Source organism: Stegostoma tigrinum, chromosome 21, assembly GCF_030684315.1.
Source record: "Stegostoma tigrinum isolate sSteTig4 chromosome 21, sSteTig4.hap1, whole genome shotgun sequence".
NCBI lineage: Eukaryota > Metazoa > Chordata > Chondrichthyes > Orectolobiformes > Stegostomatidae > Stegostoma > Stegostoma tigrinum.
Window position 1 is genome coordinate 47,578,194 of NC_081374.1, and position 72,089 is coordinate 47,650,282.

Sequence of the window (72,089 nt, forward strand, 5' to 3'; positions counted from 1 at the left end):
GTTTCCTCCGGGTGCTCCGGTTTCCTCCCACAGTCCAAAGATGTGCAGGCCAGGTGGATCGGCCATGTTAAATTGCCCATAGTGTTCAGGGGTGTGTGGGTTATAGGGGGATGGGTCTGGGTGGGATGCTCCAAGGGGCGGTGTGACCTGTTGGGCTGAAGGGCCTGTTTCCACACTGTAGGGAATCTAATCTTGTAACGTCACTCCTTGGCCTCTGTTATTCCAGGGGGAAAAGTCCCAGCCTCCCCCTATATCAAACCCTACAGTCTCAGTAACATTTGTAAATTTTTTTGCACTCTTTACAGTTCAGTAACTACATCAATGTCAGACCTCTTGCATAGAAATGAATGCAGTTTAATTCCTCAGTCTTCCCTTGTTCTCTGCCATATTCTTGCTCGCCTTACATCTGATAGGTCATGAATGGTGCCAAACATTGTGCAATCATCAGCAAACATTCCCAATTTTAACCTTAGATGGAGGGAAGGATATTGGTGAAGCACCTTAAGATGCTTAGGCACTGAGGAACTCCTGCAGAGATGTCCTGGAGCTGAAATGACTGACCTCCAATGACCACGACCAGCTTCCTGTGTGCCAGGTTTGACTCCAAACAGTGGAGGGCTTTCACCCGACCCCTCCAATTCCAGTTTTTCTAGAGCTCCTTGATGCCACACTTAGCCATAGAACATAGAAAAGTACAGCACAGTACAGGCCCTTCGGCCCACGATGTTTTGCCGTGGAATAATCCTAATCCAAAAATAAAATAACCTAACCTACATTCCCCTCAATTCACTGCTGTCCATGTGCATGTCCAGCAGTCGCTTAAATGTCACTAATGACTCCCCTCCATGACTACCACTGGTAAACTATTCCATGCGCTCACAACTCTGGGTGAAGAACCTCCCTCAGACATCTCTATACCTTCCTCCTAACGCCTTAAAACTATGACCCCTCGTTGCAGTCAATCCTGCCCTGGGGAAAAGTCTCTGGCTATCGACTCTATCCATGCCTCTCATTACCTTGTAGACCTCGATCATGTCACCTTTCTTCCTCCTTCTCTCCAGAGAGAAAAGTCTGAGCTCAGTCAACCTCTCCTCGTAAGACAAGCCCTCCAGTCCAGGCAGCATCCTGGTAAACCTCCTTTGCACCCTCTCCAAAGCGTCCACATTTTTCCTATAATAGGGCGACCGGAACTGGATACAATATTCCAAGTGTGGTCTCACCAGGGTTTTGTAGAGCTGCAGCATAACCTCACGGCTCTTAAACTCGATCCCCCTGTTAATGAAAGCCAAAACACCATATGCTTTCTTAACAACCTTATCCACCTGGGTGGCAACTTTGAGGGAGCTATGCACTTGAACGCCAAGATCCCGCTGTTCCTCCACACTGCCGAGAATCCTGCCTTTAATCCTATATTCAGCATTTAAGTTCGACCTTCCAAAATGCATCACTTTGCATTTATCCAGGTTGAACTCCATCTGCCATTTCTCAGCCCAGCTCTGCATTCTGTCAATGTCTCGCTGAAGCCTGCAATAGCCCTCGATACTATCAACGGCACCTCCAACCTTTGTGTCATCAGCAAACATACTAACCCACCCCTCAACCTCCTCATCCAAGTCATTTATAAAATCTACAAAGAGCAGAGGCCCAAGAACAGAGCCCTGCGGGACACCACTCAGCACTGACCTCCAGGCAGAATACTTACCATCTACAACCACTCTCTGCCTCCTGTCAGCCAACCAATTCTGAATCCAGACAGCCAAGTCACCCTGTATCCCATACCTCCTGACTTTATGAACAAGCCTGCCGTAGGGAACCTTATCAAATGCCTTGCTGACGTCCATGTACACCACATCCACTGCTCGACCCTCATCAACCTGTCTCATAACTTCCGCAAAGAACTCAATAAGATTTGTAAGGCATGACCTGCCCCTCTCAAAGCCATGCTGCCTCCCTTTAATCACGCTATGCTTTTCCAAATAGTCATAAATCCTATCCCTCAGAATTCTTTCCAAAACCTTGCTGACCACAGACGTAAGACTGACTGGTCTGTAATTTCCAGGGATTTCCCTATTCCCTTTCTTGAAAAGAGGAACAACATTTGCCTCCCTCCAGTCTTCCAGTACAACTCCCGTGGAGAGTGAGGAAGCAAAGATCTTCGCCAGCGGCTTAGCAACCTCCTTTCTCGCTTCCTGGAGCAACCTAGGATAAATCTGGTCTGGCCCTGGGAACTTATCAATCTTAATGTTTGCCAAAATTTCCAGCACATCAACTTCCTCAATCTTGATCTGTTTAAACCTGTTTTCCTGATCCTCAAAGTTCTTGTTCACAACAAGGTCCCTTTCCTTAGTGAAAACCGAAGCAAAAAACTCATTTAGGGCTTCCCCTATCTACTCAGACTCCACGCACAAGTTCCCTACGCTATCCCTGATCGGCCCTACCTTCTCCCTGATCATTCTATTATTCCTCACGTGTGAGTAAAATGCCTTCGGGTTCTCCCGAATCCTTCCTGCCAAACCTTCTTCGTGCCCCCTCCTGGCCCTCCTCAGTCCACTTTTGAGCTCCTTCCAAGTAAGCCTGTAATCCTCATATATGACCTTGATGTCACTCTCACCTCACCACTGGAATTCAGCTCTTGAACCAAGTCTGTAATGAGATCAGGAGCTGAGTGGTCCTGGCGGAACCCAAACTGGGTGTCACTGAGCAGGTTATTGCTGAGCAGGTGCTGCTTGATATCGCTGTTACTGACACCTTCCATCACTTTACTGATGGTCGAGAGGGGACTGATGGGGCGGTAACTGACCGGGTTGGATTTGGCCTGCTTCTTACGTACAGGACACACCTGGGTGATATTCCACTTTGTCATGCACTGACACCGGTGTTGTAGCTGCACTGACACCGGTGTTGAGGCTGCACTGACACCGGTGTTGAGGCTGCACTGACAGACACCAGTGTTGTAGCTGCACTGACACAGCTTGGCTAGGGACATGGCAAGTGTTACAGCACAGATCTTCAGTAGTATTGCAGGAGTGTTGTCATAGCCCATTGCCTTTGCAGTATCCAGTCCCTCTGACTGTTCCTTGACATCTTGAGGAATGAATTGAACTGACTAAAGTCTGGTTTCTGTGATGCTGGAGAGAGTCAAAGGAGGCAGCGTCATACAGCACACAGACACACCTTTCGATCCAACTATCCACACCGACCGTGTACCCAAACTGAACTAGTCCCGCCTGGCTGTGTTAGCCCGTATTCCTTCAAACCTTTCCCATTTGTGTAACTATCCACATGTCTTTTACATGTTGTAACTGTACCTGTACCCATCTCTGCTGGCAGTTCATCCACACATTAACCATTCTTTGTGTAAAAAACATTTCCCCTCGTCCTTTCTAAATCTTTCTTCTCCCACCTCAAAAATATCCTCCCTAGTTTTGAACTCCCCGACCTTAGGGAAAAGATGTTTGCTGTTCATACCCCTTATGATTTTATAAATCTCACAAACTTCCTACACTGCAGTGAAAAAGTACCAGCCTATTTTTATAATTCAAACCCTCCATTCCTGTCAACGTCCTGGTAAATCTTCCATGAACTCTTTCCAGTTTAATAATGTCCTTCCTATAATAGGGCGACCGGAACTGCGCACAATATTCCAGGAGAGGCCTCATCGATATCCTGTACAACCTCAACATGACGTCCCAACTCCTATAAATACTCAAAAGGTCTGAGCAATGTAGGCAAGCGTGCTAAACGCCTTCTTAACCACCCTGTCTACTTGTGACAAATTTCAAAGAATTATGTACCTGAACCTCTGCAGGGGTTCCACAACGCTTCCCAAGGCCCTACCATTAACTGAAGCGTGTCCAGCGGAGATTCACACGGATGATCCCTGGAATGGTAAGCCTAACATACGATGAACGGCTGAGGATCCTGGGATTGTATTCATTAGAGTTTAAAAGGTTGAGGGGAGGTTTAATAGAAACTTACAAGATAATGTATGGCTTAGAAAGGGTGGACGCTGGAAAGTTGTTTTCGTTAGGCGGGGAGACCAGGACCCGTGGGCACAGCCTTAGCATTAATGGGGGTCAATTTAGAATGGAAATGAGACATTTCTTCAGTCAGAGAGTGGTGGGCTTGTGGAATTCATTGCCACGGAGTGCAGTGGAAGCTGGGGCAGTAAATGTCTTCAAGGCAGAGATCGATAAATTCTTGATCTCACAAGGAATTAAGGGCAATGGGGAGAGTGCAGGGAAGTGGTGTTGAAATGTCCATCAGCCATGATTAAATGGCGGAGTGGACTCAGTGGGCCGAATGGCCTTACCTCCACTCCTATGTCTTATGGTCTTAATTGTATTAGTCCCGCTTTTGTTGATTATTGCAAAAGTGTACTCTGATGTGCTGAGCTCTTCTGTCATTGAGGATGGGGATATTTGTGAAGCTCCCTCTTCCACTGAGTTGTCAAATTATCCACATCCACTCCTGACTGGCTGTGGCAGGGCTGTCGAGCACTAGTTGTGGGACTGCTTAGCTCTGTCTGTCACTTGCTGCAAGTATTTAAAGAATTTACTGCATGGTTTACAATAGACATTTTGTAAAGGAACAAAAGCTGAAAAATAAAAGCCAGTCAACAGCAACTAATAAAGGAAATTGAAGGAAAGTAAAAAAAAAAGTGTATGCTGAAGATCTGAAACAAAGACAGAAATTGCTCGAGAAACTCATCAGGTCTGGCAGCATCTGTGCAGAGAAAGCAGAATTAACATTTAAAATCATGTGACGCTTTCTTCAGAACTGATAATCACTAGTAAAGGTGATATATATGCTGAAAGAGGGGGAACTACTGTCCCTTGTCATTCAACCATCACTGCCTCACTATCGCTATCCTGGGCTCTGCCATTGACCAGAAACTCAATTGGATTCACCATATAAACGTAATAGCTACAAAAGCAGGTCAGGGACTAGGTCGTGGTCTGGAAAGGAGTAGGCTGATAGGTGGAAACAGAGCCAAGAGAGAGAAAGAGAAAGACAGTTGGACAGACAAAGGGATAACTGTAAACCGGGGAAGGAGGAAGGCTGATAATAGAGATCACACATAGGTGAAAATTGAACCCAGGTCCCTGGCACTGTGAGATAACAGTACTAACCCATAGTTCAGTGGTTAGCACTGTTATCTCACAGCACCTGGGCCCCAGGTTCAATTCCACCCTCAGGTGGTGACTGTGTGGAGTTTGCACATTCTCCGTGGGATTCCTCTGTTTTCCTCCCACAATCCAGAGATGTACAGGCTAGGTGGACTGGTCATGCTAAATTACCCACAGTGTTCAGGGATGTGTAGGTTAGGTACATTAGCCATGGGAAATGCAGCATTGCAGTGATGGGTCTGGGTGGGATGCTCTTCAGAGGGTTGGAGTGGACTCAGGCCAAATGGTTTGTTTCCACACTGTAGGGATTCCTTGAAAAATGATTTAATGGCTGTGCTGAGAAAATGTAATGACAGTGTGCGCAGGTAAATTAAGAACATGGAATGAGTTGCTCAGGTGTGAAAATTACTGAGATCCGAAGACTGCAGAATCCCAAGCAGAAAATGCCCTTCTTCTAGCTTACTTTGAGCTTCACTGTGGCAACCGGAAGCTCAGAGTCATTTTTGTTCTGCCCATGTACCTTGGCCAACTTTTTGAGGATGTTGCAGTGCTCCTGTGAAGCTCAGCATAAGCTGGCAGGACAGCATCATATTTTCTGCATGGGAACCCTGCAACCTTCAGGATTTAATTTCTAATTCACTAATTTTGGAATCTGAACCCCACATTCCATGTCCTTGACACACCCCCACACCCCAGGCCTGTCATCACACAAGCTGCTTTCAACACAGCCAATCCATTTTCAGCAACTTATGGTCTCCACTGTCAGCTATCCTTCTGACCATTTGATTTACTGTTATTCATCCCTTTGTCAAACTGTCCTCTTCTCTTTCTGGGCTCAATCTACACCTAGCCGCCTTCTACCCACACCCTTCAGCATATACATCTTTTCGTAGCTATTATAAGTTCTGAAGAAGGGTCAGTGGGCTCAAAATGTTAACTCCGCAAAGGAAATGAAAGATTACATCAGTAGATCAAAGGAGGCACATAAAGTTGCCAAAAGAACAGTAAGTGTAATGATTGGTAACATTTTATAATTCAGCGAAGGAGGACCAAGAACCTGATGAAGAAATGAGAATACAACAAACATTAGAGCTTCTGTAGTTAAGTAAAGGGGAAACATTAGCAAAGACAACTATGGGGTAATTACAGATAGAGACAGGAGAATTTATGATGGGAAAACTGTAGAGAATTGAGAAACTGCTTTGTGTCTGTCTTCAAGGAGGAAGGTGTAAGAAATACCCTAGAAATTATCAATCAAAGGAACTAGTGGGAATGAGGAACTGAAATAACTCAGTGTTAATAAACATGTAGCATGGAAGAAATTTAAGAGGCTAAAAGTTGAGAACTTCCAAGGACCCCTCTGCATCCAGATGTTAAAAGAGGTGGTGGCAGAGATAATTGATGCATTGGTGTTATCTTATAGAAACCATGGTTTTGAAATAGTACCTGCAGTTTAAGAACATGCAAAATGACCCTCTTATTTAAGAAAAGGAGGAGGATGCCAGTGGGGAACTACAGATTTCTATTTACCCTATCCATGCTCCTCATGATTTTATAAACCTCTATAAAGTCATCCCTCAGGCTCTGACACTCCAGGGAAAAATAGCTTCAGCCTATTCAGCCTCTCCCTATAGATCAAGCCCTCCAACCCTGGCAACATCCTTTTAAATCTTTTCTGAACCCTTTCAAGTTTCACAACATCTTTCCCATGGCACGGAGACCAGAATTGCACACAGCATTCCAGAAGTGACCTAATCAATGTCCCGTATAGCTGCAACATGACCTCCCAACTCCTATACCTATGCACTGACTGAAAAAGGCAAGCATACCAAATTGCTTCTTCACTATCTTGTCTACCTGTGACTCCACTTTCGAGGAACTATGAACCTGCATTCCAAGGTGTCTTTGCTCAGTAATGCTCCCCAGGACCTTACCGTTAAGTGCCCTGATTTAACTTGCCAAAATACAGCACCTCACATTTATCTAAATTAAACTCTATCTGCCACCCCTCGGCCCATTGGCTCATCTGATCAAGATCCTGTTGTACTCTGAGTTAATGTCAAAATTGATTTATGAAAGGGGGGTCAATTAGGTTTAGAGTGTTTTGAGCAAGTTACTGGAAGAGTAGATCCCTTCCAACTCTATTTTGATTTAGCCCCTCCCCATAGCTTTGATAATTTGCATTAGCCCGAGATGGCTTTGCATGGAAGTTGGAAACATTGGCTGATTTGCTGCTGGTGCTTTAAAAATGATTTTTTAAAATCTACAGATGATTTGATGATGAGGGGCAAAAAAAATTTCAGTTGTCCACAAGATTACTTCTGGAAGTATTAAAAAAAACCAGCAGAGCAGAGGTTCAGGGAGGTCCAGGCAACTCGTTCTCCAGTACATTGATGACATCATTTGGTGTTGCTTCCCTCTCTTCGGAATTGGAAGTTTTTTTTATCAATTTCACTTCCAATTTCCACCATGCTGTCCACTTCACCTGGTCCATTTGTGACTGTTCCCTTTCCTTTCTTGACATCTGCTTCCAACTCTGGGGATAGACTGGCCACCAATATCCACTACAAACCTATCAGCCCCCACTGTTACATTGACTGTACGTCCTTAAACCCTGCATCTCATAAAGACTGTATTCCATTCTCCCAGTTATTCTGTTGCAATGACACCACCTTCTGCAGGGGAGCCTCAGAAATATCCACCTTTTTGCTCAACCGAGGATCCCTTGCCACCATGGTTGACAACTGTGCCCAAACCAATTTCCACACTTCTTCCTTTACCACTTTTTCCTCACTTGTACATCAATGATGGGAATCCCCCCTCATCCTCACTTACCATGCTGCTAGCATCCACGTCCAAAACATCTTAACAGCCTCTATTTCCAACACCTCCAGTGGAATGCCACCACTGGACACACATTATTGTCCACTGCTCTATCATTCCACAACGATTGTTCCCTCTGGGAGACCGTAGTTAACTCCTCCTCCATTCCCAGTGCTCTCACAATATCTTCCCATGCATTCACAGAACGTGCAATATTTGTCTGTTCACTGATCTTCACTATCCAAGGCCCCAGACAGACCTTCCAGGTGAAGCAGCAATTCACCTGCACATCGCTCAATCTAGTGAACTGTATTCACTGCTCACAACACGGTCTCTACTTTGGGGAGATGAAACGGACTGGGTGGCTACTTTGAGGAACACTTATGCTCTGTGCATAAAAATGACCCTGACCTTCCATTTGCCTGCCACTTTAACACATTACCATGTTCCCCAGCAAACTTTCAACAGCAAATGGGTGAATGACAAAAATTGTTTGTTTCTGTCTGGCACAAGAATTCAGAGAGAACAGTGGCAAACCATGGCTTACCAGGGAACTTAGAGACAACATTAGCTGCTAAAAAGAGAGGCACCTGCATTAACAAGAAGAAATAGACTTGAGGTTTGAGAACAGTTTAGAGGTCAAGGGAAGACCAAAGGGTTGATTAAGAATGGGAAAAGAGAATGATAAAGCTTGCAGGGAAAAGAAAAACTGAGTAAAAGTTTCAATAGCTTTGCAGAGGAAAAGATTGGCAGAAACTAATGTAGGTCCCTTATAATCAAAAACAGGGTAATTTATGATAGGAAACAAAAAAAATGGCTGACTAAATTCATAGACCCTTCAGTCTCGGCCTGAAACATCAGCCTTCCTGCTCCTCTGATGCTGCTTGGCCTGCTGTGTTCATCCAGCTCTACACCTTGTTATCTCAGATTCTCCAGCATCTGCAGTTCCTACTATCTCTGACTAAATTCATACTTTGCTTCTGTCTTCACAAAGGAGAACATGAATAATGTACCAGAAGTGATGGGGAAGCATTTGCTGAGCAGGAGGAACTGAAGTAAATCTATTTTAGTAGATAAATGATACTGGAGAAATGAATGCGATGGAATGCTGATAAATCCCGAGGGCCTGAAAATCTACAAACCAGTGCTCTTAAGGAAATACCCCTCAAAATAGGGAATGCGTTGAGTGGTTATTTTAAAGATGCTTTAGACTCTGGAGCAGTTGCTACAGACCAGAGAGGGGTTAATAGAACCCCATTATTTAGAAAGGGTGGTAGAGAATACAGGAAAATTTAGAACAGCAGGTCTGATGTCAATAGTGGGCAAGATGTTAGAGTCCATTATCAACAACTTTATAACAGAGCACTTGGAAAACAGTGGTCCAATTAGTCACAGCATGGATTCACAAAAGGGAAATCAGGCTTGACAAATCTACTGGAATTCTTTGAGGATGCAAGTTGGAGAGATTAGATTCCCAACAGTGTGGAAACAGGCCCTTTGGCCCAACAAGTCCACACTGCCTCTTGGAGCATCCCACCTAAACCCCACACACCCCTGAACACTATGGGCAATTTAGCATGACCAATCCACCAAGCCTGCACATCTTTGACTTTCAGAAAGCTTTCACCACAGTCCCACTTAAAGGATGTTGTATTGAGATGGAAAGAGAACAGGTTGGCTGCCAGTAAACAAGAGTAGGAATAAATGGGTCCTTTTCTGAATGGTAGGCAGCGACTAGTGTGCACTATAGGGATCGGTACTAGGATCCCAGTTATTCACAATATACATTCATGATTTCGATGAGAGGCAATTAAATGTAAGGTTTCAAAGTTTGCAGATGACACAAAGCTGGTGCAAGAGGAACTGCAAGGAAGATGCAGGAATGTTGCTGTGTGATTTGGCCTGGCTGAATGAATGGGGAAATGCAGTATAATGTGAGGTGTATACACTTTGGAAGGCAAATTATTATTTAAATGTCTCAAAATTTGAGCAAGGTGAATGTTTAATGACCCAGGTGACCTCATATGTCAGTTGTTGCAAATAAACTTGCAAATCTAGCAGAGGGCAAACAGTACGTTGCCCTTCATAGCGAGAGAATTCAATTCCAGCAATAAGGATGTCTTACTGCAATTATACAGGACATCGATGAGGCCACACCTGGTACACTGTGTGCAGTTTCGGTCTCCTTATGTGAGGATGGATTCCATTGCTGTTGAGGGAACATAGTAAAGTTCACAACATTGATTCCTAGGATAGCAGGACTGATATTTGGTGGGACACTGAGATGATTGGAATTATATCCATTGGAGTTTAGAAAGATGATGAGGGATCTGAGACTTATAGGACTAAACAGGTTAGATGCAGGATGGAAGTCCCCGATTATCGAGAGTCCAGAACAAAGGGTCATTGGTTCACACTTTGTCCCTACGTGTTTTAAGATGAGGAGGAATTTCTTTGCCTAGAGAATGATGAACCTATGGAATTCAGTGTCACAGAAAGTAGTTGAAATGTTTTTCTGGCTAGAGGGATCAAGGGATATGGTTGGGAGGGGTGGGAAGAGGAGGAAACAGCAGGATTAGGGTACTAAGCTCGATGATCAGGTATGATCATACCAAAATGGTGGAGCAGATTCTGGGGAGTCAAATGCACTACTCCTGCTCCGAACTTCCACATTTCTATTTTTGTCTCAGTCTGCTGCAGTGCTCCACCGATATTCAATGCACAGCGGAAAAGCAATGCCTCATCTGCTTGGGTACATTACAGCCTTCTGGACTTTAAAATTATCAAATTCAATTTGTTACCAGAGCTTGAACACCTCCCCAGAGTATCCCTTCACGATGTGATGTCCACACAATTGCCAACCCATTTTCATCCACTTGTAGTTTTTGTTATCACCTGCCTAGATTTTGTTCTTCCCTGAGTTACTACCTCATTTCTTTGCCTGTTTTTCCTCCCCCCTCTCTGGGCCACCTCGCCATTTATTCCTCAATCCACATTGAGCCTAAATACTACTACTAAATAATACTACTTTTTCTGATGTGCTAAATCAGTCTTGAAGAAGGGTCACTGAACTTTCTCTCCCCAACTGCCGCTGTATCAGAATTTCACCAGCAATTTGTTTTGTATTTCAAATCTCCAAAATCCATTGTTCTTTGTTTTAATGCGCATGAATAAATGGGTCTCACACAGGTTCACAGGCTGTGGAGGGAACTGCAAAGATCAGTGCTCAAGCTCCAACTGTTCACAATCTAAATCAATAACTCAGATGTCAGGGCAAGATGTAGCATTTCCAACTCTGTAGATGGCAAAGCTGGGTGGGAATATGTTGAGGATGATGTGGTGAAGCAGGTTGATAGAACATAAGAAAAAGGTTCGCAATACTTTGGTTTTCACTGGAACTGTTCCAAAACATTTCCAGTTTGGGCTTATCAAAATTTGTGGAGTTTCATTTAATGTTGCCAACCTAACAATGTGTTGACATTCATTGGAAACTGGTCCTGTTGTAACATCAAATATTTTTTGTACCGCAAAGCAGCTTCACCAACTCTTTACTGCTCACAATTTTATTTGACCCATAGCATTAGCAAAGCCAAGTCTAAAGGCCAACAATAGCAGCACTCAGGGCATTCAGATGCCACTACTCACCTAGAAACCAGATCAGGTTTGTGTTACAGATTCCAAACTGAGTTTCCTACTGATTCCTGGTAATTTGACTTTTTTTTTGGGGGGGGGGGGAGGGGGGTGGTGGGCCGGCGGTGTCAAAGAAGAGAACTGACAACTCACCAACTTAGCCAATAAGCAGAAAGACAAATCAACACAAACTCAGAGTTAGGCAAGAAGTGTTTATCAGCAAGGGAGGTGAAACAAAGTGAAGTGGAGATAGACATTAATGCATAAATGTACCTTGTGTCTACATTCTATGAATAAAGCAATCTGTATTTACACCAGCACTTGGTATTTACTTTTATTTAGAAAGAACAGAAAATTACAGTTAAGCATGGAGTAAAATCAAGAGTTACACTAAAAGGCAAAATTAGGTGAGAACCATCTGTTCACAAAACAAACAAGATTTCTGCAAAAACAAATTAATTTTCCATTATATTCAGTTGCTTTAAGTGAACAAGCTGATGCATTGCAAGACCAGTCAAACAACATTTCTTTGAATCATTCCTGTAGCATAACACCTCAGATTCTTTGAGTTTTCACATTTTGTGCAGAAACAATTAAGCCCAAGAAAAGGGGCAAGAAAAAGAGAAATGCTTTGGTTAATTTTATGATTTGTATTGGTCATTAAATATGAGGAGACACAGGGCTGTGGCTGGGTTTGTGATGTTAGAAGTGCAGTTTCATCTCTAACAACTAATCAACGTGAACCTTATGCCGTCCTCCTATATAAAGAGAGAGATTCACCTCCCTTGTATCCCCATCTATATATCTGAAAACAATTCAGGGCACAGGCTCACTGCACACATGGTTTACACAACACTGACAGGAATCCAGTCATAATACTTACTTGGCAACTGTTTAATGTCATATCAAGACAACAACCCATTGATAATGTACCATGGACATTGTACTCATGCTAATTTCTTACGAAGTTTGAACCTTTTCACTGATATGAACCGGCTGTGTGCCCAGCATGTAGATTGTGTTAAGATGTTAATTCACATTATAAACAGAAAATTTTGAAGACCTAAGACAAATCAAGTCATTTAAAACTTCAGAGTTTCAGGTTAATGCAATAGCTTGTACTATCAGCCACAGTCCTGTATGATTTACAGTACATGCTCAAAAAAAGCCCAAAAAGTATATGCTTTGCAAATGCACATTCAAAATAATTTCATGAGAAAATATAGCCATCTTGTTTAAACTCTGAAGGTATTTACTGGAAAAGTTAAACCTATTTGGATCAATGTCCACAAGGAAATCCAGAAGAACAGACTTGTGTTCTCCACAATTACTGTATGATAGTCATTAGGCAATTACATAATTTTCTGGTGAAACCAAAACTCACTGGTATCAAAAGTGTGGCATGTTTAGATCAGAGATACAATGTGATTTTGCTTCTGGCTATTGCCAGTTTTCCTAGTCCTGATACATGGGCACAAGGGCAAGTATATGGCAAGTCTCTTAATGAGCATAGGCGCGTGCAAAAACAGATTAACTCTATTGCACCTTTCCTCTATACTGTAGCCTACAAGCAAAGATCTGTGCTGGTATAGGCACAAGCCCACAGCTTCTCCTGACAGTGTTAATACTCTAGACCTGTCAGCTTCAGCACCAATGCTGATGAAAACAAAATGTTAGCTGTGAAAAGAACCACAGGTGGCAATTTCCTTGTATACAGCAGCAAATCCAGACAACTGACATAAGAACTGATCACACTTCATTAGCAAAACAAGTGTGAAGTATTCTGGAGGTAAGCAAGCACCAAGTTACTCATGCCAGCTTGTAGGAGTTGTGCATTGTTGTCCATGTAACGAAGGTGAGAAGCAACACTGAAACTTTCACTGATTAAATACTTAAACCCTTTCCAGCTGCCACCTCTTCCTATCATTGGCTGGAAAGCCTGGCGTTGCCCTGGAATCTCACTGCAGGCTTTAGCTTGTCATCGCATATCTTCATACCAGGTCAGTGTCAGAGACATGGCACTGAGATCTGCACACCGCCTTCAAATAGATAGTCAAACACCATTGGGTTTATCATATCCATCTGACAAGTTAGGTCTTACAGCCTTATACTTATGTTCAGATGGATAAAATCTTCCTTACCACAAACTCTACCATCACAGAGGGTCAGTTTTTAATACAGGAATACTAAGATCTCACACACAGTAAAGTTCCTTCATTCAAGCACAGTGACATTAAGAATGACGCTACAAGATCTGGGATAAACAGACGGAGAACCAGGTGATTATAAATGTCTGCTCAGTGTCCACTGGCAGCTAGTTATTGTCCAAGATTCAGTGATACTTAGCCACACAAAAAAAATCAATACAACCACAAACACTGGTTGAAGGGGCTAAAATACAAATCTATTTCCAAGGAATGAGAATATTTGATTTATTTGAAGAATTCCCCAAAAGTTAAGATTGCTCAGTGCAGGATCTTCTGTGAACGTAATTAATTCACTCTTTTAATGGCAGAACTAACTCCAAAACAGAAAAGTGCTTCGGCTCTGTTCGCTAGTTAGCAAGATGAAGGCAGACGTTGAGAGCAACAAATCCATCAGGCAGGGAGAACAATTACAGGATCCTCCAGACAACAATTTTTGAAACTTAAAGCATTATTTTTCTGAAAATGGACACCCTAGATTGTGGAAAAACATAGCAATAAAGCACAGTGGAAAAAGTAAACTTGTTACAAAGATTCTGCTCCTTAAAGTGCCAGTTCAGCCCAAATCAGGCCTTTCCCTTCAATCACTCACCCGTGTCCAGTTGAAGCAGTTAACAGCAGCACCTCAAAGACAATTTACTGGTGAATTTGGGATGTACATTACAAACAATGCATTGCAAAATCTATTCAATCCTCAGGTATCACAGATGCTCGTACCTCACTCACATCCTTTAAATTGACCCTGTTTAGGCTGTACAATTTAAAACCAGATTTTTGTAGTTCTTGTTCCTACAGCCCAATTACCTCATAGTTGCTGTCAGTTTCCAGCTTGGCACAAAATCTCTTTCTGCAGTCCTCACCTGCAATATGGCTTATCTGATTTTTCCGAGATATAGTTAGTTTCCAAGAAAGCAATTAAGCTCATTTCCAAAGCACGAGCATTATACCAGGCCTGTGGACAGTCAACAGTTCCATCAGACCACAAAAGGCCTGAAGAAAAGACAACACAACAGTGCATCTCATGTTTGTTCAGGTCCATACAAAGGAGACACACATTGTGTTTGTTTCCGAGCTGCCAATGTTACAGGGAGACATGTATGCAGAAACAAGTCAGTCCTTCCCATCACAGTCTGCTAAGATTAGGAGTGTTAGGCTTAATTCAGAAACAGAGGCTGAGAAAAACAGAAAAGTGCACACAATGATTGAATGATAAATTAATAACTTGTTCACTTTTTCTCCCAATTCCATATTTTTCTATGTACATTCCCTCAATCATGTGCTGCAGTCTCTCCCATCAAGCAAAATGGTTAAGTCACTTGTGATGGTTCTGTTCCTGCGAGTTGGCTGGTGGGAAGGAAGGGGGGCTGATTTTGAAGATGTTAATGTGAAGGTGGGAAGCGATCTGATTGCAAACACCCACTGAGTAACGGATTAAGTCAAAGAGAGACCAGACCTGTGGGCCAAAGCAGAGAAAGAAAAAAAAAGTCAGTGAGGAATCAAAAGCAGTGGTTCCATTGTCACTGGACATAATGCGAGACCACCCTCCAGACGGCTGAAGGCAAGGTCCTCATCCATACAAGTACAAGTCTGCATCTACAATCTTGCAACATTTTAAAAAAAGGGTGAGTACAGAGGAGTATTGCACAAAAATATGCCATAGAAGAACAATTATCAAGGAATATCCCATCACCAGGTTCAACATCTATTCAACAACCCCATAGGAAAATATCCCCATCTGAACTTCAATACCATCAGCTACAACAGCAGTGCAGAGCTGCAGGCAGGATATTAGAGGGCCTCTATCATAGCTTAACCTAAGGCACGCTCATTACTAGTTTCTGTCAGACTAGACGCTGCATTTTCATAGAGCTGCGGGCTGTGTTGTGTCCCTAAGAAGGTGCAGTCAACAGAAAACTTGCTCAGGGGCTCACTGTTCAATTCTAGCTCGACAACAGCTGATGTAAATAGTCTTTGTTGCCAGACCAGCGGGTCATCTCCAGGCACTGTCCAATCAACCAGCAACCCGACCCCATTTCCCAATGAGACTGGAGGAAGACCCAATGCCTTAGGTGGAGTTATGCTGAGGACTTTGATCAATATGCTCCAGGCTCTTTATTTCTCTTCTAGTTTAACGTTTCCCTATGTTACATTGGTATCAACTTAGTATATATTAAGCAAGGGCAATTACTGTTATGTTTTATGGGGAAGGGGCAGGGAACAGTCTCAATGGATCAAATGGTTTCCTCTGCGCTGTATTGTTCTATGACTGCTTCAAATGCAGAATGAGATGCCTTAACAATTCAGGGTCAGTCTGACGGACAGCAGTATCATGAGTTCCATTACCCATAGCACTAGCTGTTGGTTGTTCTAGTGGCACATGCTGGATGGTGACACTGCCTGTCACTCAATTAAGATGATACAACTGTACAATAAGGGACGAAAAGCCTAAGGCATTCTGGCACCTACTAATTTGCAGTAGCATGGAAATTTGAGACACCCTTCACAGCATCCTGAATATTCCTTATGTTAGACACCCTCAAATCATGAATCCCTATTCTTTGAATGAAAGTATGCATTGACCAAACCGCTTAGTGGGCCTGAGAGAGGTATATGGGCCCAGATTCAACACAAATCAAAATCAAATCCAGATCTCCAGGTCACAGTGGTAAGCACAGTTTTAAAGTTTAAGTCAGAATCTGGCTGTCAATAACTGAAGGAATTCTTACGAGATATCCCACTGACAGATTCCCGACTCAATGTTTATTGGTTCTCCTATCCTCTCCAAATCAGCCTCACCATGATGATTTTTCACAACTTTGCTTTGCATGATCCTTTTCTCAAACTTCACATCTGAGTCCCAGACAGCAAAGTCCCTCCAAATCATAGCCTTGATAATATTTTTCTCAAGCTGTCTACTCATTTCTATGCTGTGCAGTGGTATGTGTCATTGTTATCTGAGCTCCAACAGCCAGCACAACACCATATCCCAAGACCACCAGACGGACTTCAATAGCAAACTTTATATCCACAGTGGAAAATTGCAAGAGGGATGAAAATCGAGTTAAACCCGACAAATCAGTGGTACCGATTTGAATCTGTAGCCAGTTTAGACGCATCTGAAAGTGAGAAACTCTGGTTTAGGCAAGAGGCTCTGCTCACTTACCAAAGCAATCCACAGTACCAAGTACTCATTTATAAAACTGTTGAAGTACTGGTCCAGGAAGAGGAGCCCCGGCCCGACGAAAGCTGTGTCCTGCAAGTGCATCTCACTTTTTGTCATGTGGGCCACCTGAAACCAGAAACGAGAATCTATTCACCAGATCTGCAGCAGCTTTAAAATAACATGCTGGCCCAAAATTAGCAGTGCAATATCATGAGATTAATAACGTGTATTTGCACTGAGGCATTCATAACCTTGACGGGTCTGAGACACCACTGTACAAAATGAAACTTGTATGTAGGAAGCTGTCACAATGAGATAATGAATACCAACTGATTTTAGCAATGCTGGCTGAGGGATGAATATCAGTCAGGACACTGGAAGAAGACCCCACTCTTTGAAATAGGTTCCGTGAGATCTTTAAATTCACTGGAGAGCTGAAATTCAGCTGCCCAGAAAGTATTGCACTACAGTGTTATCCTGGATTAAATGATTAAGTCTCTGGGTAGAACATGAACCCATAATCTTTTGATTTAAACAAGATTGCTATCAAATGAGATGCTGTTGACACATCCATAAATCAAGCTCAATTTGTTCAGCATCAGACAACTGCAATGGGTTGAGGGATTCGTTACCAAAAAAATAAGTTTATAAGATGTTGGGGGCAGGGGGAAGGGACTAATAAAGATATGTCAACAGCCTTATAGTAGTACAATAGCTTCCCAGGTGCAGACGACCAGAAAGCATTATAACGCTTCAGCGATTACTTAAGATTGCCTCCTTGAACATCGGTTCTTTTGGTCAGGCAGACTGAGGCCTTGCCGCCAATACTTAGGGGTTAGGATATATGTGGGTGGAAGACAGTAATCGTCTCCAGTGAAGAGTACATACCACTAATTTATTGGTTATTTTTGCAGAGACGAAGCCAAAAGCAAGGATGTACAGGCAGGGATTATTCTCAAAGAGCCGGCTGGTAGATTTCTTGTAGATCATCAGTGCCAGTGTTATAACTGCCCCTATGTGCAGGAATGGCGACAGCACACTTGTACCCTGTGAAGTACAATGATACATTACCAACAGTGTCAGTCATTGCATTTCTTATGTAATACCCATGCAGAGAGCAGATTCAAGTGTTCCGTGCACAAGATGCGCTCCAATCAGACATCCCACTCAGTCTGCAGAGACCACCAAATAGCTGCAGTAAAACGTGATGATGGAAATTAAATCATTGTGCAGTCGGAAAGTTTGATCAGACCACTTCCAAACGTCCATTAACTTTGTAATCCCCAGCATTTTATGGCCCTCTGCCACTACACCCCTCACAACTGTACAGCTCTATCCACTTTACTTCAGGCTTTTTCTTCAGTATAATTCTGGAACATGAATGGGAAGAATGGCAGCAAAACTGTGGCATTTTGCACCGCCTTTACCCTGGTCATGCTTTGGTCTTACAATGCCACTTTTCCAAGCTTAGTGTGTTCTTCAGAATGAGTTTGAGAAGGCTACATTGTCTTGTGGCCCTGATGCAGACCATAATCAACATTGTAGGTTTGCAGGGAATGCTGGAACTTTATAAATATATATGTTCTCTAATAAATCTGTTTTCACACACTTCTCGAGCAATGGGACTGAAATCAGGCAGCCTGGTTCAGAGGTAGGGATGCTACTGCAGCACCATAAGCATATAAGGCCCAGATTCAAGTCTCACCTGCTCCAAAGGTATATATCTCTGAACTGGTTGATTAGAAAATATCCATGGAGCAGCTGCTCAGTGTTCCTATGGACACTGTCAGAATCAGATGGTAGCTGTGTCTGTTGTCACCTTCTGATTGATGCAACTCATTAATGTCTTCTTGAATTCTCCTCCTTTTCTCATTTCTGTCATAGGAACAGAAATTAGGAGCTAGAGTAGGCCATTTAGCCTTCGAGCCTGCTCCACAATAAGATCATGGTTGATCCTCCATCTCAATGCCATGCTCCCACTGTCTCCTCATACCTTTAAAATCTAAACATCCTTTTCTGAATATAATCAGTGGCTTGACCTCCACTGCCTTCTGTGGCGGAGAATTCCACATGTGGACCAGCTCTTGTGTGAAAGATGTTTTCCTTACCAATTTATCCTGTATCCTGAGGGGGAGACACCCTTGGTTCTAGACTCCCCAGCCAGGGAAAACATTCTCATTTGACCCCTGTTAGACCATGCTGGTCTAATGCCCTTTTCCCTTCTTACAACCACACCCTCCTCACCACACACACACACACACACACACACACCCACCCCAACCCCACCCTGCTCCCCCCATCCACACCCCCATTCCCAAGTTACCCTCAGAGCGGCAGCCACTTACAGCAATGGTGGAGCCGTTCTTGCCAACGCCGCCAGTGAAGATGACAGTGAAGTAGTTAGTGCAGGAGAAGATTCCACCTGCTACCACAAGGAGAGCAGGCACAATTTTAACTTGAATTTCCAGCACTGGGATCTTCTCAGGGGAAACAAAAAGATTAGAGAGAGAAAATAAGAATGACAAAAACATTTCTAGAATTCGCTGCCCAAACTGCAATAGAGAATAAATGAGAGGAGCCTCATCAGACCCCTCATGGCCCTTTCAACTGGAAGGCTGAACAGTTTCTGCCCCCGACAGAAGCCAAACTCCCCAGTTATTTCAGGACTTTTGTTTCCACTACTCAGAGTGCTCACACTCATTGTCGAAGACAATCTTGGATCACTGCTAAAGTTGTCTTTGACTGGATGGAATCAGTGTTCCCTTATCTAATTGAATAAAATCCATGTTAGCCTTTTCAATATCCATATCTCCCTCTAAGAGCATTTCCTGAATGCCTCTTTTCCAGACTAAAATACCCAAGTTTTTCATGCTCATGACCAAACACCATTGAGACCGTAGCTGCGTTATATCCAAAACTGCAATACAAGACAGGGGTGTACCCTGACGGAATTCTTCTGCCAGTAAACAAAAGTTACCCTATAAGGTCATAAGGCTTTAGACATCTGCCATATACCATTGAACAGCACTGAGGTAGGAGAGTCTGGGGTCAGATCGGAGCAAGTCCAGGTGCAGAACTAGACTACTGAAGTTCATTGACTGAACAGAACCCTGGTTTTTCCCAGTTATAACGTTTAATTGATGGTTATTGTAACCAGAATGGATCAGTGAATGCACCTGAGCAATCAATTCAGAACTAGGAATTGGCAGCAAAGGGTGCCTGATACTTCTAGTGTTGTTCCAGTAGTGACTCAGGTGTGTAGGATAAATGGCACAAATCACCGAGTACTGCTCTACCCAGGATTTTAGAGCCTTGAATGATGCAGATTGTGTGTTATCCAGACAGAAGGTGAAAGTCTGCATTGCGCAATCAATGCAGCAGCTCAGGCAGGGCCAAAATCCAGAACATGCCTCTTTGGACAGTGAGAGTCTAACAAATGGGATTGTAGGTGCCGATCCCACAGATAACACAGGCACAAGGTCACACACAGAAGAAAACCTTACTGTGTTCAATCCATAAATAAGTTGGCTTATTTTCCTTAGCCTTCTCCATGAAATGCCTCTTTCACAAACCAATTCCAATGATGCCACTTTTGCTTCAGGAACACTCCAAATCTTTGACCTTTAACAGAAGTTAAGTAGTCAGCTGTAGTATTCTTTACTCTAAGTGAAGCTCAGAACTACCAACCAGGCGTTATTGAGCCTGGGTCAAAGCTTCTTGATCTGCAGTTCCACAATATGCCCCTGATAGAGATAAAGGAACAAAACAGGGCAAAGACTTGTATTTTGTATGAGTGCTCAACGTACTCAATGTTACCCATTTGACGATCTCAGGTGAGAAACACAGACTTCCAACAAATCGATCTCTACATGGCAACATGTCTCAGTTATGTAACATTATCATTGAGGTCTCTGACCTGTATGAGCTATGCACGGATAAGACAGATCACGAATATTTTACTCAAAGTGAACATTTGTTGGGTACTGTGTGTATTTTCAGAGTTAGGCCTCTCACCAAAGATACAATTGTTAACCCAGAAAAAGCAGGAATTTGTCTACTGCAGATTGCTCAACTGAGAAAAACACAAGGACTCAGAGCACAGGAACAAGTGATGACGCCGTTCAACCCTAAAATCTATTCCACCCTTTAATGAGGAATGTTGAATACTGTCCAATCATCAGCAAACATATTCACATTTGACCTTATGATGGAGGCAAGGTCAATGAAGAAGTTGCTGGGGTCACAAAGTCCTTTCTCTTAACACCACTTGTGTAACTCCATCAAATTATCTGATAACACACTGGGAAGTACCTTGGAGCATTTTAAATGCACTTTGTAAAGGCAAGCTGTTTACATTTTCAGAGTAATAATGGGCAGAGTTCGAGTGGTTGTGTACAAATGGGAGACTTCAATCCAACAGCACTCCAGTACTATCACCATTTCCACTGTCAGCTCCGTCACTGGCTTACTGAAGCCATTAAATATCTGTAATGTTACCTCAGGCCAAGTCGGGTCTAAGAATCATCCTCACCCTCTTTTAATAGGCTTAATACACAGATTAACAACAGTACCTTTACCACATTGAACAGTATTTAGTTCCTCTATGGAAAGTAAACAGTCCCACTGGGACCACAGGCCATCTAAGACCAGGTCCCTAGCCAGAAGAACGAGCTGGTCTCTAATTTTTCACCTACCTTGGTTTGCCCCCTAGAAACAGGATACAGTGGCATATTGCTCAATGTCTTGAAGGAACTGTGCAAAGTTTGACAAACTGTCCAGAAAGCACATATAGTGCTTACAATGTATTACTATATTTAAGTGAATTCAGGACATGTGTCTTAAATAAAACTCTACTAAATGTAGCTGAATACTCGAGCAGGAATCAGGAAGCAAATTTCCATCATTAACAAATGGAGACAATTAATCAAGTATTAGAGGGGGAACAGCAGCTTCTTAATACTCCAGTTTGTGACCTTTCTATTCTCTGTAGGAGAAAGAGGAGGACAGTCCCTGGATAGGACAAGCTCCTCTGTCCCCAATAACTTCACAGGTAACCAGGGTCAGAATTCAATTATGCTATTAATTACCATAGATTCCCAAAATGCAGTTCCTCCACTCGCAGCCAATAAAAACAGGATAATTATGAAGATTTGCACTTCAGTCACATCAATTCTGATTGGGTGAGAAAAGCAGAAATCAGTATTAGAGCCACTCATTGGTAGTTAGCACATTCTCAAGCAATGCAACTGCAGTTCAATCATGCAAAGTAGCAGAGTAACTCATTCCACTAGACCCCTTTGTACTGTCTCTAATGCTCCATTTTCTCAGAACACCATTTGCAATTTATTAGCGTGAAGTTTCTTTGACTACAAACAGCAGCTCATCCCCTGAAGAGGAGGCAATCTTCAGAACATTATTCAAACTCAGCTTGGGGTAGTGACAGCAATCTTTAAATTTTTAAGGCTGAGGTCAGAAGTTTCCATTATTTTAATTCATTCACAGATTGAGAGCAGCACTAAGGCATCATTTATTACTCATTCCTAGTTGAGCTTGAGAAGGTGGTGGTGGGCTGACTTCTTGAACTGCTACAGTCTACCTGCTGTAATGAGGCTCACAATGCCATTAGGGAGGGAGTTCCAGGATTTTGACCCAGCAACATGATATATTTCCAGACTGATGAGTGGCTTGGAGGGGAACTTACAGGTGATGGTGTTTCCACATATCTACTGCCCTTGTTTCCAGATGGGAGTGATCATGGCTTTGGAAGGTATTGTCTAAGGAGCCTTGGTGAACTTTTACCATGCATTTTGGAGATGCTACACACTGCTGCTAGTGAGTGTAGTGGTGGAGGGAGTTGTTGTTTGTAGATATGGTTCTAATTAGGCAGGCTGCTTTGTCCTCATTGGTGTCAAGCTTCTTGAGTGTTGGTGTTGCATTCATTTAAGTAGGGAGTATTCGATCATACTCCTGACTTATGCCTTGTGGACGGTGAACGAGGAGTTGGGATGTGAGTTACTTGTTGCAAGATTTCTAACCTCTGATCTGCTCTCATAGTTGCTATTTGTATGGCTAAGCAAATTCAATTCCTGGTAACACCCAGGATGTTGACAGTGAGGGGTTCATAGATGAGGTCATTCTAAGTCATGGGCAGTAGTTCGATTCTGTCTTGTTGGAGATGGTCATTAATACCACACAAGCATCAGGCAATGTTACTTGCCACTTTTTAGCCCACACCTGGATACTGTCTAGGTCTTGCTGCATTTGGATATTGACTGTTTCACTATCTGAAGAGTCAAGAATGATACAATCATCAGCAAACATCCCCGCTCTAATCAAATGATGGAAAGAAGGTCATTGATGAAGCATGTGATGATGACTGGGCCCCAGACACTACACTGAGGATCACCTAGAGCTGAGCTGATTGACCTCCAATAAGCACAACTAACTAACTTTCTGCCAGGTATGACTGCAACTAGTGCAGACCTCAGCCCTGAATTCAGTTATCATTGACTCCAGTTTTGCTAGGACTCCTTGATGACTCATTTGGTCAAATGCAGCCTTGCTGACAAGAGCAGTCACTTTCACCTCCCTTCTAGAATTCATCTCTTTTCTCCATCTTTAAAGTCAAGGCCGTACTGAGGTCAGGAATTTAGTTTCTTAGGCATAATCCAAACGGAACTTCAGTGAACGGGCTATTGCTAAGTAAACGCTGCTTGATCACACTGTTGACAAAAGCGTCCGTCACTTCACTCATGAACAGGTTTCATGACAATCAACTAGACTTTTAACTCCAGATTTTATTAAATTTGAATTCCACCACCTGCCATGGTGGGATTTGAAATCATAGCCCCTGAACATTAATGGGGTCTCTCGAATACTAATCTAGTGACAATATTGCTAAGCCATCATCTCCGTTTCTCCTGATGCCTTCTAGTTGACTAGACTAACTGTGATGGTGACTTCTAGTGAGGCAGGTTACGTCAGGCTCTGCTGAAGCTGTAAGCTGCTGTCACTGAAAACCTGGCAATATCTACCACTTTGCAGACAATATCCCAACAAGGATTATCAATACCAGCAGCGATGGAGAGAGACAAGTGTTGAGTATAAAAACTATCCATCATAACTCATGCTCCATTTAAATTGTCTAGAATTTAGTAGGCTGCAGGGTGCCTATCTCCCCTCTGCACAAATAGCAATGAGAATTTAACATGGTGCTTCATATCGAGCAGGCAATTTGAAGAATGTTTATACAGTGCAGTTTTATGGAAAGTGAGTGGGTTTTCTGAAATGGAGACTTTGTAACACTTTCAACAATTAATTATCAATGGTGCATTGTCACATGATAGAAGCCTAGGGGCTCTACTTGGCTAAAGTGCATGATAGAGCAGCAGTCTGATTGGTCACAGTCCACATGCAGTCACCCAGAAGGGTGTTTACCATAATATTCCATAGTGAAGGCCCCATAATCACTGTCACAACTTGTGCAACTACAACACAGAGCTGAGCTTCTGTGACATCGAATCTGTCAGAGAATAATTATGGAACAATGAAATACTATAAACAGGACAAAAAAAACAAAGCAAGTTACAAAGAGGTACTGTCTGAGAGTAACTTCGCTCAGTGGAACAGTTCTTCAAGGCAGACTGGATTCAGAGGGGCCCAGATGCGAAGTTACAAATTCAAGGGACAACACTGGCTGCAGCTAATAGCTCCACCAGTCACGAAATCCAAAACAATGGCACTGGAAATTAAACCCACGAGCTTTTGAAATAAAGAAAAGTAGGCATCAGATCACCTGATGCCTGGTTACTAGTTAAAAATTACACCCAAGCTGAAGCTCACTCACATTTGTACATACTCACTGCCTAAAGATCAGTGAACAACTGATTTTTACACACCTGCACAAAGGTGGAAAAGTAAGTTACATAATATTACTTATGTATGTAGCACAGCAACTGGCCATTTGGCCCAATCACGCCCCACTCAACCTCCTTGTGCATTCACACAGGGCACAACAGGGACAGTGCTCGTTGATCCGGATTTCCACCCTTATCTAAGGTGCTGTGCTTCATCTCCCCAGTGCGTCTTTTAGTACTCACATTCCAAAGCGCAGTGTCCCAGAAACATACGTCTGCCAATGTGCACAGTAGAACATGAAGACCCCAGCAAAGCAGCAGAAGAACATCCAATCTGGGTTTGTTCCCAGCTGCACAGCGATGCAGATCCCCAGGACCACAAAGACTGCAGAAAGGAAATAAGCAAAGTTCACTTCAGCAGAAATCGTGGACCACTGAGAATCAAATATACCTTCAGCACTTGGAGGTGGTCCAGCAAAATGCTCCTCAGATAAAACTAAGGTCTGTCCAGGAGCAGCAAGGAATAACGTCATACCTTCCAGCCCATCTTATTAGTGCTGTTCAATTCGGCCACTGTGGTTAGCTCAATGAATGTGAAGATATCAAGCATGTTCTTCCCTGAACCGATCTTCACCCACCAACATTAAATACTTAGTGAAAGGAACAGCCTGAGCTCTTAATGTGGCAGCAATAATGTGCTTCCCAGTAGGAATGATTTGAAGAGGTTGGATAAAGATGCAATATAGAAAAGAAGATGTAGCGTATCCATTAAAGAGGGCTGATTCATTAGGGATAACAGGAACTGCAGATGCTGGAGAATCCGAGATAACAAGGTGTGGAGCTGGATGAACACAGCAGGCCAAGCAGCGGAGCAGGAAAACTGAGATTTCAGGCCAACACATTTCGTCAGAAATGGGGGAGGGGAAGGGAGTTCTGAAATAAATAGGGAGAGAGGGGGAGGCGGATTGAAGATGGATAGAGGAGAAGATAGGTGGAGAGGAGACAGACAAGTCAAAGGGGCGGGGATAGAGCCAGTAGAGGTGAGTGTAGGTGGGGAGGTAGGGAGGGGAGGATGGATAGGTCAGGCTTGAAGTTAGGCATTTCAGTCCACAATTAAAAATACAGAAAAATGAAAAGAACACAGCATTTACACAAAGGCATTAGAGATTAAAGGTTATTTCAGGGATAAACAGAAAAAAGGCAAGGATCATTTCTCAGTCTAACTACACATAGCATTCACTAAAAATAAGATAAACAAATAAACATTGAAATTAAGTGGTTTGATCAATAGACTTCAAAGAGTAAAGTTTGCAAAGTGATCAAGGTTGAAAACTAAATATTCCAACTAACTTCAGTTGGGCAAAATGAAAGGAAATTGCCCTAATAAATTATATGATAAAGACAGTTGGAAGATCAAAAAGGAAAATCAGTTTGGGCAGAGCCTCACCTCAGCAATGAGATATTGGTGGGAGCTGTTTGCTATTTCCCTAATAGTACTTGTACTGGAGGGCAGAGCATAAAACTCAGTAAATTAGAGGCAATAAAACTAATTGTGGGGATTTTAATCATTAAGCACAGAGATAAAATAAATCTGTTTCACTGTTGCACTGAGATGAGTTAATGAGATGTGCGCAAGATGGTTTTCTCGATCAGCATATGAAGGAACCACTGAGTGACTATGGGATCTGGCAATGCGAAAGGTTTGCTTAGTAACCTTGCAATAAAGGGGAAAATAGTGACAGTAATAGCATCACTGGATACTGCAACAGTTTACAAACAAGGGAATACAATGTGGCAACGTGTGAGTTACCCACACTGGCAATAAAACAGTAAAGCAGAATTTTTTTTTAATAGCTGGAGACAAACAAGATATGCAGGCACAGCAAGCAACTAGGAAGGTGAATGGTTCACGGTTCACTTTTGTTATAAATGAACCAGAGTAAAGAAATTATACACTGAACTGGTGAGGCTACTCCTGGATTAGCGTGTGCTGTTTTAATTTCTATATAAGGAAGAACATATTTGCTCCAGAGGGAGCATAACCAAAGTTCACTTGACTGACTCCTGGTATGAGGGGATTGTCCAATTAGGAGTGACTCTGTCAACTGGGTTTATATTCCCTCAAATTTACAAATTAAAAGGAATACTAAACAAGGAACAGGTAACCCCCCCGCTACCCAAGGCTGACTTGTACCAGACAATGGCCCCCTACTTGGCTTGACACTGGTCCAGATCAGACCAGAGCTCAACTTGGTCATTTCAAAATTGTCAGAATTTCTCCAATCTTTTATCTATAGCAGTAAAATAAAAAGTTATTTTGGCTGTGTCAACCATTGCACTGGTTAGGCATGTTGATCATTGACTCCATGGCTCTTTGTGTCTCAGCCCTGACTATTTCAATATTGTGCTGCATGGCTGGTCCTTCCATTCTTCTGTTCGTCCACTTTGGTACAATCTGTCATTATGACTAAAAGACCCAAGGCTTTGGGTCAAAATCCTGGAATTCTCTCCTTATTAGCACTGTGGGTCGACCTAAGATAGGTGATAATAATGGTTAAAGAGAATACTGCAATGCTAAAGAGAGAATACCCCAGAGAGAACGGATTTGGCTAGTGCTAAGGAAAAAGTAATATGCGATTGTGTTTTCAGATAGGCCATCAACTAACATGCGAGGAAATGACAACTGCAAACACTGTAGTGTTGTCATAATCAAGAACTCTAATTAACTAAATATAGACTGGGAATGCAAAAGGGGCAACAGGTGAAAAGTACACCTAGATTCTGTTCAGAAGAATTTTCCACAACAGTTTGTGTCCAATCCAATGAGAAAGGAGGCATTCATAGACTTGGTTCTTGGGAATAAGATTGGCCAATGAGATCAAGTACCAATGGGGGAACATTTAGGAGACAGAGATCATTGTGCCATAAGGTTTGGGATAATGGCAGAAAGAACATTGAATCATTACGTGAGTGCACTGACTGGGACAAGAACAGAGCTGGATTGGAATCATTATCAGTACCCTAGTATTTTGCAGATAATGTAGTGGTGATCTAGTCATTGGTGAATGGGAGACAATTTCAGTTTGCAGATGACACAAAACTTGTAAGGATTGTAAACTGCGAGGATGAAAATTTAGAACTAAAGAATATTGAAAAGTTAGCTGATTGGGTATTCAATGAAGAATGTGTAAAATAAGAGCCACACCATAGGTAACATGGTTGAAGTATACAGTATTCTCGGTTTTATTAAGAAGGCTAAAGATTACAAGTGTATGAAGATCATGCTGAGCATGTATAGGATATTAGTTTTACATCAATTGGAGTATCGCACAGAGTTATGCACAACACTCTTCTGGATGTAGATGCATTGGACAGAATGTAGGTGTCAATAATGGTTCCAGGGATGAGAAACTTTAGTTGTGAAGATAGACTGGAGAAGTTGAGACTGTTTTTCTTGGAGTGGAGATGGCAGATAGTAGCACTGTGTATAGGCCACCATATGTATAGGACATTAATACGTTGGAAACAATACAGTGTGGAGCCAAAGGAACACAGCAGGCCAGGCAGCATCACAGGAGCAGGAAAGTTGACATTTCAGGTCAGGGCCCTTCTTCAGAAGAAGGTCCCTCCGTGAAATGTCAACTTTTCTGCTCCTCCGACGGTACCTGGTCTGTGTTCCTCCAGCTCCACACTGTATTGTCTTTGACTCCAGCACCTGCAGTTCTTGCTATTTCCATTAGCATGTTGAAACTGTTCAGAAAGGATTTACTAGACTAACACTTGGAATGAATGGATTGCTGCGAGAAAATTCCTGTATCCTTGAGTTCAGGCAAGTCAGAGGTGACTTAATTGAAACATACATGATCCTGAGGGGATTACCTAGGTGGATGTGGATAGGATGATCTCTCGTGGGAGAATCTAAAACCACGGGTCATTGTTTAAATGAAGGGTCACCCATTTAAGACAGAGATGAAAAAAAGAAATGAGGGTTGAGGAACTTTGGAATTCCCTTCCTCAAAAGGGATGTAAATGCAGAGTGTTTAAATATTTTAAAGCAGAGTTAGACAAATTCTTTATGGCCAACAGAACAAAAGATTATTTGGGGTATGCAGGAATGCAGAGCATAGACTAAAATCAGATCAATCATGATCTTATTGAATGGCAGAGCATTCAAAAGGCCAAGTGGTCTACTCTTTGTCTTTGTCCATACGTTCATTAAGTTTTTAAAATCATGAAGGTTCTGGACAGAGTCAACAGGGAGAAACTGTTTCCAATCTTAAAAGGGTCAAGAAATGAGAAGGCACAGTTTTCAAGTAATTTGTAAAGGAAGTAATAATGTTGAGAGGGGAAAGCTTTGCACACTGAGAGCTGTTAGGGTTTCAGAATCCACTGCCTAGAGGCAGTTTCAATTGAGGTATTTAAGAGAACATCCATTTCTATTGAAATAATCATCGACCTGCGAGGATACTGGATCAAGACTGGAGAATGGCACCAAGTCAAAATGCTTCAAGAGCTGGTGCAGGCATGAGAAGCCAAATGGCCTCATTCTGCATTGTAACAACTGTCATTTTTTATTCTTTGTAATTCTGACAGTACACTAGATAACATGTTTGATCCTGTTTTGCATTTGCCTAGAATTTCCATATCCGCTGTTTGGGCAAGACATAGTTCACAGCTTCACTTTTGAATGCAAGTAAGTAATTATTTCAAGTGTTTGCCATCTTGTTCACGTCCAGAGTATAACTGTATTGCTTGTGGGTTTGACAACTTCTACGACCTCTTTTGCAGAGACAGTTTATTCCTCTGTTTATCCCACACTTAAACATTTTCCAAGATCTTATGTTCCTTCCTCTAATCATTAACGTCTGTTTCTACATCTTCTTACATTCACACCAAGCAAGTTGAAGAGACAGGTCAGGCTGGAACAGGACAGGGAGCAAGGAATTCCTGTTGAATTAAACTGCATCTATTTCAATGCGAGACGTCTGACAAGTAAGGACAATGAACTCAGGGTGTGGATAGGTACACGGGACTGGGATACTATAGCTATTACAGAAAAATGGCTAAGGAAGGGACATGACTGACAGCTTAATGTGTCAGGGTACGGTGCTTTTGGCAGAACAGAGGTAGAGGAAAGGGGGAGGAGGAGTTGCATTTTTGATTAAGGGGAGTATCACATAAGTAGTCAGATGAAATAACTGAGGGATCTTCCAGCAAGGCCTTGTGGGTGGAGCTAAGAAACAAGAAGGGGACAGTGACATTATTGGGGTTGTACTATAGGTCCCCAAACAGTGAATGGGAATTAGAAGAACAACCATGTGGGGAGACTTGCAAGAGAAATAGGGTTGTCATAGTGGAGGATTTTAATTTTCTTAACATAAACCAGGACTGCCACAGTGTTAAGGGTTTAGATGGGGTGGAATTTGTTAAATGTGTTCAAGAAAAGTTTCCTCAAGCAGTAAACAGAGGATCCTCCTTGGGAGAGGAGTAAGCCCCGAGTTACTCTGAGAAATAGGACAGGACAGGTGACTGAGGTGGCAGTGAGGTAGCACTTTGGGACCAGTGACCATAAATCTATAAATTTTAAAATAGTTACAGAGAAGGACAAAACTAGTCCACAGTTCAAGTTCGAAATTGGGGTTAAGGTGAATTTTGGTAGCATTGAACAGAAGCTTGTAGGGGTTGACTGGAGCTGTTGGTTTGTGGGCAAAGGGATCTCTGCCAAGTGGAAGGCCTTTAAAAGTATGGTAATTACAGTTCAAAGTCCATATGTTCCTGTGAGGGTAAAGGGCAAGGCTGGCGGCAGTAGGGAACACTGGACGACAAGCGATATTGAGGTACTGAACAGAAAAAAGGAGGCATGGCTCAGGTAGAAGCAGCTGCGATCAAGGGGATCCCTGAAGGTATATAGGGAACACAGGAGTTTACTGAAGGAGGAATCAGGAGGGTGAAAAGGGAGCACCATATAGCTTTTGCTGAGAAGATTAGGGTGAATCCAAAGAGATTCTTTGAGTATATTAAAGGTAAATGAGTAATGAGAAAGAGAGAAAGGACCTCTCAAAGACCAAAGTGGCAATGTACGTATGGAACCACAGGAAATGGGAAAGGTCCTCAATGAATATTTCTCCTCTGTGTTTACCATGGAGAAAGACATGAAGACTTGGGAATTTGAGGAAGTTAGTGATGATTTCTTGGGGACAGTCCATATCATAGTGGAGGTTGGGTTGGAGGTATTAGAATGTACGAAGGTGGATAAATCTCCTGGTCCTGACCAGATTTATCAAAGAACCCTGCAAGAGGCTACGGAAGGAATTGTGGAGACCCTGGCTTATTCATCTGCATCATTAAGCATGGGTACGGTCCCAGAAGACTGGAGGGTAGTGAATGTTGTGCCCTTATTCAAGGGCAGCTGCAAAGAAAAACCTAGGAATTATAGACCAGTGAGCCTAACATCTGTGGTAGGTAACAAAATGTGAGGCTGGATGAACACAGCAGGCCAAGCAGCATCTCAGGAGCACAAAAGCTGACGTTTCGGGCCTAGACCCTTCATCAGAGAGGGGGATGGGGTGAGGGTTCTGGAATAAATAGGGAGAGAGGGGGAGGCGGACCGAAGATGGAGAGAAAAGAAGATAGGTGGAGAGAGTATAGGTGGGGAGGTAGGGAGGGGATAGGTCAGTCCAAGGAAGACGGACAGGTCAAGGAGGTGGGATGAGGTTAGTAGGTAGATGGGGGTGCGGCTTGGGGTGGGAGGAAGGGATGGGTGAGAGGAAGAACAGGTTAGGGAGGCGGAGACAGGTTGGACTGGTTTTGGGATGCAGTGGGTGGAGTGGAGGAGCTGGGCTGGTTGTGTGGTGCAGTGGGGGGAGGGGACGAACTGGGCTGGTTTAGGGATGCAGTTGGGGAAGGGGAGATTTTGAAACTGGTGAAGTCCACATTGATACCATATGGCTGCAGGGTTCCCAGGCGGAATATGAGTTGCTGTTGCTGTTCCTGCAACCTTCGGGTGGCATCATTGTGGCAGTGCAGGAGGCCCACGATGGACATGTCATCTAAAGAATGGGAGGGTGAGTGGAAATGGTTTGCGACTGGGAGGTGCAGTAGTTTGTTGCGAACTGAGCAGAGGTGTTCTGCAAAGCGGTCTCCAAGCCTCCGCTTGGTTTCCCCAATGTAGAGGAAGCCACACCGGGTACAGTGGATGCAGTATACCACATTGGCAGATGTTCTTCCTCTCACCCTTCCCTTCCTCCCACCCCAAGCTGCACCCCCATCTACCTACTAACCTCATCCCACTTCCTTGACCTGTCCGTCTTCCCTGGACTGACCTATCCCCTCCCTACCTCCCCACCTATACTCTCTCCACCCATCTTCTTTTCTCCCCATCTTCGGTCCGCCTCCCCCTCTCTCCCTATTTATTCCAGAACCCTCACCCCATCCCCCTCTCTGATGAAGAGTCTAGGCCCAAAACGTCAGCTTTTGTGCTCCTGAGATGCTGCTTGGCCTGCTGTGTTCATCCAGCCTCACATTTTGTTGTCTTGGATTCTCCAGCATCTGCAGTTCCCATTATCTGTGGTAGGTAAGTTACTTGAGAAGATTTGGAGGGATAAGGTATACATGCATTTGGGAAGAGAGGGTTTGTTTAGTAGTAGTCAGCATGGCTTTGAGTGTGGGAGATCGTGTCTCACAAATTTGTTAGAGCTCTTTGAAGTAGTGACCAGGAGGTTTGATGAGGTCAAGGCAGTAGGCATAGTGTATGTGGATTTCAGTAAGGCTTTTGATAAAGTTCCACATGGTAGGCTGCTGTGGAAGGTTAGATTATGTGAAATCTAGTGAGAGCTGGGCAAATTGAACTAGTAAGTTTGCAAATCACACTAAAATTGGTGGTATCGTGGACAGTGGAGAAAGGTTAACAGAAATTGCAGCAGGATCTTGATCAGCTGGGGAAGTGGGCCAAGAAATGCCAAATGGAGTTTAATATAAATGTGAGGCGTTGCACTTTGGCAAGTTAAATCAACGTCAGAGTTTTGTGGTAAATGGTAGGGCCTTAAGGAGTGTAGTGGAATGGAGGGACTTTGGAGCTCAGGTGCATGGTTCTCTGAAAGTGGACTCATAGAGCAGCAAAGGAGGCTTTTGGCACACTGGCTTTCATCAGTCAGGGCATTGAGTATAGAAGTTGGGAAGTTATGTTGCAGTTGTACAGCATGTTGGTGAGGCCAAACTTCTTGTGTTCAGTTTTGTTCACCTTGCTATAGAAAGGATGTTATTAAACTGTAAAGAATGCAGAGGAGATTTACAAGGACGTTGCGAGGATTCAAGAGACTGAGTTACAGGAAGAGGATTGACAACTTAAGACTTTTTTCCTTTAGAGCGTGGAAGACTGAGGGGGGGGGGGGGGTATTTTTTCCCCCCCCCTCTTTATTCATTCACGGGGTGAAGGCATTGCTGGCTAGGCAGCATTTATTGCCCATCCCTAGTTGCCCAGAGGGCTGTTAAGAGTCAATCACATTGCTGTGGGTCTGGAGTCACATGTAGTCCAGACCTGGTAAGGATGGCAGTTTTCCCCCTTAAGGGGCATTGGTGAAACAGATGGGTTTTTCCAAAAATCAACAATGGATTCATGGTCAGTTAGATTCCTAATTCCAGATATTTATTGAATTCAAATTCCACCATCTGCCCTGGTAGGATTCAAACCCATGTCCCCAGAATGTTATCCGGGTCTCTGGAATCTGGAATCCAGCGATAATACCACTAGGCCATTGCCTCCCCATGACAGGTGTGGATAGGGTGAATACACTCAGTCTTTTTCCCAGGGTTTGGGAATCAAGGACTGGACGGCATCAGTTTAAGGTAAGAGGAGAAAGAATACATGGGAACCTGAGGGGCAACTTTTTTTTGAAAGCACAGAGGGTAGTACACGTATGGAAGGAGCTGCCAGCATAAGTGGTTGAGGTGGGTACATTAACAACATTTAAAAGGCATTTGGACTATTACATGACTAGGCAAGGTTGAGAAGGACATGGGCTAAGTGCAGGGAAACAGGGTTAGCGTGGATGGATATTTGGCTGGCATGAACCAGTTTGGGCTGAATGGTCTGTCTCCTTGCTGTAGGCCTCTGATTCCATCCAATAAACAGGATTTTCTTCAGAGATAATGGGAACTGCAGATGCTGGAGAATTCCAAGATAATAAAGTGTGAGGCTGGATGAACACAGCAGGCCAAGCAGCATCTCAGCTCCTGAGATGCTGCTGGGCCTGCTGTGTTCATCCAGCCTCACATTTTATTAACAGGATTTTCTTCTGCGTTTAATTTATTTTCTCTGAACTCATTGATAAGTAACATCTATGTATCCTAGATTCTTAGCATTATTCCTTCAACAACTTTATTTATATCCTGTAGTTATATAGTGGCAGATCCAGAATGATCCAGATCCTTCTAAATTTCTTCTAGCATCTGGTGCACATATACCACCCCAGGTCCCTCAGCTCCAGCATCTCTTACAGAACTGTGGCCATTACTTTGTTGCTCTTCTTCATTTTTCATATTAAATGTTTCACTTCACACCTCCTTGCATTAAATTTCATCTACCAGTACCTACTCATTTCACCAGTCCATGCCCCCTTGAAGTCTATCATTATTCTCCTCTCAGTTTCCTGTATCACTAGTTTCGATCCCTAGGGAAACCTTCCTCCAGTCTGAAAGACAACAGTCACTACTATTGCTTCCGTCACTCAACCAACTTCATACTCAAGCCTTCTACTCCCATTCCAATTCTGGGCCTGCACTGCTTTCAAAAGACACTGGTTACAATAGCCTGAATAATCTTACAAGATCGATTTCTTCATATTCAGCCAATAAAGTAAACGAGTTCCTACCTGTGGAAAGTGAATCACAGCCATGGTCAAACAATTCTCCAAGAGGACTACTGCTATTGGTTCTTCTCGCCTGCTTCCCATCTATAGCATCAAGGGACTGGTAGATGAAAAGACCCAAAGCACAGGCCAAGTATGCCCACAGAGGTGCCTGCAGAACACAAAACACAATGAGCCCAAAGGCAACAGCAGACACCCTCGCATACCAGAGGCAGAGTCAACAAATAAAAAAGCATAGCCAACTGTGAAGTGGCACTGACTGACATCACTTTGCATACTGCAAATAACACAATAGCACCATGTAGAGAAAAAGTCAGTTATTATGATATCAATCATTACCACATTGGCTTTCAAGCACTTTGGGACATGTCATGGTCCTGAAAGACGCTACAGAAGTGCAATTCAGACTTTTATTAAATGTTTCCACTCAATAATATACTTTGGCTCTGATATGCCACCAGCTCAAAGGCTAACTCCATTTTTAAAGAAGGGTCCCGAACTGAAACATCAACTTTCCTGCTCCTCTGATGCTGCCTGGCCTGCTATGCTCCTTCAGTTCCACACTGTTATCTGGCTCCAGCATTGGCAGTACTTACTACCTCTGGAGAGGGTAATGGGTTACAGTTAGATGTCATCCCCCATACACTCTCAGCAATTTGCTGTGAAACTCTGCAGTTCTGTTGGTGTGTGTGTGTGTGTGTGTGTGTGTGTGTGTGTGTGTGTGTGTGTGTGTGTGTGTGTGTGTGTGTGTTAGCAGCAGGGATGGGGTGGGGGGGGTCACATGTAGATAAGTCTATTATGCAGGACTCCAACCAACTCTAATATCAGAGAATATTCCCATAATGATGGGCAGAACTGCTGTTTATAACACAGGGGAAGAGGACATCCATCACTCCTGAGCCTTCTCAGCACCTAAAATTCAAGACTAACATTAATAACTAGAAACACCTGTCCATTGCAGGTAGGCTAACAGTGATTGTCTATCTGAACTCGCGAACCAGAGACAGAAAATCACACCACTGTAGCCTTAATTTTAGCTTTTTATTCAGCTATCAGAAATTGAGTTATTGTATTGTGATACAAACCAACTCTGGCATTAGTCCATATGTCAAGGCAAAAGCTATCAGGACCACCATTGGCTACAGCTGTCCAATAGAAGATCTACCTCACCATCAACCTCAGGACCGCAGAACAAAAGCCAGTCTTCAGCCAATTCAACTCACACTACATTTGAAAGCATATCAGAGCATACTAGATACAATGAGGCTATAAGCCCTGACAAATATTCCAGCTACATTTATGTGATTGAGATATTATTGGAACATACATGCTCAGAATTAGTTGCACCCTTCGCTAAAATAGTCAGTTGGCATCAAGATGACAATAGGGAAGGGTGTCCTATCCACATGAAGCAGACAAATCAAATCCAGCCAATTACTGCCCTAGTCTACTCTCTATTATCTCAGCAAAATGGTGAAAACTGGTTTGGACAATGCTATTAACCAGCACTTGCTCTCCCAACAACCTACTCACTGATGTTCAGTTTGGATTCTGCTCAGACTACCGGGTTCAGACTTCATTTGAGATTTTGGCCCAAAAATGGTCAAAAGGACACAATTCACGAAGCAAGGTAAGACTGACCCTCTTTGAACAACATTTGACATAAGGGCAGACATATGCCACTTGTCCCATTGCATATGCCTTGCCATTTAATGAGACCATGGCTGATCTGTTAGTCCTAACTCCAGGGTCCCGGCTCAAAATGTCAACTTTCCTGCTCCTCTGATGCTACCTGGCCTGCTGTGTTCCTCCAGCTCCACACTGTTATTTTCACTTTCTTTTCCCTTTTCTCGTAATCCTAAAATCACCTGAATAATCAAAGATCTGTCTCTCAGCTTTGAAAACACTTGACGACACAGTCTCATCTGCCCTCAGCAGTAAAGAATTCCACAGATTGACTACTTTCAAAATATTCCACTGAGATTACTTACTTAGACTCTCCCACAAGAGGAAACAACCTCTCAATATCTCTCACAATGAAAAGTGTTAGGAACAGAAGGAGGCCATTTGGCTCAGCATGGCTCCAACAGCTCTTAAACAAGCGTCTTTACCTACAGCCAACCTCCTGATTTTTCCCCACACTCTCGCACACTATTTCTAAACAAATAATCATCCTATGCCTTCTTGAATGTCACAACGGAACTTGCCCAGACCATATTTCCAGGCAGTGCATTCCACATTCTATCTACTCACAGTGAGGGAAAAATCTTACTCATTTCACCCTTTCTTTAGCACATTACTTAAAAATCTATGCCCTTTTGTTCCTTTTACGAGCAGGAACAGTTTCTCCCTACCTACTTTATTCAGTCTGTTTGTAATTCTGAAAATTTCTCCTCTCCAAGGAAAACAGTCTCAACTTTTTCAATTTATCTTCATAGCTGAAGTTTCTCATTTCTAGAACTTTTCTTGTTAACCACTTCTGTACTCTCTCCAACATGTTCACATCCTTCCTATAATGTGGCACCCATAACTGTACGCAATACTTCAATTGAGATCTAAATTTTTTTATAAAAATGTTCTGCTCTTGTATTCTATGTCCCTATTCATAAAGCTAAGGATACTGCATTCTTTACTTACTGCTCTCTCTCTCTCTCATAACTTTTAATGACCTGTGTACATATACACCGAGGTCTCTGCGCTCTTGAAACCCTTTTAGAACTGTACCCCCCCAAATTATATTATTTTTCAATGTTCTTCCTACAAAAAGCAAAAATCCTAATACCAACCCTTGGGTAACATCGTTACCAATTTTGCTCCAGCTAAAGCAAATCCACTGATAATTACTCTGTTTCTAATCACAGCTTTTTAAAAAATTCATCTTCCCTTTCAAGCCCCTTAAGAGCACTATGTTTCAATACTATCCCCCCTCATTCTTTTAAACTCCAAGCCCAACCCACTCAGTCTCACCCTGTAAGAAAATCCCTCCACACCTAGAATCTAATCTTGACTCCCTCAGATTAGGTGGCCAAACTGTTTACTGTACTCAGCTGTGATATACTAGTGCCTTGTCTAGTTTCAGCAAAACCATCCTACCTTTATACTCTATTCCTTTGAAATAAAAGCTAACAGTCCATTTGCCTTGCTTATTAGCTGCTGAATTTGGGTGCTAGCTTTTTTGAGATTGATGCACGAATACCCCAAATTTGTCCCAATTTAAATAATAATCAGTTCCCCGATTCTTCCTGACAAAGTGCATAACTTCACATGTGCTAAGTTTTTTGCCCTGTCATTTAACCTGTGCATTCTTCTACAGACTCTGCATCATCCACACCGCTTGTCTTCTCAGCTACTTTTGCATCATCTGCAGACTTGGCAATAGTAGGCTGACTTCCATAATCCAAGTCATCAACATATATTGTAATAAGTTGTAGCCCCAGCAATGATCCCTGTGACATTCCACACATTACAAACTATCTTCCTTAAAATGCTGTCTTTATCCCAACTCTGTCTTAATTGGTTAGCCAATCCTCTATCCAAGCTAACACTACACTTAACACTGTTCTTTCTTATTAAGTAGCCTTATGGGCGGTAACTTGGACTGTCTTTCGGAAATCCTGTTCCTCTATCTCAAAGAACTGCAATAAATTTGTCCGACATGACACCCCCTCACAAAGCCATGCAGACTCTGCTTCGTTCCATTACGTATACTTTACATCCTTCATAACATCAGACATTGGGAAAATGTCGAATTTGAGTTAACTGGCCCGTGATTACATGATTTTTGTGTCTCATTTTTTAATAAAAAGGTGTTACATTGGCAGCTTTACAACCCTTGAGAAATTTTCACATTTAAAGTTCTTGGAAAACCAATGCATCTTTTATTTTCGCAGCCATTTCGTTTAAACTCAACCCAGGTCCAGGTGATGTATCGGTCTTTAGCCCCATTAGTTTCCCCAGTGCTTTTTTTTCCTAGTAATACTATTAGAATTATTTCCTCCCCTACACTTTAGCTTTTTGATTCTTCAGTATTTTTAAAATTCTGTTAACATGCTCTATGATGAAAAACGACAAAATATTTATTAATCCTTCTGCCCATTACTGGTTCCCTATTGTTATTTTCCATCCTCATGCTCCAAGGGCCTTTTGGTCACAGTTTGGCACCTCCGTCCCTGCCTTTTATATTTTTATAGTTCTCGCTGTCCATTTTTTAAATGACTTGATAGTTTACACAGTTAATTTTCTCTCTTTCTGTGTTTTTGGTCATCATTTGTTGGAATTTAAAGCTTTTCCAATTCTCTGGTTACCATTAATTTGTGCCATGAAGTGTGTCTTTTCTTTCAATTAGACACTATCCTGAAATCTCTGTTAATAATTGTCAGTTTATCTGGGTCCATATTCCTCACTGGGATATATCCTTGCTATGAACCATGAACTATTGTTCATGCAATAGGTAGAAGATAAAAATCTATTAACTTGACAGTGCACACTGTGTGGACTTCTGAGTATTACACATCATGGTACAAAAGGGACAGAAGCAACATATATGGAAAAAGTGGCTGAGTGATAGGAAACGGAGAAACAGTCAGCGGATATTTTTTGAGCTTCAGGGAGGTTTAGTGGAGTTCCCCAGGAACCAGGTATGGGGGCATTTGCCTTTCCTGACACATATTAAAGGTGTGCAAAAAGGACAATTTCAAAAGTCTGCAAATGAAACTTGGAAGCGTTGCAAACCACGAGGTCAACTGCGTGAAACTCCAAACGGATGGTGACAAGTTGGTAGAATGGGCAGGTAAGGTGGCAGATGATGTTTAACGCAGAGATGTAAACAGTGATACACTTTGATTGGAAGAACATTGATAGACAGTACAAACTAAAAAGTACAATTCTAAACAGAGCACAGGAGCAGACCTGGGTGCATATATGCACAGATCATGGAAGTTGGCGGGGCGTGTGGGGAGAGAAGCATAGCATGCAGTATCTTTGGCTTTATTAATCAGGGTATTAGAGCAGGGAAGTGACCTAAGACACTTTTTATTATTTACTTATGAAACATGGGCATTGCTGGCTCAGCCAACATTTATTGCCAGTATCTAGTTGTTCTCGAGAAGGTGATAGTGAGTTGCCTTCTTGAACTGCTGCAATCCACTTGCTATCGATAAATCCACAATATTGTGCGAGAGGGAGGTCCAGGATTTTGCCACAGTGACAGTGAAGGAACGGACGTATAGTTTAAAGTCAGGATGATGTGTAGCTTGGAGGGGAACTTACAAGTGGTGGTGTCCCCATGCTTCTCCTGCCCTTGTCTTTCTAAGTCGAAGTAGTCATGGGTTTTGAATATGCCATCAAGGGCTTTTCGGTGAATCTCTGCAGTGCACCAGTGGTGGAAGGAGTGAATGTTTGCTGGTAGATGTGACGCCAATCAAGAGGGCTGTTTTGTACTCGATAGTGTCAAGCATCTTCTGAGTGTTGTTGGAGCTGCACTCATCCAGGCAGGTGAGGAGTATTCCATCATACTCCTGACTTGAGCCTTGTAGGTGGTGAATAGGCTTTGGGGAGTCAGGTGGTGAGTCACTTGACAGTATTCCTAGTCTCCGATCTGTTCTTGTAGCTACCGTATTTATATAGTTTATACGATTAAATTTCTGATCAATGGTAACCCCAGATGTTGACGGGGTTGGTGGGGGGGGTGCTTCAGTGATGATAATACCACTGAAGGTCAAGGAGTGACAGACTGTCTCTTATCGGAGATGGACATCGTCTGCCATTTGTGAGGTGCCATTGTTTTTAAATGATCTATTTTTGTTATTTGACAATTTTCAGCCCAAGCCTGCATATTACCCAGATCTTGTTGCATTTAAACATGGACTGCTTCAGTATCTGAGGATTGGTGAATAGTGTTGAATAGTGTACAGTGAACATCCCCACTTCTCACTTTATGAAGGACGGAAGATTATGAAGGAGAAGATGGTTGGCCTAGGACACTGTCCTGAAGAAATTCTGCACAGATATATTGAACAAAGATGGCTAACCTTTATGGTAATGTCTGCACTACCAGACTACTGTACAGGTTAACGGGTAGTGCATCATGTACATTAAAACTTATGATAGCAAAGTGGTACACTGCTGGCATTGTTAATCATGGGTGTTCTCTCTAACTGTTCTGAATAATGCGTTTTATTCACACATGGGAAATATGCACTGCTGGCTGGGTCAGCACTTATTACCTAACCTAGTTGCCCTCGAGAAGGTAGTGGTGAGCTGCCTTCTTCGACTGATGCAATCAATGTGTTGTAGGTAGACCCTCAATGTTGTTGGGAGAGAGTTCCATATATGTAGCGAAGGGTAAAATTTGTAGGGAAACCAGAAATCTCTTACAAACCCGTTTCCAAAATGTAGTCAAAGGAAAAGTTGGGCTGATTACAAATCTAAATGGCAAACTTTGTGGAGGCAGAGACCCTAATTGAGTTCTCTTCATTGTCCTTGGTCGAGGAGCAGACGAAGTCAATATTACAGATAGAAAGACAACTAAATTCTGTTAAAAAATAGATGTGGTTAAACGGTTTGCCATATTCAATAGAGAAATCACTTAGTGCGGATAAGCCATATACTGAGGGAAATAAACAGAGGCTCTAAAACAATCTTCCCAAGCCGTTTTGACGTCAGTGGTGGCAGATACCGGAAGACTACAAAAATAGCAAAGGAAATAAATCCATCTGTGCAAGTCATGTACCCTCACACACCATTTCTATCGCTACAATAATCCAATGCTCTCTTGAATGCCTCAACTGAACCTTCTACATCACATTTACAGGCAGTGCATTCCATTCCTGAACTACCTGCTGTAAGTTTTTTTTTGTCATCACCCTTACTTCATTTGCACTGCACATTAAATCTACGTTCTTGCATTCTTGTTCATTTTATGAATGGGAGCAGCTTTTCCCTATCCACACCATCCAGCCTACTCATGATTTTGAAAACTCAATCAAATCTCCTGTCAAAGATAACAAAGTGTGAAGCTGGACGAACACAGGAGGCCAAGCAGAATCTCAGGAGCACAAAAGCTGACGTTTCGGGCTTAGACCCTTAATCAGAGAGGGGGATGGGGAGAGGATTCTGGAATAAATAGGGAGAGAGGGGGAGGCGGACCGAAGATGGAGAGAAAAGATGATAGGTGGAGAGGGGAGTATAGGTGGGGAGGTAGGGAGGGGATAGGTCAGTCCAGGGAAGACGGACAGGTCAAGGAGGCGGGATGAGGTTAGTAGGTAGGAAACGGAGGTGCGGCTTGAGGTGGGAGGAAGGGATAGGTGAGAGGAAGAACAGGTTACGGAGGTGGGGACAGGCTGGGCTGGTTTTGGGATGCGGGGGGGGGGGGGGAACTGAGCTGGTTTTGGGAATCTTCTGTCAGCCTCCTTTTTCTCAACGACAGTCCTAGCCTCCTCAGTCCATTCTCACAGCTAAAGTTTCTCATTCCTGGAGCCAACTTTGCATATCATTGCTGCACTAGCTCCAATGTGTTCATTCCCTCTAATATGGCCCACAACTGTACATAATATGCCAGCTGAGGCCTAACAAAAGACAGGGGATGGTCAAGTGGTATTACCACTGGACTAATAATCCAAAAATTTTGTTGAAGTTCTGGGGTCCCAAGTCTAAATCCCATCACTGCAGATGGTGGAATATGTTTTCGATAGAGATATGGTATTAAGAGTTTGATGATGAACGTGGTGAAAAAAACTCTACAGATGACAGTATCCCATCACTAAGTCGCCCTTTGTTTACACGTGCATAATACTTGACCCAGCGCCAGCTCTCAAAGCGAACAGAACCTCTGACACTCCTATCGAACAGGGTTCCCTGACTGGACTACATTAACGGCCCCAATTCAGGAAGTAATTCCATCAGTCCAACCTGGCTGAGCTCATTACAATCACTACACAAAACCACTTAGGTAATACAAGCAAAACTATTTAATGACAACAGCTCGGTACTTTAGTGTATTTTATATTTTATCAAACGGTTTAGTAGGAGTTAGCCATTTAGAATTTATCATTCTATTCAGTAACACAAGAGGGGTATTAATATACACTATGGTATGTTATAGTACATACACTAGTTCCACCTGATCTTAATACGTAACACTGTTCTCTAGTAAACTGTTCAATAGCAGGATTTTAAGTGGAGATATTAACAATGCCATGCCATTTATTACACATTATTTAGCATATATCCACACGTGTGTGTTTTGTCACTGGCAAGCAATATTTTATGCCATATATATTTTGAAACAAGATGATAGATTGAAATATTATTAAATGGAATCAAGGGATCCATGTACACCCAAATTAAAATTCACTTATAGAGCAAAGGCAGAAGATTGGCACTAAGCCATGGTGCTCATTTGAAGAACTAGTGCAGGCCTGATGCGCCAAATGGCCACCTTCTGCACTGTAATAATTCAAACCCTTTGAACCCAAAGTGAAAGGACGTAAAGTTAGTAACAGGAATTTGAAAGGATGTTCAGAAGACTAGAAGACAAGAAACAAAAAGGCAAGTGTTGAGTATGTTTCAAGAAGAACTGAGATAGTTTTAACAGAGGGAGCAGCTTTGGTACAGCTTTAAAGCATCCCGGTTAGACAATAACTGAAGTTGACTGCAGAAGGATAATATTAGATTCAGGAGGAATACAACACAGGATTAATTATAGTCATACACCACTTTTCGTCACTTCTAGGTATCTCAAAATAATTTACAGTCACTAAAGCAAATTCTAAAGTCGACTCACAGGTTTTACGGAAAAAAAGCTAAGAGTTGATATGTACACAGCAAGGTCCCACAAACAACATTGTAATAACGACCAGATGACAGCAGTTTCTGGATGATTACCAAATCAGAGTTAGGCGATTGAGAAAAGTTGTTCAGAAATACTCCCTTCACGAAATGTTGATCACACTATCATATTTAAACAACCAGAAAATGGCGGAAAAACTCAGCATGTCCGGCAGCATCTGTACACAGGGAAACACAGCTAAACTTTCAAGTCCAGTGAACTCTCATCAGAATGGAAATAGCTGGAGATTGTCTCTTATCTCTGCTCAACCTGTTCATCAAGAACTGTCAACGTTACATCAGTGATTTTAACATTCTTTGCACCTGTGATCCATTCTAACCTCTGTCCCTCCAAAGTTACTGAACTCTGTGCTGTTAGATCCAACCCTGATATTGTAACCAAAGCTGCCAGCAAGGGTGCTGCTGTTATCTGGCATTCTAACCTTCAGCTGTGAAGACTGAGCACTGGCTGTCACTCCTATCTCACTTTGGTCCATGATCCTGCCATGGAACATCAGGCTGTTGTGCCCCAACCCACTGAATGGGTTAGGGGAGCAGATAATCTAAGATGACCGATGTAACGTTGCCAGTTCTCAATGAACAGCTCAAGTGCAGATTAAAGACTATTTCCAACTAATGTCATTTCACTGGGAATCTCCCCTCCTTTCCCATAGCTTCATACCATATTGTCCCCCAACCACCTACAACCCTAACCCTACTGACATAAAGCCAGACCTCCTGGGCCAGAGGCACGTATAGTACCCAGTGTGCCCCTCCAAACAAACACCCTCTTCCCTGTTCATTGACTTTTCCGAAACTACTGGGTTCTGTCATGTATGGGCCAGGCCCAGCACAACCAACCAATTTTCACCCATTTACACTGCTCATCAACACCCTCCTAGCAATTACCTCTCCTTCAGTATGCCATCAGCAATCCATATTTGCCTTTTTTTTGCGCTCCACGTACTCTACACTCTTCACTCTGCAACCGCATTATCAATGTAACTGCCACCCTTTCCTGGGTATTTTTGGTTCTAATGAAGGGTCACTGGACTTTGAACTGTTCACTGTGTTTCTCTCCCTACAGATGCTGCCAAACCTGAGTTTCTATAGCATGCGTGTTTCAGACAACATCTGCAGTTCATTTTTAAATCTTGTCACATTTATGCTGATCAAAACTGCAGAAGAGATACTCTACCACAACAGGTCGATGACAGGAATACGCATCAGCCATGGTCTGATGGAGCTCCAGGGGGTAAAGCCTCTCCTCTAATTCTATGTTTCTCACAGCCAGTTCATAAAATTCAAACATTCACATCTACTATCCTGGTCATTAGGCAGCAGACTGTCCACTACATTGGTCTACCTGTTCGGTAGCTGTCAGCCAATGCAGCGTAAGCTACATGTTTCCAAGTTCACATCTTGCTCAGCAGTCAGGCAGCAGCATATTCTGTACATTGTATGGTCTCTCGCACATACTCAGTAGGTTTACCTGTTCAGTGGCAGTAGGGCAGTACACCATGAGGATGAGTGTAGTGCAGACATTGAGAGCCAGGCCGGTAATGGTGATGAGATTGGGAGCCACCCAGAGCGGGAGGCGGCGGACCAGCCACTCCCACCAGGTCTGCATGAGGGGCTCCAGGAGCGAGGAGCCGGCGCTCCGGTACCGGTGCTCCTCCAGGCGCTTCAGCTGCTGCCGGCTCAGGGGCTGCTGGAGCAGCGAGTTCAGGCCCAGGCCCAGGCCCAGGCCCAGGCCCGAGCCAGGGCCGGGGCTCCGGCTGCTGCCCACCCCTGCGCTCCCGCGGCTGGGCCGGTGGGCGGCGGGCAGCGGGCGGTTCATGGCCGGCCCCGGGTGCACCTCCGCCGCATCAGTCCGCCGCGCCGGGCGCCGCTCTGTGTTCATGGAGCCCGTGCTCGGTCCGTCAGAGCCCGGCCCGAACCGGCCTTCCCCCGGGCCTCGAGTCAGGGCTTCCCCTGCCTGCCCCACACCCCCTCGGGCCGTCTCCCCTCTCCCGGCACCGCTCTCTCTCTCTCTCTCTCTCTCTCTCTCCCCTCGCCCGGACCCAGGCCTGACTCCGGTTTCGACGTTTCCTTGGACACTGCCACCACGGGCCCGGAAACACTTGTGGGTCGACCCGGAACTGACGCGCTAAAGGTCAGGACGCCCCGCTGGGGGCAGAGTCTCTTTCAAGCCGGGACTTCTGGGCCAGAGGCACGGACAGTACCCAGGGTGCCTCACCCCCCCAACAAAGAACCAAACCAAACCAAGATACGTGACTTATACTGACAGTGTTGGGGGGGGGAGCATGATCGGGGATTGGTGTGGGGGGGGGGGGGGACTGGGGAGAGGGTCAGGGACTGGGAATGGTGTCAGGGACTGGGGAGAGGGTCAGTGATTGGGAATGGTGTCAGGGACTGGGGAGAGGGTCAGTGATTGGGAATGGTGTCAGGGACTGGGGAGAGGGTCAGTGATTGGGAATGGTGTCAGGGACTGGGGAGAGGGTCAGTGATTGGGAATGGTGTCAGGGACTGGGGAGAGGGTCAGTGATTGGGAATGGTGTCAGGAACTGGGGAGAGGGTCAGTGACTGGGAATGGTGTCAGGGACTGGGGAGAAGGTCAGTGATTGGGAATGGTGTCAGGGACTGGGGAGAGGGTCAGTGATTGGGAATGGTGTCAGGAACTGGGGAGAGGGTCAGTGATTGGGAATAGTGTCAGGGACTGGGGAGAGGGTCAGTGATTGGGAATGGTGTCAGGGACTGGGGAGAAGGTCAGTGATTGGGAATGGTGTCAGGGACTGGGGAGAGGGCCAGGGACTGGAGAGAACGTCAGTGATTGGTAATGGTGTCAGGGACTGGGGAGAGGGTCAGTGATTGGGAATGGTGTCAGGAACTGGGGAGAGGGTCAGTGATTGGGAATGGTGTCAGGGACTGGGGAGAGGGTCAGTGATTGGGAATGGTGTCAGGGACTGGGGAGAGGGTCAGTGATTGGGAATGGTGTCAGGGACTGGGGAGAAGGTCAGTGATTGGGAATGGTGTCAGGAACTGGGGAGAGGGTCAGTGATTGGGAATGGTGTCAGGGACTGGGGAGAAGGTCAGTGATTGGGAATGGTGTCAGGGACTGGGGAGAGGGTCAGTGATTGGGAATGGTGTCAGGGACTGGGGAGAAGGTCAGTGATTGGGAATGGTGTCAGGGACTGGGGAGAGGGTCAGTGATTGGGAATGGTGTCAGGAACTGGGGAGAGGGTCAGTGATTGGGAATAGTGTCAGGGACTGGGGAGAGGGTCAGTGATTGGGAATGGTGTCAGGGACTGGGGAGAGGGTCAGTGATTGGGAATGGTGTCAGGGACTGGGGAGAGGGTCAGTGATTGGGAATGGTGTCAGGGTCTGGGGAGAGGGTCAGGGACTGGGGAGAGGGTCAGTGATTGGGAATGGTGTCAGGGACTGGGGAGAGGGTCAGTGATTGGGAATGGTGTCAGGAACTGGGGAGAGGGTCAGTGATTGGGAATGGTGTCAGGGACTGGGGAGAGGGTCAGTGATTGGGAATGGTGTCAGGGACTGGGGAGAAGGTCAGTGATTGGGAATGGTGTCAGGGACTGGGGAGAAGGTCAGTGATTGGGAATGGTGTCAGGGACTGGGGAGAAGGTCAGTGATTGGGAATGGTGTCAGGGACTGGGGAGAGGGTCAGTGACTGGGAATGGTGTCAGGGACTGGGGAGAGGGTCAGTGATTGGGAATGGTGTCAGGGACTGGGGAGAGGGTCAGTGATTGGGAATGGTGTCAGGGACTGGGGAGAAGGTCAGTGATTGGGAATGGTGTCAGGGACTGGGGAGAGGGTCAGTGATTGGGAATGGTGTCAGGGACTGGGGAGAGGGTCAGTGATTGGGAATGGTGTCAGGAACTGGGGAGAGGGTCAGTGATTGGGAATGGTGTCAGGGACTGGGGAGAGGGTCAGTGACTGGGAATGGTGTCAGGGACTGGGGAGAAGGTCAGTGATTGGGAATGGTGTCAGGGACTGGGGAGAGGGTCAGTGATTGGGAATGGTGTCAGGGACTGGGGAGAAGGTCAGTGATTGGGAATGGTGTCAGGGACTGGGGAGAGGGTCAGTGATTGGGAATGGTGTCAGGAACTGGGGAGAAGGTCAGTGATTGGGAATGGTGTCAGGGACTGGGGAGAGGGTCAGTGATTGGGAATGGTGTCAGGGACTTTGGAGAGGGCCAGGGACTGGAGAGAACGTCAGTGATTGGGAATGGTGTCAGGGACTGGGGAGAGGGTCAGTGATTGGGAATGGTGTCAGGAACTGGGGAGAGGGTCAGTGATTGGGAATGGTGTCAGGGACTGGGGAGAGGGTCAGTGATTGGGAATGGTGTCAGGGACTGGGGAGAGGGTCAGTGATTGGGAATGGTGTCAGGGACTGGGGAGAAGGTCAGTGATTGGGAATGGTGTCAGGAACTGGGGAGAGGGTCAGTGATTGGGAATGGTGTCAGGGACTGGGGAGAGGGTCAGTGATTGGGAATGGTGTCAGGGACTGGGGAGAGGGTCAGTGATTGGGAATGGTGTCAGGGACTGGGGAGAAGTTCAGTGATTGGGAATGGTGTCAGGGACTGGGGAGAGGGTCAGTGATTGGGAATGGTGTCAGGAACTGGGGAGAGGGTCAGTGATTGGGAATAGTGTCAGGGACTGGGGAGAGGGTCAGTGATTGGGAATGGTGTCAGGGACTGGGGAGAAGGTCAGTGATTGGGAATGGTGTCAGGGACTGGGGAGAGGGTCAGTGATTGGGAATGGTGTCAGGGACTGGGGAGAGGGTCAGTGATTGGGAATGGTGTCAGGGTCTGGGGAGAGGGTCAGGGACTGGGGAGAGGGTCAGTGATTGGGAATGGTGTCAGGGACTGGGGAGAGGGTCAGTGATTGGGAATGGTGTCAGGAACTGGGGAGAGGGTCAGTGATTGGGAATGGTGTCAGGGACTGGGGAGAGGGTCAGTGATTGGGAATGGTGTCAGGGACTGGGGAGAAGGTCAGTGATTGGGAATGGTGTCAGGGACTGGGGAGAGGGTCAGTGATTGGGAATGGTGTCAGGGGCTGGGGAGAGGGTCAGTGATTGGGAATGGTGTCAGGGACTGGGGAGAGGGTCAATGATTGGGAAATGAGGCAGTCTGGGTCAGGGAACATGTTCAATGTCTGAGGAGTCAGAGACTGAGAAAGAGGTCAGGGAATGTTGGCAGGGACTGGTTAAGTTGTCAGGCTGCGGTAGTGGGTCAGGGATTGGGTAAGGGGTCGGAGACTGGGGTGCGAGCCAGCGACTGGGTAAGGGGTTGGAGACCGGGGTGCGAGTCAGGGTCTGGGGAGGGGGTCAGGAACTGAGGATGGTGTCGGAGACTGGTGAATGATGTCAGGGACTAAGGAGTCAGGAACAGGGGTGTTATGGTTTAGGGAGGCAGATGGACTCAGAGCTAGGGAGGGGATCAGGTTTTGGTCGGAGGTCATGGAGCGGGTAAGGGATCAGAGACTGGGAAGCATGTTAGGAACTGGGCAGGGATTCAGCTAATGGGAATTGAGTCAATGATTGTGGAGGGATCCAGGACTGGTGAATGATGTCAGGGACTTGGGAGGTGGTCAAGTAATGGGAATGAGATCAGTGATTGGTGGGGTGGGCTCAGGGACCAGGAATATCAAAACAAGGGTTGGGGTCAGGAACTGGGACGAGTGTCAAGGTCTGGAAACATTGTCAGAGCGGTGAGTGATGTAAGGGACTGAGGAGTCAGGAACTGGGGAGTTACGGATTATGGAGGAGGTCATGGTCTGGGAATGCGGTCAGGGACTGGGGAAGATGTCAGGGACTAGGGAGAGGTCATGGACTGGGAATAGGGTTTGGAACTGCAGCTGAACGGAATGTGTTCAGGGATGAGGGAGTGTATCAGGAACTAAAGTGTCAGTAACTGTGTGAGTCAGGATTTGGGGAGGGGGTCAGGGCCTTGGAGTTCAGGGATGGGGTCAGATATTGGCGTGGGGGTTGGTGACATAAAGGCCAGAAGTTAAGGAGGGGGCCAAGGCCTGGGGGATCGGGTCAGAGCCTGAGCAATGGGGTCAGTGACTGGGAAGGGGTCAGGACTGGGCCAGGTCAGTCACTGGTGAGGCAGAATTGGTTAGTTAGTGAGAGGAAGGGAATAGGAATAAATTAGCCATTTTTATTGGCAAAACAACTAGTGGAGTGCCTTAGGAATCAGTGTTGAGGCTTCAGCTATCCATCAGTGATTGCATGAAGGCACAGAATGTGTGTTTGCTACATTTACTGAAGATGAAGCTAGGTAGGTAAATAAATTGTCAAGAGGACATAAACAGTCTATTTGAATCTGTTACAAGAATTGAGAAAAAAAAATCAACTGTAGTTTTAGTTTGAATATACGCACTTGCCCATTTGACAGAAAGAATGATAGCTTAGCTTGTTATTTTAAAGGGACAGGATTTGCCAAACAATTAGGAACGGAGGGATATAGTTATCATGGTACATGAACCACAAGACAGGTACAGTAAGAGATTCTGAATAGAAATGGAATGTTGACCTTGATTGTATCGGAATTGCATGTAAAATTAGGGGGGTATTGCTGTGGTTGTGTAGAGCCTTTATGAAGCCACACTGTGCAATGTTTGGTCTTTTTAATTGCAATAGAAACAGTTCAGAGAATATCATTGAACTGATTCCTTCGAGAGAGGATTATTTTAGAAAGAAATGTTGAACAGGATCAGCCTATACTGGTTGGAATTTAGCAGAATGAGAGAAGATCTTATTGACACATAAGGTTATGTGGGGTTTGACAGTCGAGATCTAGGGAGCTCGGTTTAAAAAGCTGGGCTTCCACTGCTTAAGACTGAGGACTGAGATGAAGAATCCCAACCAACCCCCCCACGCCCCATACTTTTTGGTCTGTGGAATTCTCTTCTACGGAGACTGTGAAAGTAATGTCATTGAATATCTTAAGGGATGCGTTGAACAAGTTTTTGATTGACAAATGAGTCAAGGGTTATGGAGGACAGACAAGAAAGTGAAGTTAAGGCACTTGGGTCAACCATGATCTTAGTAATGAACAGAGCAATGTTCAAAGGGCTGCGTAGCCTTGTGCTGTTTCTAGTTCTTGTCTTGTGTGTGAACAAGATTTCTCAGGGTTACTATGATTGTTGTGTTAGTAACTGCAGGTATGACCTCCATGGAGAATTGCACCCAGTGAAAAATTAATTTACTGAATGAACCCTAAAAGACTAAATTACCAACAAGATTCCATTTTTGTTGTTTTTCCTTGATACAATTCAAATTGAACATGAATGAACAGTGTGATGACTATGTCCGGTGTGTCCTCAGTGGTCTCAGGATTCCATTATAGAACATAGAACATTACAGCACAGTATAGGCCCTTCGGCCCTCAATGTTGTGCCGACCTGTCATACCGATCTGAAGCCCATCTCCATGTACGTCCATATGCTTGTCCAGTGACAACTTAAATGTACCTAAAGTTGGCGAATCTACTACCATTGCAGGCAAAGCGTTCCATTAGCTTACTACTTTCTGAGTAAAGAAACTACCTCTGACATCTGTCCTATATCTTTCACCCCTCAATTTAAAGCTGTGCCCCCTCGTGCTCGCCGTCACCATCCTAGGAAAAAGGTTCTACCTATCCACCCTATCTAACCCTCTGATTATTTTATATGTTTCAATTAAGTCACCTCTCAACCTTCTTCTCTCTAATGAAAACAGCCTCAAGTCCCTCAGCCTTTCCTTGTAAGACCTTCCCTCCATACCAGGTAACATCCTAGTAAATCTCCTCTGCACCCTTTCCAAAGCTTCCACATACTTCTTATAATGCAGTGACCAGAACTGTACACAATACTCCAACTGCGGCTACACCAGAGTTTTGTACGGCTTCACCATAACCTCTTGGTTCCGGAACGCGATCCCTCTATTAATAAAAGCTAAAACATTGTATGCCTTCTTAACAGCCCTGTCAACCTGGGTGGCAACTTTCAAGGATCTGTGTACGTGGACACCGAGATCTCTCTGCTCATCTACACTACCAAGAATCTTACCATTAGCCCAGTACTTTGCCTTCTGGTTACTCCTACCAAAGTGCATCACCTCACACTTGTCTGCATTAAACTCCATTTGCCACCTCTCAGCCCAGCTCTGCAGCTTATCTATGTGCAAAGATTACAGACAGCATGTCTCCCATTCATTAGCTAAATAAACCAGTTGGCTGTTTTAAGTTAAAAGCAAAATACTGCAGATGCTGGAAATCTGAAACAAACAAAAAGAATACTGGAGAAACTCTGGCAGTGTCTGTGGGGAGAGAAACAGGTTAACACTTCAGACTGGTATGATACTGTTTCAGAACCTTAAGAACTTTAGTTCTGAAGAAGAGTCATACCAGATTTGAAGCTTTAACTGTGTTTCTTGCTCCACACATGCTGGCAGGCTGTCTGTTTTGTGGCTTTAACTTTTCCACTTGTTAACCTATTAAGGGAACTTACCTTTGTTACAGGCCTACTGTAGTGTTCCAGCAAGACTCAGTGCAAGCTGGAAGGACAGCATTTTATTTCCACTTGTGGACCCTGCACTCTTCAGAACACACTATTGAGTTCAATCATTTTAAAACATGAGCATTTTGTCTCATGTCCTTTACCCACCCGCACATCCAGGACCTGTCATGACATGGGCTGCTTTTCAGCTCAGCCACCTCATCTTCACCACCTCATTGTCCCCATTGTCGGACTTTCTCCTTCTGTGGCTGATTGTCATCAATCCCTTTGTTTTAGAATCATAGAATCCGAACAGTGCAGATAGAGACCATTCAGCCCATCAAGTCAACAATGATCCACTAAAGTGTATCCCACCTAGACTATAAACCCCATAACCTCTAGAATAACCATGGTTCACCCGCCTAGCCTGTACTTTGCTGGACACTGCAGGGCAATTTAGCATGGCCAGGTCAGCTCACCCGCACATCTTTGGACTGTGGGAGGAAACCCACACAGAGCGGAAACCCGCATGGACATAGGAGAACGCGCAAACTTCACGCAGACAGTCACTCAGGGCTGGACTTGAACCCAGGTCCCTGACGCTGTGAGATAGCAGTCCTAACCACTCTCTAATCTACATTGTCTGGCTAACTGTCTTTCAGTATCAGTTCTAAAGAAGGATCACTGGACTTGAACGTGAACTTTGCTTTCTATCCAAGGATCTGATTTTCTCTAGCAATTTCTGGTTTTGTTTCAAACTTTAAAGTGTAATAGGTTCCAAGTTTTGCTGTAATTGTATTTATCTCATTTTCTAAATTTGAACTATTAATTACTAAAATTAAAATGAAAACTGAAGCATGAGAACAATGCATAAGAAAAGTACCAAATCTAGTAAATTCACTGAAGAATAACTTCAGATTGAGACAATACTGCAGTAATTGGATGACAAGAAGTTGGAATAACATTTAAAAGGTTAAGTGCTGCATCACTGCAGCCGGCTATGCTGAGAGGGGTTAATTTGCATCCTGCAGACTGAAGAGAGCCCTGGGGGAGTGACAGGCCTATTTAGATTATTCCACTGCCGACTATTTTATGTTGTCTTTTCTTGCATTGGAAAATATTAGCAAACTGAAGTCAATTGGATGAAATAAATAATGGAATAGATCATTTCCTACGTATCCACTCAAGTGGACTTGGAAGATCCCACATTCATAACATCTTCCTCGTGTTAACTTCTTAAATCATCTTTCAATTGACTTTTAGATATCTGATCCTTTTTTACTTTGCTATCTGTAGGAGCTTCCTATGTTCAAATTGGCTGTAGATTGTTGTGACTGACTACACTTCAAGAGTACCTTATTAGTTCTGGAGCAGTTTAGGATGTGTCAATGTGAAAGTTGCTATGTAGAAGTGTCAACGCTTTTTCCGTTTTCCCTAAGGGCAAAACGATTAACCAATTTGTGTTTTGCCATTCGGTGTTGAGCATATGCAACTTTTGCTGCCAGGCTTTAGTGAGCTTCTGTGCTGTTATTTAAGTCAGGATATAATTTCCTTCATCAAGTTACCAGTAGCATTCTAACGTTGAACAATAAAGGTGTTTGCTGAGAGTTATCTGTCTACTAGGTGTTTGCAACGTTAAGGTTCTCAGTAGCATTGTCCTATTTTGAAGGCATCAAGACCGCAGAAGCAAGAGGAGGTATTTTACTTGTCGATCTCTGTACTCTGTGGTTACTTGCTGTCAGAAATGATGACCCCTCTCCATAGATGGTGTCACACTTGAGTATTTCCAAAAAATTCTGTTTTCATTCCTTATTAATGTTCATGTGCAAACTACACCACAAGGCAACTCTGATTTGGACCTTTACAATCTTGGGATTTTGTGATTCAATAACCTACACTTCAGTTGAGGTAGGCGATTGCAACTGCTTTTGTACTTGCAAGCCTATTTGTACCTTACTGCCATCCTCAAACTGTGCTCAGTCCTTTAAAAAATATATATATTGCTAAGCAAAAGTGTAATGGTACTGCACAGTATCAAGTGACTATAATCTGACAAGTGTTTAAACCTGTAGCCAATAAGAGCCCTTTTCTTTGTACTGTGTATAACTCAGTGCCAGCTCCTGTTCAATTTCACCAGCAGGTATCTGCTGAGTTTGGGTTCCTTTTCCACTGCCTCATTAATCATTGATAGCTTTATTTTATTAGCCCATTCACTCTTTGCCCTGTCTCCACAGTTCACACTGCAATCACTCTCATTCTAGCTCTATTTCTCTACTTTTTCTCTCCTAGTGCCACTTTTTCTTCCTGTCTCTTTTTCATCAGTCATTTTCTGTTTCTAACCTCCTTTTTATTTAATGAAAGCTATGGTTCCTCTTATCCTGTCCACCTCTGCTTTGCTTTACTCCCTCTGTGTCCCCAAGGTTGTTTCTTCTCTTCCTTGAGTTACAAGGACAAGCACAATTCTTAATGGCTGGATGGACCTTGCGCTTCATGCTGTTTCACTGTCTGAAAACCTAGAATTATCAAACTTCAGTTATGTGTAGTGAGGATCCTGGGATTGCGTTTGAAGCACCTTGAGGGATGCTTGCTGTGGTTCTGAAGACAGTACCGATTACCAATGTGAATGTTGTTTGTATCAACTTTTTTTACACTTGCCAGCTATATCAGATTGCATTACAATGTTGTTGCAAGCATGGACAAAAGAGCTGAATTCCAGAGGTGGAATGAGTGGCAGCCTTGATATCAAGGCTGCATTTGACTGAGTGTGGCATCAAGCTGCTGTAGCAAAACTGGAATCAGTGGCAGTCAGGGGGCAAATACTCTGGTTGGTGTCATACCTGGCACATGGAAAAATGGTCATGGTTGTTGGAGGTCAGTCATCTCAGCTCCAGGACATCTCCGCATGAGCTGTGAACTAAAAATTTGAATAAGCTTGCATATAGCCCACTTTTAGTTTTTGAGTGGGTTACAATTTTAAAATAATCAAAAGCAAATATTTAGTCACCAACAAATAAAGGTCATTATAAAACTGCAGCTGTAGATTATAAGACCAAGATATTCGAAGCATCAAGTCTGTTCTGTCATTAAATGAGATCATCACCTATTTGATAATCTTCATCTCCACATTAGAACATAGAAGTTTCCAGCATTCACAATCACTCTTTGTCTTCTAAGGGTCAGCCAATTCTGAATCAAATCTGCCACATTTCCCCCTAACCCATGCCTCCTTACCTTCTGCGTGAGCCTACCACAGGGAACCTTATCAAACGCCTTACTTAAACCCATGTATACCACATCCACTGCTCTACCTTCATCCATGTGTTTGGTCACCTCTTCAAAGAATTCAGTAAGGTTTGTGAGGCATGTTCGACCCCTCACAAATCCATGCTATCATGAATCAAAGTGTGACTTTCCAAGCGATCATAAATCCTGTCTCTCAGAGCCCTTTCCAATAATTTGCCCACCACTGAAGTAAGACTAACCAGCTGGTAATTTCCGGGTTTATCCCTATTCCCATTTTTTTAAACAAGGGAATGACGTTCACCAATCTCCAATCTTCCGACACTATACCCGTGGACATTGAAGACAAAAAGGTCATCGCCAAAAGCCTTGTGACCTCTTCCCTTGCTTCCCTGCCTTTTACCCATGACCCTCGGTTTCCCTTACTGAAATTACTACACAGATGCCAGTACCCTGTCACCAGGTCACCCTTTATTGACTTGTGCACAGTACATGGCCTCTTAACTGCCAGCTCAAAACCAGCCCACAGACTGAGGAGATAGTAAGAACTGCTGATGCTGGAGCCAGAGATAACACAGTGTGGAGCTGGAGGAACACAGCTGGCCAGGCAGCATCAGAGGAGCAGGAAAGCTGACGTTTTGGGTCAGGACCCTTTTTCCGAAATGGGTCATTTCACAGACTGAGGAGCCCTTTTGAATCTCCTGCTTATATCTATCAGCCAGTGCTCCCTGATTTTCCCGAGGTAATAATACCAGGCATGAACTCATAGTCCGTGGGATCCACCTGGCCCTGGTTCCAATCACTACACTGGCAGATTATTAATCTGTCTATCTCATCCACTACAGCCCTCTGTGTTAAAAAAAAATCAAGGATTCACTGCAGTTTGAGACAAGAAATTCCTCCTCATCTGTCTTATATGGGAACCCCTTTACTCAGATTATGCCCTCTGGTCCTAGATACTCACAGACGGGAAATAACATTACAAGTCACTTAAAATGTTTTACTAATATACTTTTCCTTGCAGAAGGGGCCCAAAATTTCAAAGTTCTGATGAGGAGTTACCAGACTTGGAGTGTTAACTCTGCTTTCTCCACAGATGCTGCCATACCTGTTGAGTTTCACTAACAGTTTCTGTTTTTGCCACAGTCTTCCAACTGCGGTCTGACTAGTGCCATGTATAATTTTAATAAGACAATCCTATTTTTATCCTTTGAAATAAAAGCCTACATTGCATAAGACCAAAAGATATAAGAGCAGAATTAGGCCATTTGGCCCATTGAGTCTGCATTGCCATTCAAAAATGCTGATATGTTTCCCAACCCCATTCTCCTGCCTTCTACCGTAACTCTTGATCCCCTTACTAATGAAGAACCTATCTATTTTTTCTCAGATACTCAAGACCTGGCCTCCACAGCCTTCTGTGGCAATGAGTTTTACAGATTCCCCACCCTGTGGTTGAAGAAATTCCTCCATCCTAGTTTTAAAGGGTTGTGCCTTCACTCGGAGGCTGCGCCCTGGGGGTTCTAGTCTTTCCTTTTGGTGGAAACATTTTCTTCACATCCACTGTATTCAGACCTTTCAGTATTCTATAAGTTTCAAAGAGATCCCCCCTCATCCTTCTAAACTCCATCAAGTACAGACCCAGAGTCATCAACCATCCCTCATGTGACAAGCTATTCATTCCAGGGATTATTCTTGTGAACTTCCTCTGGACCCCCCCCAACGCCAGTACATCCTTCCTTAGATATGTGAGCCAAAACAATATTCCACATGCATTCTGACGCCAGAGCTTTATATTGCCTCAGCAGTACATCTCCGCTCTTGTATTCTTGGCCACTTGAAATAAATGCTAACATTGCATTTGACTTCCTAATTGCCAACTGAATCTGCATGTTAACCTTATGAAAATCCAGAACTGGAACACCTAAGTCTCTTAGTGTTTCAAATTTCTGAAGCATTTTCCCCATCTAGAGAACCGCCTCTATTCTTCCTACAAAGTGCATAATCTCACACTTCCCACATTGTATTCCATCTGGTACTTCTTGCCCGCTCTCCTACTCTGTCGAAGTCCTTCTGCAGCTTCCCTACCTCCTCAACACTACCTGTTCCTCTAATTATCTTTGTGTAATCTGCAAATTTAGCAACAATACCCTCAGTTCCTTCTTCCAGATGGTGGAGGTGCCAGTGTTGGACTGGGGTGGACAAAATCAGAAGTCACATGCCACCAGGTTATAGTCCAAAAGTCACAACTTTCGGAGCGCTGCTCCTTCATCAGGTGATGTGAGAGAGAAGCACACAGAGCACAGAATGTATGGGTAGAGAGATCAAAAGATCATACAAATGGTGTGACTGGAGTGTCAAATATTAAGACCCTGCAGGTGATCTGAACTGTTAGACGGCGTGAGTAACAGCTGAATAACAAACGAAAGGATGACCGATTAAATGAGATAGAGAGATAATTACACAAAAAAAAGTGGTGATGGAGACAATCCAAATGGCTGGAATAACATGATAGATATAGGAGCCGCATTCCCAGGGTCTAACCAAAGTAATAAGTAATCCAAAACTATAAAACTAATTAAAGTAGAAAGATCATAAAAAATTTATCCAGGTGACGGTGATATAACAGGATAGTAAGGATGACTTTATAGATACAGGACAGTGTGGTGGGATCACAGGTGACGTGACATGAACTCAAGATCACCGCTGAAACCGTCTTCATGGGTACAGAACTTGGCTGTCAGTTTCTGCTAGGCAATTGTGTGTTGTTGTGTATCCCGAAATCTGCCTTGGAGGACATTTACCCAAAGATCTGACACCAAATGCCCTTGTGAATTGTTCTCCCACTGGGAGGGAACATTCCTGACTGGCGATTGTTGCTCAGTGCCTGTTTATTCATTGTCGTAGTGTCTGTGTGGTCTCATCAATATACCATGCGTTGGGGCATCCCTGCCTGCAGCTTATGAGGTAGACAACATTGTCCGAGTCACATGAGTATCTGCCGTGGACGTGGTGGCTAGTGTAGTGTCCATGTTGATGATTTGACACATCTTGCAGAGGTAGCCGTGGCAGGGATGTGTGATGTGGTGGATGTTGTTCTGAAGGCTAGGTAATCCCCTGTGATCAATGCTCTGTTTAAGGTTTGGCACTTGTTTGAAGACGAGAAGTGGAGGCATAGTGTTGCCCTTGGCAAGATGCTGGTTGTCATCGCTGACATGATGGCTGAGAAGAACATGGTGTGGTCTCTGTGTCTCGAGGAAGTACTGGCTGATGGATAGTACTCTATCGGCTGTGTCCTTTGTCTTCTGAGGAGGTTGTTGCAGTTTTTCATTATGGCGCATCGGAACTGATGATTGATGAGTTGAGCATTGTATTCAATTTTTATGAGTACGTCCTTCAAAATCTTTAGGCATCCGTCGTGTTCCTCCTCATCTGAGCAGATCCTGTGTATGCACAGGGCTAGTCTGTAGGGATTGGCTTCTTTAACATGTATAGGGTGGTCGCTAGAGAAGTGCAGCATCATGAGGTTATCTGTGGGCTTGTGGTAGAGAGGGGTATTGAGGTGTCTGTCCTTGATGGAGATGCACGTGCCCAAGAATAAGACTGATTTTCTGATTGGTCTGATAAGTCTGATTGTGGGATAAAACTTTTTGGTATCGCTATATAGTTGTTTCGGTGGTTCCTCGCCATGACTCCAAAGGAAGAAAATGTCATTGATGTATCTGATGTATAGGTCGGAGGTCCTGTGCAGCAAAGAAATTTTGCTTGAACTTGTGCATGAAAATGTTGGCATATTGTGGTGCAAATTTGGTCTCAATGACTGTCCCATGTGTCTGGATAAAGAACTGGTTGTTGAAGGTGAAGACGTTTTGGTCGAGTATGAAGCAGGTGAGTTGTAGGATGGCATCTGGAAGTCGGCAGTTAGTGGTATTGAATATCGAGGCTGTTGCAGTGATGCTATCATTGTGGGGGATGCTGGTTTACAGTTCCAAAATGTCCACTGTGACGAGGACTGGTCCGACAGTGCTGAGTTTTAGTAAAAAATCCGTAGTGTCACAACAGAAGCTGGAGTTTCCTTGTATAATGCGTTTCAAGATGTCCTTGACATAGCCATTTCTTACAGAAACTCAGGCCTTTGAGATACACAACAACACAGAATTGCCGAGCAGCAACTGATAGCCAAGTTCTGTACCCATGAAGATGGCCTCAAACATGATCTTGGGTTCATGTCGCGCTATATGTGACCCCACCAATTGTCCTATATCTGCAACATCTTCCTTACTGCCCTGTTTTGTCTCTCCTTTGTCTAACTTGCTCGTTAAAAGAATTCTAACAGATTTGTCAGGCATGACCTCCTCTTAACAAAGCTGTGCTGACTCAGCCCTATTTTACACACACTTCCGAGTACTCCACAATCTCATCCTTAATAATGGACATTAAAATCTTACCAATGACGGATGTCAGGCTAACCGGCCTATCATTTCCTGTCTTCTGCCTCCATCCCTTCTTAAACAGGGGTATTATATTAGTCATTTTCCAGCCCTCTGAGAACCTCCTTGACTCTTGTGATTCCTGAAAGATCACCAGCAATGCCTGTACAATCTCCTTCAGAATTCTGTGGTGCAGTCCATCCGGTCCAGGTGATCTATCCACTTTCAGACCTTTTAGCTTGCCCAATGTCTTCTCCATAGTGATGACCTCACCTCTGCCCACAATCCCTTGAAGTTCTGGTATACTGCTAATGTCTTTCAGTGTGAAAACTGATACAAAGTACCTATTCAGTTCCTCCACCATTTCTTTGTTCCCAATTGCCACTTATCCAGCCTCATTTTCTAGTAGCCCAGTATGTCCGTTTATAATCCTAGCTTCCCTTATGTTTCATCTTCTCCTTCCTTATTTCTTTTTTAGTTATTCTATGCTGGTTTTTAAAGGCCTACAAATTCTCTGGCTTCCACTAAACTTCACCCATTGCATGCTTTTTCTTTAGCTTTTATGCCGTCTGACTTCCCTTATCAGCCATGGTCCTCCTCCTCCCCTTAGGATGTTTCTTATTCCTTGGGATGAATTTCTGCTGTGCCTCCCGAATAATCCCCAGAAACTCCCACTATTGCTGCTTTACTGTCTTCCTTGTTTGGGTCCCCTTCCAATGAACTCTGGCCAGCTCCTTCCACTTGTCTTTGTCATTACCTTGACTCAATTCTAATACCATTACATCTAATTCCAGCTACACCTTCTCAAACTTCAGGGTGAAATCTATCATATTGTAGTCACTGCCCACAAGGATGGATTCCTTCACTTCAGTTTGCTAATCAAATCTGCCCCATTACTGTCACCAAAACCAGAATTGCTTGTTCCCTTGAGCTCTACCACATGCTGCTCCAAAAAAATCTCATGGACATTCCATGAATTCCTTTTCTTGAAATGCACTACCAATCAGTCCACCTGCATATTGAAGTTCCTCATAATTACTGTAATAGTGTCTTTCTTACGTGCCTTTTCTATCTTCTGATTTGTTTGCTTCCCCTCATCCTGTCTACTGCCAGGAGGCCTGTACGCAGCTCCCATCAGTGTCTTTTTTACTTTGCGGTTAATCAAATCCACGCACACAAATTCAATGCCTTCTGACTCTACATCACTTCTTGCTATTGATTTAATTTATTACGATCAACTACCCTGAACTTGTATGCTTACATTTTTGTGATTTATACATGAGGACTCCCAAGTCTCTCTGTACTGCAGCTTTCTGCAGTCTTTCTCAATTTAAATAATATTCACCTCCACTATAGCTCTTGCTGAACTGCACAGCTTCACATTTCCTTATCATCAGCAAGGAACACTACTATGAACCCGCTCCCCCAGGTCACATGATGGTGTAGCTTCCCACAATTCATTTTCACTGTCCAAACAATACCATATGAGTTCATAGTTTAACTAGTGGCTAAATTAGTGACTTAAAGGAGTGGTGTGGCATAAGGACACTTTATCTGAATGCTCGGAGCATTCACATTATATTCCATCTGCCAGTAATTCAAGTGAAATTGATAAGGTTATCACCTAAAAATTCATAGACAAGGATTACAAGCTAAGATCATTACAGGCCTCAGAGATAGTAAGAATTGCCGATGCTGGAGTCAGAGATAACACAGTGTGGAGCTGGAGGAACACAGCAAGCCAGGCAGCATCAGAGGAGCAGGAAAGTTGACGTTTTGGGTCAGGACCCTTCTTCAGAAAAAAGTCCTGACCCGAAACATCAACTTTCCTGCTCTTCTGATGCCGCCTGGCTTGCTGCGTTCCTCCAGCTCCAGACTGTGTTATCATTACAGGCCTATTTTTTCCCCTCAAGTTTCTCTTTCCAGGGTGAAACCTTAAGTCAGATTTGGCAGCTGCAATGGATTCAGTCATCGTGAGTGGGCATATTTGCCTGTGTAGGTTAGAAGGTCAGCAAGGTTGGGATGAGGGAAAGGGTGACTTGATCCTCACCAGTTCTGCAGTTACAGCATTTTTATATTGCCTGGACTCTTACAGCAAAATACTGGTTGATTTCTGAAGGCCAGACCAGTTAAAAATGACAGATTTCTTTCCCTAAAGCACACTAGTAATTCAGATGGGTTTTTACAACAATCAGCAGTGATTACGTAGTTGCCATTGGATTAGCTTTTATTCCAGAATTGTTTTTAAATTGAATTCAGATTTCATCACCTGCTGTGCAATCTATGTCCTCAGAACATTAGCTTGTGTTCTTAATTACTAGTTCAGTGCTATTTCCACTACATTACTGTCCTTCCTTCTTTGAAAGGTCATTTAAAGTTAATTTAAAGGCTTCATTTCCAAGATATAGTGCATGTTTTAAAATAGAAATGTTCCTGTAATAATTTTTTTTTGAAATGCAATACCAGAACTGCACAGTGGTGAAGCGGGAAAATGATACCTTAAATTCAGAGATATTTTTATTTTAATTAATTGATAAACAAAGGGAGCTGCTACACAGTTCCCCAGTGTGTTGTTCTTTATTCATGCAGTGTAGGTCAGAGGTCCTATCTGAACAAAACTTTCATCTTAAAATTTCACATATATGATTATCTTCAGCAAGGAACACTACTATGAACCCTCTCCCCCAGGTCACATGATGGTGTAGCTTCCCACAATTCATTTTCACTGTCCAAACAATACCATATGAGTTCATAGTTTAATTAGTGGCTTAAAAGAGCGGTGTGGCATAAGGACACTTTATCTGAATGCTCAGAGCTTTCAAAACAAGGTGGATGAGTTGACGGCACAAATCATAGCAAGTGGGTATGATTTAGTGGCCATTACAGAGACATGGTTGCAGGATGGTCATGACTGGGAGTTAAATATCCAGGGGTATCAAACTGTTCGGAAGGACAGACAAGAAGGTAAGGCAGGTGGTGTTGCTCTGACTTTTAGGGATGATATCAGGGCAGTAGTGAGAGATGATCTAGGTTCTACTGAACAGAAGGTTGAATCAATTTGGGTGGAAATTAGGAAGAGCAGGGAGAAGAAGTCCCTGATAGGTGTGGTCTATAGGCCAGCAAATAATGACATTGTGGTGGGGCAGGCAAAAAAAACATAGAAATAGCTAATGCATGTAAAATGGTACAGCAATTATCATGGGGGATTTTAATCTACATGTCGATTGGTCAAACCACATCGGTCATGGCAGCCTTGAGGAGACATCCACAATAATTTCCTTGAACAATATGTAGTGGAACCTATGAGGGAGCAAGCTATCCTAGATCTAGTCCTGTGTAATGAGACAGGAACAATGAATAATCTCACGGAAGGAGCGATCACAGTATGGTTGAATTTAAAGTACAGATGGAGCGTGAGAAGGTTAAATCCAGTGCCAATGTCCCGTGTTTACACAAAAGAGATTATGATGGGATGAGGGAGGAGTTAGCTAAGGTAGAATGGGAGTAAAAACTTTATGGTGGGTCAATTGAGGAACAGTGGAGGGCTTTCAAAATGATTTTTCACAGTGCTCAGCAGAAGTATGTTACAGTGATAAGGAAGAACTGTAGGAAAAAAGAGAGCCAGCCATGGATGTCTAAAGAAATAAAGGAAAGTATCAGATTGAAAAAAAAACAAATACAAAAAAGCAAAGAATAGTGGGAAACTAGTAGACTGGGAAATCTTTTAAGGCCAGTAGAAAGCCTCAAAAAAGTTATAAAGTAAAGTAAGATAGATTATGAGAATAAACTAGCTCAGAATATAAAAACAGGCAGCAAAAGTTTCTATAAATATGTAAACTGTAAAAGAGTGTCGAAGGTAAATATTGGTCCTTTAGAGGATGAGATCGCCAATTTAATAACTGGGAATGAGGAAATAGCCGAGGCATTAAACAGTTATTTAGTGTTGGCCCTCAGTGGAAGACACAAATAACATGCCGAAAACTAATGGCAAGTGGGTTATAGCAGGTGAGGACCTAGAAACTGTCATTATCACGAAGGAGGCAGTGCTGGGCAAGCTAATGGGGGCTAAAGGTAGACAAGTCTCCTGGCCCTGAGGAATTGCATCCCAGGATACTAGAAGAGGTGATGGGGAAAATAGCAAATGCTCTAGTAATTATTTACGAAAATTCACTGGACTTTGGGGTGGTTCCCACAGATTGGAAAACAGCCAATGTGACGCCACTGTTTAAAAAAGGAAGTAGGCAAAAAGCAGGTAACTATATTCCAGAGATAATGGGAACTGCAGATGCTGGAGAATCCAAGATAACAACGTGTGAAGCTGGATGAACACAACAGGCCAAGCAGCATGTCAGGAGCACTGATGCTCTCTGATGAAGGGTCTAGGCCCGAAACGTCAGCTTTTGTGCTCCTGAGGTGCTGCTTGGCCTGCTGTGTTCATCCAGCTCCACATTTTGTTAACTTGGTAACTATATCCCAGTTGGCTTAACTTTGGTAGTGGGGAAAATGCTTGAATCTATCATTACGGAAGAAATAGCAATGGCATCTGGATATAAATTGTCCCATTGGGAACACCCAGCACGGGTTCATGAAGGGTAGATCATGTATAACTAATTTGGTGGAATTCTTTGAGGACTTTACTTGCACAGTGGACAATGGGGAACCTGTGGATGTGGTGTATCTGGATTTCCAGAAGGCATTTGACAAGGTGCCACACCAAAGGCTGCTACATAAGATAAAGTTACACGGTATTACAGGTAATGTATTGGCATGGATAGAGGATCGGTTGACCAATAGAAAGCAAAGAGTAGGGGTAAATGGGTGTTTTTCTGGTTGGCGGTCAGTGGCTAGTGGTGTGCCTCAGGGATTGGTGTTGGAACCACAATTGTTTACAATTTACATCAATGACTTGGAGTTGGGGACTAAGTGTGGTGTCAAAATTTGCAGATGACTCTAAGGTGAGTGGTAGAGCAAAAAGTGTGCAGAAGACACTGAAAGTCTGCAGATGGATATAGATAGTCTAAGTGAGTGGGCAAAGGTCTGGCAGATGGAGTACAGTGTTGATAAGTGTGAGGTCATCCATTTTGGTAGGAATAACAGCAAAATGGACTGCGTTTTAAATGGTAAAAAATTGTACCACGCTGCTGTGCAGAGGGACTTGGGTGTCCTTGTGCACGAATCGCTGAAAGTAGGATTGCAGGTGCAGCCGGTAATTAAAAAGGCAAATGGAGGGATGGAGTTTAAAAACAGGGAGGCTATGCTGCAGCTGTACAGGGTCCTGGTGAGGCCACACCTGGACCACTGTGTGCAGTTCTGGTCTCCTTACTTGAGAAGGAATGTAATAGCAGTAGAGGGGGTGCAGAGGAGATTCACTCAGTTGATTCTAGACTTGAGGGGGTTGGATTTTGAGGACAGACTGAGTAGGCTGGGATTATACTCATTGAAATTCAGAAGAATGAGGGGAGATCTTATAGAAACATATAAGATTATGAAGGGAATAGATAAGATGGAGGCAGGGAGGTTGTTTCCACTATCAGGTGAAACTAGAACTAGGGGGCATTGTCTCAAAATAAAGGGAAGCAGATGTAGGTCTGGGGTCAGGAGGAACTTCTTCACCCAAAGGGTTGTGAATTTGTGGAGATCCCTGCCCAGTAAAGCAGTTGACGTTACCTCACTGAATATGTTTAAGGCAAGGCTAGATAAATTTTTGAACAGTAAAGGAATTAAGGGTTATGGTGAGCTGGCGGTTAAGTCGAGCGGAGTCTCAAAAAGATTAGCCATGATCTTATTAAATGCGGGGCAGGCTCGAGGGGCCGGATGGCCTACTCCTGCTCCTCGTTCTTATTTTCTACTACACTTGGGAAGGACCCAACTCCAAACTATTTACACCGCTTTCCGGGTTTTAGAACCCTTTAGCCTGCTCTTACAGAGCCTTCAAGGGTTCCTGTCTCCTTTTCTGCTAAATAAGAGAAAGCCGACTTGCTGCTGAGAAATATTTGCTTCTTACATTTCTTCATTATATTCCATTTCTGTGTTTGAGTGCTTTTCCTTTGCATCTGTATATGGACTGCCACTCTCTGACTGTCTCCTTGTACCTGCTGCTTTCTGTGTTTGCCACATGAATTCTTTTGGAGTTCACTTCCTTTTGGTACATCTTTCAGCCGCAGGATCGCCACGTCATGTTTACTAATATTTCTTACTATCCAAGAATTGTTCAGTTGATTCCTTTATAATTAATGTAATGTCTTTCTTCAAATGTTTTTAAAACAGTTTGTGCATATTCCACTTGGGAACCCTGCAGCCCAATGGTGTCAATGTGGATATCACAAGCTTCAAAATCTCCCCTCCCCCTACTGCATCCCAAAACCAGCCCAGCTCGTCCCAGATAACAAAGTGTGAAGCTGGATGAACACAGCAGGCCAAGCAGCATTTCAGGAGCACAAAAGCTGACGTTTCGGGCCTAGACCCTTCATCAGAGAACCAGCTCGTCCCAGCCTGCCTAACCTGTTCTTCCTCTCACCTATCCCCTCCTCCCACCACAAACCGCACCTCCATTTCCTACCTACTAACCTCATCCTGCCCCCTTGACCTGTCCGTCCTCCCTGGACTGACCTATCCCCTCCCTACCTCCCCACCCATACTCTCCTCTGCACCTATCTTCTCCTCTATCCATCTTCAGTCCGCCTCCCCCTCTCTCCCTATTTACTTCAGAATCCTCTCCCCCTCCCCCATTTCTGATGAAGAGCCTAGGCCCGAAACATCAGCTTTTGTGCTCCTGAGATGCTGCTTGGCCTGCTGTGTTCACCCAGCGTCACACTGTGTTATCTGCAGATACCAGGTATTTCAAGCTTGAGTGTACTGTTTCAAAGTCAGAGGTACCTTAGGAACGATGCCATCTTTCATGCTGTGCTTTTGCCCAAGTCTTGAGACCTTCTTTTGTAGATTAACACTGGCATGTTCGCCCTGGAATTGACCCTGCCATTTGTGACTTTGCGTTTCAATCTGGTACCACTTACTGCATTCCCCTCCTAATAAGAGCCAATGTTCTGTTCGTTTTCCTGATTAGAAATCTGTTAGCGTTTTTGAAGACGTCAGTGTTATAAATGCATATATGTTATAAATAAAGAATCGGTTAAAGGTGAAATGGAACAGCTCCAGAGTTGATTTTAAGAGCAGGCAATGCTAATGTGACTTTATTTAAGAGCTGGCTTCTGCCCCTGGGTTGGGGGTGCTGGGGGCTGTTGGCTTCTGGACAAGGAAAGGAGAAAGGGGGGAAAGATGGAAACTGGTGTATGTGCTGAGCTATAGATGTATAAATCTCTGAAATGCTCATGCTACCTAATTCAACAATTACCGTAGCAGGGGAATAACCTCAATCTCTTTCGGTCAGAAGATGTAGGAAAGAGAACATAATCTCTATTTCTGGCTGAAGTAAAGCTCCCAGTGGCTTTTAAAGTGAAATGGCTGTGTCATGCTGCAAGATCATGGATGATTATCCCTGAGTGTTTTCAGAGATGGAGCCGTACTAGCAAAGGAAGCATGAGGTGGAGGAGTGGACTCAGGTTATTTCTCTCACCAAGAAGAAGCAAAGTATGGCTTTGGTGTTATCCGTACCAGGAAGGAGTAAAATTAGAAGCAAGTATTTTCAGAATTAGCTGTAACTGACCTGGATACCAAAGAGGAGTTGCAGATTCTAGTATAATTTATCGACAAAGTTTATTAAGAGGATGACTTGTTGGAAGCTTAAGAGACATGGTCAATATTTGATTCATTTAAGAAAATGAACAAACAGTCCATGGAAGAATATATTCTAGAGCTTAACAGGTTATACAAAAGGCTGAAGAAATTACAACTAGAAATTCCCATGTCTATGCTAGCATTCAAACCATTAGATTGTGCACAAATCTCACACAAGGATAGGCTTTTGATTTTAACGGGTGTTCATTTTTGTGATAATGACTTATATAAACAATTTTCTCATCCTTCTTCACAAAAATTAAACCTGCTGTTAAAGGTTGCCAAAGTTGCAGATAAAGAATACAAACCCTTGTAGAACAGCAATATGATGCATCTCAGATGCAGGTTAGAGTGAGCTGTATGGTCAGAGTAAGGGAAATTTTACCAGAGTGATGCCAAGTCAGAGTGAAAAACTGGGAATTTGGGACCTTGTGGAAGAGGGGAAATTAAGTTTTACACCAAGAATTAAAGTCATGAAGTCATGGAAAAACCGTGTCCCAGACAAAGATATCCCCAGAGAGTGTCATCTGCCACACAAACTTGAACTCTGGTTTTTGGAACTTGAACAGTGACAGGTGTTGCTGCTGTTCATCCATAAGGCAGCGGAATATGCAGACAGCACATCACACTGCAGATTAGAAGCATACAAATAGTGAGGGAATGGGTAACTACCAGGCACTCTAAGAAAACCAGGCAAGTATCAATAGTAAATTCATTTGAGGGAAAACTGTTGGATACTATAATACAGGATAAGGTAAGCACACACTTAATGAAAAATAGGTTCATAATACACAGTCAACATGCTGGTCAAGTCTAACAAATTTAATTGACAAGATGACACAGGCAGTGATGAGGATAGTGCTGTGGCTGACAATGTCACAATATCGCAGGTCGGTTAGCAAATAAGAAATGTTTGGCATTGATGGGTCCTTGTCAGCATGGATTAGAAGTTGAATAAAAGATAAGAAACAGAGGGTAGTTATAGAAGGGCATTTCTCAGTTTGGAGATGAGTTGAAAGTGGTGTTTCTCAGGGCTTAATGTTGGGACTATTGCTTTTTCTAATTTATATAAATGATTTGGTGTTGAGGGCAAAATCTCTAAATTTGCAGATAAACTACGGAGAATAGTGAATTGTGAGGATGACACTTGGCGACATGAGAGGAACATTGACAAGTTGGCAAAATGGACAGAAACCTGGCAGAGAGATTTCAACGCAGAGAAATGTGAGGTAATGAATTTTGTTAGAAGAAACACAGAGAGACAACACAGGCTCAATAGTACAACCTTGATGGCAGTACGAGAGTAGGGGAACTTCAGGGTTCATGTGCAAGCTTCTCTGAGGTTGGCTAAGCATGTTGAAACAGTTATTCAAAAAGCCTTGAGGATCTTTGGGTTTATAAATAGAGGCATTGGGTATAAAAGCAAGGAGGTGATGCTACACCTCTACAATGATTTGTAGAGGTGTAGCATCAGTACACGTTTGGAGTTATGTGTTTGGTTCTGGGCAGCTTATTTGAGTAAGGATGTTAAAGCCCTGGAGAGAGTTCAGGGAAAATTTTCTAGAATGATACCAGGAATGAGGGATTTTAGACACAAGGAAAATTAGAGAAATTGGGCTTATTCTCCTTGGAGCAGAGAAGGTTAAGCAGTGACCTTATGAGGTGTTCAAAATTATGCATAATTTTTGCAGGGAAGAGAAGGATATTCTCTTTCCACTAGTTGGTATATCAGTAACTAGGGGGGTCACAATTTCAAGGTTGTCAGCAAGAGAACTAAGTGTGAGGTGAGGAGAAACTTCGTTATTTAGAGAGTTAGAATTTGGAATATGCTGCCTGGGAGAGTGGTGGAGGCAAATTCCATAAGAGGTTTCAAAATAAATATACAACATTTTTATTTGAAAATGATGAATTTAGAAGGCTACAGAGAGGGGGCTGGAAAATAGACTAGCTGGGAAGCTTTTTTGGGAGCTAATACAGACACAATGGGCCAAATGGCTTATGCTGAAAATTCTGTGATTCCAAGTCGTGCAGGAGTCCCCCGAATCTATTGAGTTTGTTCTCAACGACAGACTCAGCTTCATACCCTTACACCCCCACCTTAATGAATTTCTGGCTTGCCATGATCCTGAACCATTTTCCTGCCTCCTCCATCTCCAATTTCACTTCTTTGGGCAGGAATCCCCTCCGCCATCTCACTGAACCCTTCACCCACCTCCAGTATTCACCCCCTACTTAGACCCTTCCTCTGGCCCCTTACATGGCCTTGATCTCTTCATTGATAACAATCGACGTGACGTTGGCTGTCTCAATTTCTCTGCTCCTCTCACCCCCTCTAACCTGTCCCCTTCTGAAATTGCCGCACATTGTTGTCTCAGGTCCAACCCTAATTTTGTTACCAAGCCTGCCGATACGTGTGGTGCTGTTGTAGTCTAGCGCACTGATCTTTACCTTGTGGAGGCTCGACGCTAGCTTTTGAACACTTCTTCCTACCGCACCCCAGACCATAACCCCACATCAGAACATCAAGCCATTGTTGCCAGGATGGTCACCGACCTCATCACCTCCAGAGATCTGCCCCCACTGCCTCTAACCTTATAGTCCCTCAACCACAGACAGCCCATTTCTACCTCCTTCCCAAAATCTACAAACCAAATTTCCCCAATTGGCCCATTGTATCAGTTTGTTCTTGCCTCTCCGACCTCATTTCCTCCTACTTTGACTCCATCCTCTCGTCCTGCCCATCTACATTCCTCTGATGCCCTCCACCATATTGACAATTTCCAGTTCCTTGGCCCTACCTGCCTTCCCTTCATCATGGATGTGCAATTCCTCTATATCTCCATTCCCCACCAGGATGGTCGAAAACCTCCTTGCTTCTTCCTCAGCCAGAGGCCTGAACAATCTCCATTCACCACTAGAGATAATGGGAACTGCAGATGCTGGAGAATGCCTGCTGTGTTCATCCAGCCTCACATTTTATTATCCATTCACCACTACTCTCCTTTGCTTGACTGAAATTGTTCTCTCACTGAACAGTGTTCCCTTTAATTCATCTCACTTTGCCAAACCAAAGGAGTACCCTCATGGGTCCCAGTTATGCCTGCCCCTTAATGGGTCAATCCTTGTTCCAGTCCTACACTGGCTCCCTTTTCTCGTTACATCAACAACTGCTTCAGTGCTGCTTCATGCTCCAGTGTGAACCTTGAAAATTTGCTCATTCTGTCTCCAATTTCCACCTCTCTACAACTTTCACATTGTCCATTTCCAAGACTTCCCTTCCTTTCCTTGACATCTTTATCTCCATTTCAGGGATTAAACGTCCACTGTCCACTGCCACCCACTGCAGAGCCACTGACCCCTACAGCTACTTTCACTACAGCTCATCACTCTCCATGTCCTGCAAGAACTCCATCCCTTCCAGTTCCTTCACCTCCATCATATCTGTTTGGATGACACCCACTTTCCAAAGCAACTTTGCTGATATGGCTTGCTTATTCCATTTCTATGGTTTCCCACCCACAGTGTTTGGTGGGGCCCTCAACCTCTCTAACCTATCACTCGTGCTTCCACCCTTGTCCCTTCCCATCTGTCACAACAGCACGATCGGGTCTCCCTTGTCTTCATTTTTGTTACAGAGGGGGGAATGGCTGAACATCTCTGATAATTAAACCAAAACACAAGTTCAAACTTGTTGTCACGGGAGTAGAGGTTCTCTTCTAATAATTACCCCCCGAAACACCCAGAAAAGCTCACCTTTCCTCTTGTAATCTGTTAAAAGAGTGGTCAAAAGAAAGAAAATCTCTGATCTTCACTTTACAAATAGTGAGAGATGATTTATTTGTTTAACCCCAACAAAGATCAAATTAACAGAATTACTAACAAACTGAACAGTTTGCCCTGAAGCTACTAACTACTTCCAGACTGGTCTAAATTCTATCAGAATGTTGTTCAGATAAACAAAGTCCCACCTGTACAAACCCAGTTAATAATAAAATAAATTAAAACTTAATCTCTCCAAGTTTGCACAGTCGATGTCTTCTCTGCTTTATTTCCAATCTTCCTTCTGTTGATTTCATGTCACAACTGCCTTTCTTCCATTGATTCTGCAAACTTGGATGTTTTTCTCTTTAATTTCTTTAGTGAGGCCTTTGAGCTAACATGCCGCAGTACCTTTGACTTTTTTTCAGAGAGCTCAATAATCTTATGTGAAAGCCAGGTTTAGTATCTCAGATGGCAGGCCTGCTTTCACTGCAGCTGAAGTTTGGCTTTCCCCTCAGATGGTGGTTGGATCTGTCCATCTTTATAGCTGTAATGACATAATAGTGTTTCTTATGTAGGATTGGTTCAATGTTGTCAACACTATCAGTTCTTAAATTCAATTAGCTTTGAATCGCTTGTCATATAAGGAGTGGTTGAGGACTCTGGATCTGCACTTGGTGGATTTTAGAAGAATGAGAGGCACTGTCTTTGAAATGTACAGAATACTGAGAGGCCTGGATATAGTGGACATGGAGAAGATGTTTCCACCAGTAGAAGAGACGAGGACCTGAGTGCATAGCCTCAGAATGAAGGGATAACCCTTTAGAATTGAGTTGAGGAGGAACTTTTTCAGCCAGAGGGTGGTTAATCTGTGGAAGTTATTGCCGCAGAGCGCTGTGGAGGCCTCACTGAGTGTATTTAAGACAGA

The 72,089-nt window shown here is 43.7% G+C and overlaps 1 protein-coding gene across 2 annotated transcripts; it reads right to left on the reverse strand.

Annotated features, from left to right (window-relative positions):
* Positions 1-11,779: 11,779 nt before the first annotated feature.
* Positions 11,780-45,549, reverse strand: LOC125462781 (choline/ethanolaminephosphotransferase 1-like). 2 transcript variants are annotated; one of them, XM_048553136.2, is made up of 8 exons: positions 44,990-45,549; positions 34,675-34,822; positions 25,049-25,190; positions 22,037-22,121; positions 19,295-19,426; positions 17,838-17,996; positions 16,950-17,075; positions 11,780-15,239 (listed from the first exon to the last, which is right to left on the reverse strand). In XM_048553136.2, exons 1-8 carry the CDS (start codon positions 45,398-45,400, stop codon positions 15,099-15,101), a joined length of 1,344 nt encoding a protein of 447 aa, XP_048409093.2. In that variant the 5' UTR covers positions 45,401-45,549; the 3' UTR covers positions 11,780-15,098. The 2 variants fall into 2 exon arrangements, with proteins under 2 accessions (XP_048409093.2, XP_048409094.2); XM_048553137.2 differs by lacking the exon at positions 22,037-22,121 and adding an exon at positions 24,387-24,471.
* Positions 45,550-72,089: the final 26,540 nt, after the last annotated feature.

Bases quoted from the DNA above. Each gene is read 5' to 3' on its own strand.
- LOC125462781 (XM_048553136.2), bottom strand. From the start codon at position 45,400: ATGAACACAGAGCGGCGCCCGGCGCGGCGGACTGATGCGGCGGAGGTG. The intron at 22,122-25,048 runs GTGAGTACTAAA...TCACCCAATCAG, and splicing joins GGGACACTGCGCTTTGGAAT to AATTGATGTGACTGAAGTGC. The intron at 17,997-19,294 runs GTAAGTGGCTGC...TGTACTTCACAG, and splicing joins AGAACGGCTCCACCATTGCT to GGTACAAGTGTGCTGTCGCC.